Raw genomic sequence first — 68,097 nt, forward strand, 5'->3', positions numbered from 1 at the left:
GATCGGCCTCCCCCCCCCCCCCCCTGCCTGGAGCTCAGAGTCCTGTATCCAGCCATCGCCACCCTGCAGGCTATAAGAGCACCCCAACTTCCGGACCAGTACTGGGCGGGTGCCATGTGAGCCCAGCCCAGCTTCCCCTCCTGTTCACTCTCCTTCCTTCCCTCCTCCTGTCCGCTGGTATTTGCCAACATCTTCAAAGAGGGACACCTGACATCATGTCTCTGCTCAACCCCATCCTGTTGCCCCCTAACGTGAAGGCGTATCTGAGCCAAGGGGAGCGCTTCATCAAATGGGACGATGTGAGTAGGATGGGCTCCCCTTCCACCCCCCCCCCCGCGCGCCCCGGGTGTGGCAGGGGCTGCTTGGGTGCTTTGCAGAACGGAGCTTTGGTTTATGTCTCCCAGCACCCGGGGCGCCTATGTGGCTTGGCCAGGCATCTGGCACAACCATTTGGATAAACAAGTCTGGGGTGAGGATGCGTGTCCCTGGCTCCTTTAGCGAAGCCCTTACGCCTGGGAATAAGGAGGTGGGGCTGCCGTATGTAGGGGGAGTTTGTGGAGGACAGGGAGTCAGTACCGGGAGAGGTTAATCTCTTTGGACCTGATTTGCCCCTTTCAAATCCCTGACGATAAAGGATTCTAGTAACTTCAGTGCTGGAAATGCATGTGCCCCCCCCCCCCCGCCTCCCCGCAGCTGAGATAAGCAAAAGAGATCAGCCAGGCCCCTACCCCAGCACAGACACCCCAAGTTTGTTCTACCGCTGGAGTCCACAGAACCAAGATGTGTCCTGTCCCAGGGAAGCCATGTTCTTTTTCAAGCTACTACCATGGGGGCAGTCACAAAAAGGCCATGGACCCAGACTCAAGCTTCTGAGGTCTGGGAAGGAGCCAACTGACTTCTGCATCCCCTTTGGTGGCTCAGCTTGGCTCGGTTCAGCTTGGCTTGGCTTCTACTTGCTACTACCCGCCAACCTGTCTGCAGGGGCGGGAAAGACAGCATTGCACCCCAGTCCACTGAGTCTGCTCCTTCCTAAATTGTCTCGGGTCCTTCTGGGCCCCGAAAACACTGCCACCCACCACAGGATCTTTTGGTCTTGGAAGAATAAAACAAGAGCTGTTCTTTTTGAAGGGGTAGGCCTCCTTAAGAGAGAGCTCTAGGCTGGCCTCGGGAAGGCTTGGAGTTTTCAAAAGCACATGACTTTTAGGAGGTCACCTACAATTATTACGTCAGCTCCCTGGATTGGCTTGTGATGTTGTCCCTGGTTTCACCGTGCAATGAGGGGAATCTGAGTCTAGACCCTTTGGGACAACGCTGGGTTAAGGTACCTGGTTGCCAAAGCTGTGGGTACGAGGCCCTGGGATGAAAGGCTTCCTGTTTCCCTGGCAGTGTTTTGGTTGGTGTGACATGGGGCTAGCACGGTGGGGACATGGAGGTGATGTGACCTGTCTTAGGAGCCCGAGGAAGGAGGGAAATGACTCACAATGAAAAGTGAAGTGACTCTCTCAGTTCCTCCGGGAAGCCTGTATAACCTGAGTGGGCAGTGGGTCCCCAGGGCTAGGAACATGCGATGTGGCTTCTTCTCTCCAACCTGTGTATCCGGTTGACCATTGCCTTCCCCAAGCCAGAGTCAGGGGACACATGACCTATGAGGCAGGTTCTGCTCTCAGGCTGCTTTGGGCAGAGTTTAATAGATGGCAGGGACGTATCACGCTCTATTGGTAACTGTAGTGTAAAGAATATCACCAAACCTAACTCCGAGGAGCCTCCCACAGCCCCTTCAAAACATACGTAGCGGGAGAAGCTCTCCTCGCTGTGAGGAGAGGCTCAGCAAGCTGTCAGACATGACCCTTGGCAAGAGTCCAGTGTTTCCCACAAAATCCAGTCCTGTTCCAGGAGCAAACTAGAAGCGTAACTCCAAGCTTGCTTCAGCGCTGCTTTTTGCCTTCCTCCTTCCAGGACTAGAGAGGTCAACTGCAGGCTCCCTTGAAAGAGCCACGGTGGGATTCTCAGCCTCTTCTCTTCCAGGTCCTTCCAAAGTGGGGGAGAGGGAAGGAATGAGAGTCCACTTTCAATAGATGCTGTCGACAGCTACCTTGGACTTTCTAAGCCTGACAGAACTGAAAAGCTTACTCTTTCTCTGGTGATCTTTTCGATGATTTGGGGGTGCCCCTCTTCCCTGTATTGAGTCTTACTCGCTTGCAATCTCCCAATTCCTCTGCTGGGGGGAGGGGTGTCAATCACAATCACTCCTTCAGCTTCCTGTTACCAGTTTTTTTTTTTCTCTCTCTGCAGCCTTGGGCCTTTCGCCCATCCCTCACCCATGAGTCTACTTTGGGTCTAGCAAACCCACGACACTTTGCTGTCTTGACAAGTTCTGAGCCCTCAGGCTCATCCCATATGGCAGCAACTGTGCAAGCAGAGGCAGCCCTCCCGACACTTTCTGAGTTGCCCAGGCTGGACACCAGCCCCTGTCTAAGCTGTCCCATACCAAATAGTCTTAAGGTCAGAGAGCCAGCACTGACCCTCCCTTGGGGAGGAAAGGACCCAGAGCTCACTGTATAGCTTTTTTTCAAAATCAGCTTTCTTATAAAATCTCTCCCTCATACTCTAACCGCCTCTAAAGTGGGAACCTTTCTTGTATCATTTCCTTGGTAGATCCCATATTTGGTCTGGTGTGTCAGCAGCAATCATCATGTATCGTTGGAAACTTCGGTTGTAATATCTTGTTTGTGTGTATGCAAAGGCTATTAAAATAAAAAGTGACTTATGTGCTCCATGAGTGGAGTAGGAATCTGAAGGCCAGTTTGCTCATTCATTCAGGTAGTTATCCATCCAACTCCAAGGTCAACCACTAAGCACCAAGTTGCAGGTCTAGCTGGATTACTTCCCACAGCGTCCTTGAGCTCACAAGGATTTCCCAGATGTTTCTACATCTGTGTACCAGAGCCTGACCATACCCTCCACATGTTAATCTCAGCACATTTCAGGAAAGCCTTTTCTGAAGGGGTGGGGTGTGGGCTGCTCTTTGGAGACAGTTCAGGCTGAGGGGGGTTGAGTACTTCACTTTGGGGGTGGGAAGAAACTTGATGTCTCTTTGGGCCATTTGGATGGGAGGGGAAGGCAGTGCTCATGGCTGAATGGAAGGACTTCTGAGGACCAGGGCTGCCACCGGATTGTACAGGGCCTTGACTGTGAGGACCAGAGCTTGGGTTCTCAACTCCCACTGGGCCAAGCTTTCTAGGGAACAGAATCTTGGAGAGAGATATTCTATGCTTTGGTGGCGCCATGACCCCTGAGAACACGGAGAGGTTAGAGGCATTGCTTGGGGTCCAGAAAGAGCACCTCTCCTCCAGCAATTCCACCTCCCATCCTCAAGGTCTCCCCACTGTTAGCTTAGAGGACAAAGGGAAAGGCCTTTTAATTTCTAGGAAGGAGATGGACTCTGTCTGAATCCTTGGCCTGGGCCAGGGAAGTTGGCCTGAGACCTCAGCAGAGAGCTGACCCTTTCTCCCTGCAGGAGACTTCAATAGCCTCCCCGGTTATCCTCCGAGTGGATCCCAAGGGCTACTACTTGTACTGGACATATCAGAATAAGGTAAGACACAACCCAACACGGCCCTCGGCTCCGACTGATCCAGTGAGAGCTCTGCCTGACTCCTGGTGGTATAGGATGGAGGCAGGGGAGTGGAGAATGGCTTGGGAGACTAGCCCCTCTGGGCTCTCCTATGGACAGGGGAGGGACAATTCAGTCACTTCACTCCATGACTGCCTGGGGCCCACCTAGTCCTGAGAGAGTACCCCCTAGAAGAGAGTGGGAAAAGACAAGTCGCAGAGCCGAAGGGCTGTGATCTATTGATGGCTCCAGGTCATTTCAGAGCTCAGAGAAACGGAAGAGGGTCGGAGGGATTCCAGGCTCCCCATAAATAGAGAGAAGCTGATGAGTAGAAACTCAGGGAAGGATCCATGTAGTCTCCAACAGTCTTGCCATCCACAGAAGGCAGAAGCTAGGATCTGGAGGGATGTGGAAGCGCTCTCCACTCTGTGTCCTTATTCTCCACTTGATCTTTTTGTCCCCGCCCATCTTTGCTCCTACTGGGAAACTGCTACCAGGAGATGGAGTTTCTGGATGTCACCAGCATCCGAGACACTCGATTTGGGAAGTTTGCCAAGATGCCCAAGGTAAGCGAGCCCAGAAGCAGCCACCGGTTGAACAGGGCAAGCAATGAGTCTCTACTAGGGGTGGGGAACCTGTCTGTGGGACGGGATGAATGGGTCCCTGGCTGCTAGGCAGCCAGGATACTAGCTCAGGCCAGGGAAGGGTGGTGTGCTGTCTGCTGCTCCGCTTGTCTGGATTCTGAGCCTGGGAACTGGACACAGTGAGCTAAGATGGCAGGAATTCGGGAGGAGGAGGAGCCAGTTCCTGCCCCTGAGTATGCCAGACTGTCTGGGAAGTTTCTTCTACCCCTTGCTCCCCACATCTTGGTGGCTGCTTTGCCTACATTTGCCTAAAGCTGGTGAGAAGATTGAAGCGATTGACAGTAGGGAAACAGGATTCCCTGAGTTAGGGAGCTAAGAATGTATCTTCAAACAAAATTCCCAGGATTCCCAAGTTCTGCTGCCTTGGCCAAGCTCTTCCTATGGGTCTTCCCTTCCCATGGCAGTTGCTGGAGCCAGGGGGACCGGGATGTTGAGGCCTGTGGTTTCATGGTTCTTAGGTTCCATGGCCATTCTGCCCCAGGAGCCTGCAGTTTAAATGGCTGATGAGGAGACAGAGGAAAAGACATGTTAGGCAGAACTATGAGCATACCTCTGACCCTCGCTGTGTCACTGTCTCCTACAGAGCCAGAAACTCCGGGAAGTCTTCAATATGGACTTTCCAGACAACCACTTCCTGTTGAAGGCATTCACAGTGGTGTCCGGCCCTGATATGGTGGACCTCACCTTCCACAACTTCGTCTCTTACAAGGAGAATGTGGGCAAGGTGCATTGGGTTCAGGGTTGACACTTGGGACAGCCTGGCCTTCCACAGAGTCCTAGGCCTGGGCCAAAGGGCTCAGGTGCACCTGTGACAGGGCTCTGTGCTCTCCAGGATTGGGCTGAGGATGTCCTGGCTCTTGCCAAACACCCGATGACAGCCAACGCTCCCCGAAGCATTTTCCTAGACAAGATGTAAGTGCCTTTCCCCCCCTGGCCTGAGCTCAAGGGGTTGGTTTTTCAGTCACTAGCCTGATGAGCTGCTGTCTGTCCCTCCAGCCTGGTGAAGCTTAAAATGCAGCTCAACCCCGAAGGGAAGATTCCTGTGAAGAAGTGAGTCTCTTCTCTCTCTTTTTATTTTTGTGTTCAAGATAGGGTTTCTCTGTGTAGCCTTGACTGTCCTGGAACTCACTCTGTAGACCAGGCTGGCCTCGAACTCAGAGATCTGCCTGCCCCTGCCTCCCGAGTGCTGTGGAAGGGAGTCCCTCGAGTTTCCCTTTGGCTGCCACACGGTTCCCCAAGCCTTCCTTCCCTGGGCATGACCCCTCTGCTGCCTGGTACCCCTCTTTGCCCCCTCAGTTTTTTCCAGATGTTTCCTGCTGATCGCAAACGCGTAGAAGCTGCCCTCAGTGCTTGTCACCTCGCAAAGGGAAAGGTGAGTAGTTCTCCAGCCGCAGTCCCCTCCACTAATCCTCATTCCCACCAGAGAAAAACATGGCCGGGGGTGGTGATGGATGGGGAGAGCAGGAATGACATCGCTGTCCCATCAGCAGCCCCCAAAGCCAAGTAACACGGAACCTCTGGTTACTGACACCAGGCATAGAGGTGGGACCAGGCCAGTGCCGGATTCAGGGTGGGGTGAGGAGACCAGCATCCAGTTGTGATAGACGCAGTTCTGGGGAGGGAGGGCAGCAGACAGGTCCGACCTTCCTATCTTAGCCTTGGGAGTAGGAGCTGGATGTTTTCATTGTGGGGGAGGAAGGGTCAGTAGGGGCAGGAGGCAGGCCCCAGGGATCTGACAGCTCCAGGAAGGGTCTAGTTCTGCAGGGTGCTGGGGAGAGTTGCAGAGCCAAGGGTGGAAGCTGCCAGGGCACAGACTTCAGCTCACACTTCGGAAACACATTTTCCACTTCTTTTTAATTAAGCAATTAATTTTTAATTACAAGTCAGAAGGAGGGTCACCCCATGGGATGTCTTATGTGATTTACCAAAGGGGGGGGGGAGGAAGAATCCTCTAGGTAGACACAGCCCAGAGCCAAGGTTCAAGCCTGGATGCTGGACTCAAGCTCTTGTCCACCTCGGCCAGTGCCCTTTTGTAATTACAAGCCTCACCCCAGGAAGTCTTTCGCAGGGTAAGAATTTAGAGCAATAGAAATGAGTAAAACTAAGGCCCTAAGCCCTTGTCTTCATGAACCACATAGAGGCTGGGCTCCCCCACAGGCCCAGCTTCTATAGCACTGATGACCCCAAGTGCAGCCAGCCACACTGGATCCGGGGAGGAGGCGGGGAGAAGGTGGACTGTGCTCCTGACATGGTCCTCACAGTTTGCACTGCTTGTCTGCTTCAAGAACACCCGCCCACCTCCTTTTCTGCGCTCGCTCCCATTCCTAGCTGCGTCCTCCTTATTGGTCTGCTTTCCTTGTGTCCCAATGGTAGCCAGTGACCAGCTTCCGAGGCAGAGCTGGGCTGGGGGAAATCTAGCTATGCTCTCCTGCTCAGACCCTTATCTCCCAACTCAGACTCATGTTCCTCCTCCAGTGTGATCCTGAATGGCATTTAGCGTTTTGTTTTCTGGAGGAATGAGGTGAAAAGCACAGGATCTCTGTAAACTATCCATCCACTTTCCTTTTCTATTTCTGTAGAGTCACCTACTCTAGACATTTTATGTAAGGGACTTATACAATGTTTGGTCTTTTATGTTGAGCTTTAGTCACTCAACATACTATTTTCTAGATTCATCCATGTGGTAGCATCAGCACGTCTCCTCCTCCTCCCGCTCCTCCTTCTTCCTCTTTTTCTTCCTCCTCCTCCTCCTCCTCTTCTTTTATTGCAGCTCCATGTTGACAGATATTTGGTTTCCTTCCACGTTTTGACTATCATAAATAATGCTTCTATAAGCACTTGGTCATGATTTTGCTGTCAGTCTTCTTGGGTATATACGCCTAGGTGAAATTGTTCAGCTACACGGTGACTATATTTCCCACGCTGAGAAACTGACAAACTATTATCTAGAGCGCCGGCACCATTTACCTCTCCTGACAGCACTGCTAAGGTTGTCAATGTTCCTACAGCCCACCTGTCTTTTGTTTGTGCTATCCTGGTGGGAATGAAATGGCATCTTGTCGTGATTTTAATATGTATTTGCTTAGTAACTAATGGTGGTGAGTGTCTTTTCATGGTCTTAATGATCCTTTCTCTATCTCCTTTGCAGAAACACCATTTCAGATTTATTGTCTTTCACTTGCTATTTTTGTATGTGAGTTTGTGGTATATGTATGAATTTGCGTGCATGAGTTTGTACACTTGTGGGGGGGGCAGAAACTGATGTCAGGGGGTTTTCTCAATCAATCTCCATCTTTCTCCAACTTTCATCTTATGTTTTGAAGGGTTTTTACTGACCTTGGAGCTCACGTTTGGCTAGGGTGGCTGGCAATGAGCTTCAGGGATCTTCTTGTGTCTGTCTACTACCAATACCGGGACTGCAGACACCGCACACACACCCACACTTAGCATCTATGTGATTGCTGGGGATCTGAACTCAGATCAATGTGCTTTCACAACAGGCCAACCAAGCCATCTCCCCAGCTTTTGGGTTTTGTTGTTATCACTTAACAGTTTGTAAATATTTTATCTCATTTTGAAGATTGTCTATCCTTCTCTCCCTCCCTCCTTCCCTTCCTTCTGTCCTTTTTCCCTTCCTCTCTCCCTTTTTCCTTCCCTTGTTTTCTTCCTTAGCTCAGGCTAACCTTCAGTTTCTTAATGGTGCCCTTATAAGCATAAATTTTTGTTGTTTTTGTTGATCGGTTGGTCAGTTTTTCAAGACAGTTTCTCTGTGTGGCCTTGGCCGTCCTGGAATTCACTTTGTAGGCCAAGCTGGTTTCGAACTCACAAGAGATCCACCCTCCTCTACCTCCCAAGTGCTGGGATTATCCACCACCATCCAGCAAGCATGCATATTTTAAATTTTCATGAAGTCTGATTTTATCTCTTTGTGTCTCTCTTTTGTTTTTCCCAATTATTTGTCTTTTGTTTGGTGTGTGTGATGTCTGTTTTGCCAGGTGTTTGTGTTTTGTTTGTTTGGTGTGCATGTGTATGGTGTGTCTTGTTTGGTGTGTGTGTGTGTGTGTGTGGTGCTGGATCTTTTGCACATTAGGCGAATACTCCGCTACTGTTGAATTGTCTTTTCTCCCTCCAGTTCCGTCAGGCTTTACCTCTCATATTCCAGAGCTCTACTGTGAGGCGCATATTGCCTATATTCAAACTGTTTCTTTAGAAAATTTGTCCTTCACTTAATGAAGAAAAAAAAAAGCCCAGTACTCTGGCGGGCAAACAGCACTCTTTGCTTGTGACATTTCATCCTCTTTATTCTGGTCACACTTGGTTCCAATCCTGTTCCAGCTATGGAATTAGCCACTACCCAAAAATCATTGTTAAAGCAAGCTATCTCATGGTGCTGCAGTCAGAAGCTCCTTGAGATGTGTGTGCCATAAGTCTTCTGCATGTCTGCCTTGAGTAACCTCTCTGATCAGGTCCCCTTTCCCAGAACCGGGTGTAGGTCATGGTGAGTCTTAGCTCTGAGCAGGTGAAGAAGGCTAACAAGGTGATGATTCTTCCAGAATGATGCTATCAATCCTGAGGACTTCCCAGAATCTGTGTACAAGAGCTTCCTCATGAGCCTCTGTCCTCGACCAGAAATTGACGAGATCTTCACTTCTTAGTGAGTTTCTTAGGCTGGCCATGGAGTGGTGGTGAGGACAGTAATTCCTTCCTTCCACCCATCCTTTCGGGAATCACAAGGTTGTACCTGAGGTCAGTCCAGGCCTCCAGGGACAAAGGACGTATACCTGTGCCCTTCTCTCTGGCCTGTAGCCATGCTAAAGCCAAGCCCTACATGACCAAGGAACACTTGACCAAATTCATCAATCAGAAGCAGCGAGACGCTCGGCTCAACTCCCTGCTGTTCCCACCAGCCCGGCCTGAGCAGGTGCAGGCCCTGATCGACAAGTACGAGCCCAGCGGCATCAACGTGCAAAGGGGTGAGGCCTGAGGGAATGCCCGACTTCCCGCAGTCCTGTCCCACCCTGGGAGCTGAGCTGCAGTCGTGACTACTTGCTGTCCACTGTCACACAGGCCAGCTGTCACCGGAGGGCATGGTCTGGTTTCTCTGTGGACCGGAGAACAGCACGCTCGCCCATGACACACTGCTGCTCCACCATGACATGACGCAGCCACTGAACCACTACTTCATCAACTCCTCACACAACACCTACCTGACAGGTGGGTCCTGGAACCCTCACGTGGAGCTGCTCCTGGGGCCCTGGATCCTCCACGGACACGTCTCGGCTACCGCCTGCCCTGCCAACAGGAACAAGGTAGAGGTAGTGAGGGGACCGGCCTGCCTGTGAGTGACTCGCCTTCCCCTTCTCTCCACTGGCTCAGCTGGCCAGTTTTCAGGCCTGTCCTCGGCCGAGATGTACCGCCAGGTGCTGCTGTCTGGCTGCCGTTGTGTGGAGCTGGACTGTTGGAAGGGGAAGCCCCCTGATGAAGAGCCCATCATCACCCATGGCTTCACCATGACCACAGACATCTTGTTCAAGGTGGGTCTTGGGGTATGGAAGCTGATCATACCCCAGTGGCAGTCAGAAAGGTCCTGAAGAGAAGTTTTCTGAGGTGTGTGTGGGGGAGCCAAGCTGAAGGGGAGAGATATCTGGAATGCCTCCAGCTATTGGGAAGCTACGTCTGCTAGCTAGTTTTATGTGTGTGCTGGAGGGGCACCACGGGGATGGGCTACCCTCTTCACAGAGCTTCTTTCTCCTCTAGGAAGCAATCGAAGCCATTGCAGAAAGTGCCTTCAAGACCTCTCCCTATCCAGTCATCCTGTCATTTGAAAACCACGTGGACTCGTGCGTACCCTGGCCTATTCAGCCCCACCCTCTACCTGCACCCCCAGACTCTTGCAGACTCCCCCCGCCTCCCCTCCTCCCCACATATCATCCTGGCCTCTAGCCATCCCTTAGAGTTCTGGCCTTAATACAGCCTTCTTAGGACCTCAGCTTCTCCTTGCTCTGGTCCTCTCTCCCTCACTTTCTGTGCCCCTGATCTGGGTCATCAAGGCACAAAAACGTGGGCAAGGTGCTCAGCGGCTAGCCCTTACCTGTGCTTTTGTCCCCTGCTAACAGGCCCCGCCAGCAGGCTAAGATGGCTGAGTACTGCAGGACCATGTTTGGCGAGACCCTGCTCACGGACCCTCTGGAAAAATTTCCTGTGAGTGCCCAGTCTTGTGGGAGGGGGCATCTGGACCTGGGGTAAGGTGGCACCAGGTTAGGAGGGCAGAGATACCCGAGTTTACCCGGTGGATTGTGAGTCTGGGATCCTGTCACCTACCATGTGTCAGGGAGTATGCTAGAATTAGGCTCTCCCAGTGACAGAAACTTGATTGAACACTAGGCATGGTGGTGCTTGTCTGTAGTCGATGCAGCAGGAAGACCCCAAGCTTCATGCCAACCTGGGCTGCATACTGAGACCCTATCTAGAACAAGCAAGACAGCCCCCCCCCCCAGGTTTCTGACTCACTTCATGAGGAGACAGACAAGTATCCCGGCCAATTACAGCCAGAAGTAGCTATGGGAGGCAGTGCTCAGGAGTGAGAGGATCAGGCAAGGCTTTCTAGAGGGGCGTGATGGTTAAGATGGAATCTGGGAGATGACAGAGACTCTGTGAGCATGTGAAAAGGGCCATCTAGTCAGACGGAATGGGTGAGACATTCCTGCCAAGGGACGAGTAATTCTGGTCAAGTGGGAATTCAAGGCACAAGAGGCAATGGTAGGAACTGAGGCAACGGGCGTAGGCCCACACCAGAGGGACACACAACAGAAGTGGCAATGGTGCTCACCTCTCCCCTGTCTGCAGCTGAAACCCGGCATCCCTCTGCCCAGCCCTGAGGATCTCCGGGGCAAGATCCTCATTAAGAATAAGAAGAACCAGTTCTCTGAGCTAGCATCCCCCAGCAAAAAGCCAGGGGGGGTGGCTGAGGACAACGGCCCATCTAGTGTCCCCGTGGAAGAGGACACAGGTGAGTGAGTAACGAGAGTGGGACAGGATCTGGGGAGAGCTAGGGCTGACAAAACTTGTGTGCATGGCAGTGTGGACTGCTGAGGACCGGGCTGAGGCAGAGGAGGAGGCGGCGGTGGAAGAGGAGGAAGAGGAGGAGTCGGGAAGCCTGGACGAAGAAGAAATAAAGAAGATGCAGTCGGATGAGGTGCGTGGGGACAGTCCCTTTGCCATCTCCACTCCGGTACCCTCTGGGTGGGCATGGACTGCCATCTAGGCTCTGCACTGTTTCTCTCTCTGCTCTCCCCTCTTGCTCTCTAGGGCACAGCAGGCCTGGAGGTGACAGCTTATGAGGAAATGTCCAGCCTTGTCAACTATATCCAGCCCACTAAGTTTATCTCCTTTGAGTTCTCTGCACGTATGTATGTTAGCACAGGGTGGCGGGGGAGAGAGGGCAGGCTCGGTTCAGGAGCAGGCTGACCTCTGTCAAGAGAGGCCTGGTGAGTGGGACAAAAAGAGGGGGAACCTGCTCCCTCCTCAGACGAAGGGCCTTGTCTATAAATACCCAGCTTGGAAGTCAGGCAAAGGGCTTGTTTAAGTGGCCGTGGCTCCCAGCATTTGGATGGAGGAACTTGGCAGCAAATGGAATGTTCTGGAGTGTGTCAGTGACAGACAGGTCGTTATGACAAGGCCACCTCAGCCAGGCCTGTCTAGGGCTTCTGCAGTTTCCTAAGGTTTCGCAGTTCCCGGGCCTGAAGTATGTCAAGGGCTGCCCCAGGCCTAGGAGCCCAGCCCTGGAGGTAAGAGTTCTCGGAAGAGCATGACTTTAATAGCAGCACTCAGAGCCAGAGGCAGGTGGATCTCTGTGAGTTAGAGGCCAGCCTGGTCTACATATTGAGTTCCAGAACAGCCAGGATTCTAGATAGAGAGAGCCAGTCTAAAGAGAGGGGAGAGGAGAGAGGGACAGAGTTCCCATGAGGGGGTAGAAGGCAGAGCAATCTCCAGGTGCCCACTCACCCCATTGGAGCCTTCCTTTTTTGTACATCCCTCTGATATTTGCCCTGGTCTTTTCAGGATGCGCTCGAGCGCATCCTCCCCAACTCTGTGTGTCTCCCCAACACGAGCACCTCTCTGAACACTCTTGTGCAGTTGGGTCTCTGCGAGGCTGACTCCCCGTATCTGAATCATAACCTGTTCTGCTACCCGGGCACACCCAGGATGTGCTTTGGAGGGTATGGGTGTGCCACCCTTACCGGACAGCTCCCCCTCTCTGCACCTGCCGATTGATTGTGAGATTCACTCCCTGCAAACTTCATTGCTTGGGCATCCTTAAGGTTTCACCGGTCAAAGTTCCCTGGCTGTGGGGCTTGCAGGAAGGCCTGGCACCCTCCCGGTGCCAATGGCCTTGGCCAGCGCTTATACTCAGGGGCAGTCCCGGGGGCACACACATGGTCACTTCCAACTGCATGCCCCAGCTCTTCTCTCATCGGGTGCGTGCACCACGTGTTCCTGATACCCTGGCCTCAGCCTCATTTGCCCGCCATACCCTCCGTGCCCACCCGTGGCGTATAGCCCTCGTTCTTCACGGCCATGATGCAGGTTCCCTCCCTCCGAATGTCCACCGGGAAGTCCCTTTACCCCAGCACATCTGTCCCTACACGTTCCTCTCAATCTGGCCACTAAACCCTCAGACCTCAACAGACTCCTGGGTTGGAGCATCTCTCTGTGGAGGAAGGTGCCCTCGAAAGGAAGGCAGGGCTGAGAGAGAGAAGCCAGCCTGATGCGGCTCCCCCCAACCCCCCTTCACCCTTCCACAGAGAAGAACAGGAGCTACGTAATTTCTTCCTTCACGGAGCTCAAGGCCTATGAGCTGCTCTCCAAGGCCTCTATGCAGTTTGTGGAGTATCCTTGAAGGCTTTGCCAAGCCAGGTCCCTTGTGGGATGGGGCTTTGAGGGAGGGCCTGGGATCCTGCTGGTGAAAGTGGCTTTGGCCAGCTCCTATACTCAGCCACAGCTATAATAAACGCCAGATGAGCCGGGTATACCCCAAGGGCACACGCATGGACTCCTCCAACTACATGCCTCAGATGTTCTGGAACGCTGGATGCCAGATGGTTGCCCTCAATTTCCAGACAATGGGTAAGGACACTCCCAGATCCTGAGAGTCCTCCCCTGGGCCCTGCACTCCCAGACCTCAAGAGCCTTCCCCTGGGCCCTGCCTGGCCTATCTTTACCCCTCCATGGGGTCTTTGATGCAAACTGGGTGTGGTGTCTGTGTAGATTCTGGGTGCATGTCCTGGTTTGTGAGCCCTTTGGGGAAGGGAGCATTCCCTCATGCCTATTTAGCATGTTCGTATATCAGAGCATATATAAGACACCAAGGCTGGCGTGGCTTCCGGCTGCTCTGTTTGGGTGTGTCTTTGGAAACACCTGTCCAGCTATCCCAGGTCTACTATGAGTTTGCAGCCTGGCCATACCATTGCTCCGGGCTGACTCTAGGTTAAGGACCTTTCCTGAAAGGCTAGGTACCCCAGCGACATGGGACTGGACATGAGAAACTCTCACCTTCACGATCGACCCAAATCCCCACAGGGACAAGAGAGGCTTGAGAGTATTGGAAGGAGATTGAGAATAGGTCCCGGTGGCACCGTCCTCATTGAATGCTCTCATCCCCCCCAGACCTGCCCATGCAGCAGAACATGGCACTGTTTGAGTTCAACGGGCAGAGTGGCTACCTCCTAAAGCATGAGTTCATGCGCAGGCTGGACAAGCAGTTCAACCCCTTCTCGGTGGACCGAATTGATGTGGTGGTGGCCACCACCCTTTCCATCACGGCAAGGCCCAGGGTTGACAAATGGCTGGGAGGGCTGGGCTCTCGAGAAGGAAGGCTGAGAAGCCCACTCCTCTACCCCAACCCCCTTCCCTGATATCCTGAAGACTTCAGCCCCAGCCAGTTCGTGCGCATGTGGTAGCAAGTTGCCTTGGAAACTGCCTCCTCCTCAACACTGGAGTCTGCCTCTTGGTCCCCATGGAAACCAAGGGGAAGGGCTGAGGCTTCAGTGGAGGAAGGGAGAGACTGGGCCATTCGAGGCAGCAGGAACCCAGGCTCCAGGCCAGGGGACTGGGGGGGGGGGATGTTTGTTTTCCTTGTCTGAGGAGAAATGTGGGTGGCCTACCTCTCCCCTGAGTGCTGGAAGCACCCAGGTCCTTAGAGCTTGGCTGTAAATATTGAGCCACACAGCCGATATTTGATGGCCAACGCTGAAAGGGGATCTTCATAGTACCCATAGTAGCTACTTAGCCCTATGGAGACAGAGGCCTCAGGGGCTGAGGGACCAAACCGAGTGGATACCTCATGCTGGCCTCCCCTGGGTCCTCTCCCTTAGGTGATTTCTGGGCAGTTCCTGTCAGAGCGCAGTGTGCGCACCTATGTGGAAGTGGAGCTGTTTGGCCTACCAGGGGACCCCAAGAGGCGCTACCGTACCAAGCTGTCAGCCACTGCTAACTCCATCAATCCCGTCTGGAAAGAGGATCCCTTTGTCTTTGAGAAGGTGCTAGGGGGGGGGCTGGCAGGGGGGGGGGGGGGTCTGTCCCTAGTTCTTAGCCATTGCTTACAGATAGAACAATGGGAGAGGGACTCTCTGACCTACCATCTCCTCTCTCTGCCCCTGTATGCTTTTCTGAAGTTCACAAGTCCCAAACTAAAGTTCACAAAGTTTGCTTGTGTGGGGGGGGTGGGGGGTGGGGGGTGCTGGTCCGCATAGGATTAGGGATGGAAACATGAGCTCCCAGCCCAGGGTGAGGGGATGGTGGGGTTCCCTATCTTCTTGGACACGGGCTGGCGAAGCTGCCAAGGGCTGTTTGCATGGGCTCACTGTCCTGCACTGTGGCCCATCTAGCCCCTTTCCCCACGTGAGCCTGGCGCACGCTGTGAGATGCCTGTTCGTGGCACAGGACATTGCTTCTGCCTAGCCTCGCCAAATCTGGTGGTGCCTTCCAGGATCTCATCCTGGCATTGAGAGACTTCTGGAGTCTGGGAGGGGGGCAGCTTGGCCCCCCCCCCCAGTCTGCTCCTCAGCCTCCTCCTGCCCCAAACAATCCCTAGATCTTGATGCCTGAGCTGGCCTCCCTCAGGATAGCTGTGATGGAAGAGGGTGGCAAATTTCTCGGACACCGAATCATCCCCGTCAATGCCTTACGTTCTGGTAAGGAATGGGGCTTAGCTATGTGCCGAGAGTTTGGGATCAAGACCAGCATCCTGTGGGTGGGAGTGGGGGGGGGGGTCAGGCCGGGTCTCTGAGGCCTCCACGCCCTCATGTTATCAGCTTTTCTATGGAGTGGGTCAGGAATAGACTTTCTCCAGGAAACCTGACGGGTGGGGACAGAAGGCCCCAGGATCTTCTGGAGTCGCTGTTACAGATCCCCGAGCAGCTGGCATCCACGGGCACTTGGAATGTGTGAGAGGATCGGGCGAGGTGGCTCAGCGGGTTAGAGACACTTGTCAGGCTTATGGCGATCTGAGTCTGACCCCTAGGCACCACTTGGTGAAAGGAGACCCGCAGGCTGACCTCTGCGTGTGTGTGCGCACGCCCGAGGGGGGTCAATAAATAAAAGTGTGACTAAAAAAAAAAGTGTGAAGAGCTTATAACACGTTCTCATAATAAACACGCACCGCAGATGGGTGAGGAGAGGCTTAGCGTTAACCTGACCTGCCCAAAGTCACGCAGCAGGGAAGCACAGCAGGAAAGCACAGCATTAGACTTATAAGACTGTAAAGCCAGAAGTCTGGGGGCCTGTTTGTGTGTGTGTGGCGAGGGCAGGGATGGGCTCTGTCTTACCATCCTCCTCACCGTGTTCCACAGGGTACCACCACCTGTGCCTGCGCAGCGAGAGCAACATGCCTCTCACCATGCCCGCACTCTTCGTCTTCCTGGAGATGAAGGACTATGTGCCAGACACCTGGGCAGGTAGGACCCCTGTGGCGTGCCAGGGGCTCCAGGCTGTCCATCTCCTTTCCCCTCCTTAAGCCTTCCTCCGAAGTGGAATAAGAAATCCGGGCTGACTCCCCACAGTACCGGGCTGATGGTGACCTCTGCTTCCCAGATCTTACTGTGGCTCTCGCCAACCCCATCAAGTACTTCAATGCCCATGACAAGAAGTCGATGAAGCTCAAGGAGGGGACAGGAAGTCTGCCTGAGGTCTGTGTTGCCTGGACCTGCCTGCCTGGACCGCTGCTCAGGAACTCTCCAAGAGCAATGAGTGGGGGAGGGGCAGAGCCCCCTAGTCAGGGAAAGGTGTTTGAGCCACCTTCCTAACAGGCCGTTCTCACACAGAGGCCCTTCTCCTCTGGGATTCCTGTCGTCAGCCAGCCCAATGGGGCATGGGTCCCAGCAGGCAACGGGTCGACGGGTAGGTAGTTCTGGGCCCACCTGCCTTCGGCTGTCCACCTCTCCCACCGCACCCACAGCCCCCCAGGGTCTAACCTTTTCATCTGGGGTGGGAAGATCTGGGCCTGAAGCCTCCACGCTAGAAAGGGGTAGTTGCAGAGGGCTTAAACTACACCCCTGCAGGAACCAAACTGAGGTGCCTCCAGGGTACCTGACAGTCCAGTCCTGTGCTCTTACAGCAGCTGGGACCAAGGCCAAGGAAGAAGCCACGAAGGAAGTGACAGGTAAGGCCTGCTGATCCCTGTGATCGTTGGGACAGGATCTGGGAGGAGAGCCTGGGACTTTGGAGGGCCAGCGGGACGGGGGTGGGGTGGGGAGGGGGGATGCTCTGGGCGCCGTGGCGCCTCAACCCTGTCTCTGCAGAGCCACAGACCGCCAACTTGGAAGAGCTGCAGGAGCTGAAGGGTGTGGTGAGGCTGCAGAGGAGACACGACAAGGAGCTTCGAGAGCTGGAGCGGCGTGGAGCCCGGCGCTGGGAGGAGCTGCTGCAACGTGGCGCCGCGCAGCTGGCAGAGCTTCGGGCCCCAGCGGCTGGCTGCAAGCTCCGCCCGGGCAAGGGCTCCCGTAAGAAGAGGTAAGGGGTCTTCCCGGAGGGCCCTTCCCTTCCCGAGAGTGGTGGCGCCTGGCTCAAGGCCTGCTCCCACCCGGCTTCTGCAGGATGCTGCCCTGCGAGGAGGCCGTCGTGGCGCCTAGCGAGCTCCCCGAGGGTCCTGCGGACTCGCGCGTGCAGGAGCTGAGGGACAGGCTGGAGCAGGAGCTCCTGCAGCAGGGCGAGGAGCAGCATCGAGCAGTCCTCAAGCGCAAGGAACAGCACGTGACCGAGGTGTGGGCTACAGCAAGCTCAGCAGCAACCCGCCCCGCCCCTTCTGCACAGCCAAGGGCTTCTCCCTAAGCTGGTCCTTCCTCCCCTGCAGCAAATCGCCAAGATGATGGAGCTGGCCAGAGAGAAACAGGCCGCTGAACTCAAGACTTTCAAGGAGACCTCAGAAACGTAAAGCCGCCTCCCTTTTCTGCCTGTTCCTACTCCCCCCTGTAAAGGTCGGGGCCCACGGAGTATCTCCATCTCTCTGTCTCCCCGCAGTGACACCAAAGAGATGAAGAAAAAACTGGAGGCCAAGAGGCTGGAACGGATCCAAGCCATGACCAAAGTCACCGCAGACAAGGTGGCCCAGGAGAGGTAGATCCTGAAGGGGAGGCCCAGCTGAGCAGGCCCTACTCCAGCTGGAAGGGAATCACCCTGCAAGGGATCCTGACTTGCTTTCCGCAGATCTGTCCCTGTCTTGACCCTTGACAAGTTGGTCCCATTGCTGTATCTCTCAGAGTCTCCCTCGAGCAGAACACGGATGCCAACGGCACTTAGGCAGAGAGGAGCAATGGAGGGGGAAGCCATGCACAAAGAGAGGGAGATGGAAGCCAGGGAGAGCAGCCTGTCCACTTAGATCTCTGTGCCCACCCTGGGTGCCTTTCAGTCAGGGTGTTGTAGTGAAGAAGTGGGCCCCCGGCCCTGGGGCTCCGTAGGCTGTCTCTCTGTCTTCCATGTTGGTCTCTCTGCTCTTTCCTGCTTCAGTGATGGGGTTCTTGGCTTTCGTACCCCTAGGGTGATTTTATTGACCCTGTGCCCCAGGAAGGTCCTTTTGTAAAGCTCCAATTCTACCAACAGGCTCAAGAGAGAAATTAACAACTCCCACATCCAGGAAGTAGTACAGGCTGTCAAGCAGGTATGCGGGGCTGTGTCCTTCCCAGACACCCTCTCCATGGTGTCCTTCCCTTGAGCCCTTATGCCATGCTTTCCGGAAGTGCCCACGAAGCTAGGAATGGGAGGAAGTATCCCGAGGTTCTGGCCTGTGTGTGGAGGCTGGGGTGCCAGGCTGAGGGGAACTGCCTGGGAAACATGAGTTAGCCTGTCATGGAATAATGGAATTGGATGGGGTGGGTGAGGAAGGCTTCCTGGGGTGTCACGGAATGGAAAGAGGAAGGGAAGCCCTGCTCCTTCCCTGGGGCACCGCTGGCCACAGCAGTGGGCCTTCCACCTGCTATGTCCTGACCTTGTGTCGGGCAACATGGCAGGGGCTTCCTGTGCGACCCGTCAGCACCCCGAGCCGAGTGCGATCACCTCACTCTACACACTGCAGAAACTACCCAGGGGTTGAGGGCTTTGTCCCCAAGTCTCCCTACTGGTTAGCTGAGGCCAGAGCTGGAACCCTGCCTCCGTGCTGCCTGCCTGTGCCGTCTGATTCTCTGCCTCTCACCCCTACCCAGATGACAGAGACCCTGGAGCGTCAGCAGGAGAGGCTGGAGGAGAAGCAGACAGCCTGCCTGGAGCAGATCCGGCTGATGGAAAAGCAGGTGAGAAGATCTCCGTGTGGCCCAGTGGACCTAAGTGGGCTCTGGGGCCGAAGGGGCCCAACCCCCCGGGGGCTCCGGGCAAGAGGTCTGGGAAGGGGTCCCTCACATCCTACCACAGGGTCACAGGCAGGTTCCCATGGTGCCCCAGGGCCCTTTCAAATGAAACATCTCTGCAGATTTCTTCTCCTGGAAGGTCCTCTGATGGGCCTCACTAGCTCCATCTCCTACCCCAGTCTCTTGGGAGTCCTTAATAGATTGGGCATCTTAGTATTCTATAGCCTGGGTGGGCAGGGCCCCTTCCTGACCCCGGTAGTGGTCCCTGCTGTCCCTACAGTTACAGGAGAAGGCGCTGGCTGAGTATGAAGCCAGGATGAAGGACCTGGAGACTGAAGTAAAGGAGTCAGTGAGGGTCTGCTTCAAGGCCTGCTTCACCTCTGAGACAGAGGATAAGTCTGAGAGCCCCTGTGAGGCCTCCAAGGCACTGTGTCCACAGGAGCTGCTTGAGAACAAGGCAGACATCCAGGAGAGCCGCCTCTGACGACAGCATCTCATTCAGACATTTTAGTAAGGATATTCACACCCTTTTCTGCAACGTGGTCCCATTGTCCAGGAGAAGAGAACCCTAATACTCCAGGCTGTGGGAGCCTGGGGCTCCCTTGGATGCTGCAGCTCCTTCTCAGCCAGATAAAGGCAGGAATAAGAGAGCATCAGGGCAAGAGCCCACCTGGAACCTGGGTCTTTTCTAAGCTGGCCTCTTCTGTCCATCTCACCTATAAGTGAGTGTCATGTACTCATTGAAGGCAAAGGAGTATGGACCAAGAAAGAAGAGATTTGGTTCTGGTCACCCCCTCTGCCTTTCCTAATGTACAACTAACTAGTGGCTCGCCACTCGGAGCTCAGTTTCCTTTCCTGGAGGCTTGGCTTTGCTCCCTGGAACCCTCAGTCTTGTGGGTATGGCTCCAGCAGAACCAAATCCAAGCCCACCTTTTTGTTTTGTTTTGTTTTTTGTTTGTTTGTTTGTTTGTTTTTTGAGACAGAGTTTCTCTTTGTAGCCTTGGCTGTCCTAGACTGGCTCTGTAGACCAGGTTGGCCTTGAACTCATAGAGATCAACTGCCCCTGCCTCCCAAGCTGGGATTAAAGGCATGTGACACCACCACCTGCCGGCTAAGCCCTCCCACCTTGATGTGGTACCTAACACAGGCTTCTGGGCCACATCTCAAGCCTGCCTTGAGTACAGAGCATTGCCAACTCCTTGAGGCAGAGCCTGGCACTGCCTCAGAGCTCTCTGGGGATGGCTGCTTCCAGAATGGCAGCAAAGGTCCCTGGCCCTCACCTCCTGCCTATGGGAATAGGTGGCTGCATGGGAAAGTTTCTTCAGCTGGCCCTCAACGGATCAAATACTGAGGGGTTCGGGGGGGTGGTTATGCCTGGTGGCAAAGAGAGACTGTAGCTTCCTGGGCATTCTCTCTCCTACTCTAACCCTGGCTCACCTGTTTTTCTGGGCCTAGCACTTTTCTATCAGGTGGGTCACTTGAGTTCATCGTCATTTTCTTTCCTGAATGTGTGTGGTTTATTTATTTTTGCCCTTTCTTTGCCCACCAAAGAACCTGAACCCAGACTCTCCTGCCTTAGGCTGGCCTCTGTTCTCCAGTTAGGAAAAGACAGGCAGGGAAGTGGAATGCCTCTGAAATGAAGCTGCTTGAACGGGGAGTGGGAATGGGTCCCTCGGGGGCTGCTCAAAGGGTAAGGGCCCTTCTGGGGCCTTATAAAATGCCCTACCTCTGGCCTTGAACAGGAGTCGCTCCCCCATCTGCTGGCCCTGATGCCAGACAGGTTAAGAGATGATGTCACTCCCTTCTCTCGCCACCCACACAGATGTGGCCCTTCCTTGGCTCCCCCTGTTGCCCCACCCCCCAGGGCTGGAGCAGAAGATCCCAAAAGTGCACCCCACCCTGTCGGTGACCCCAAGCCTTTAGGTTATCTGGGCCTCCTTAGGAAGACTTAGAGTGACCACACACGTAGGAAGCTGCCTCCCCCCCACCCCCACCCCCGCTGTGGTTGGTTCCAATAAACTTGCTGGAGGCAGGGCTGTGGGCAGCCATTCCCCACACCTACAGCGCGGTTCCAAATCCCAAGTGGGGTGATTCTGGGAAGTGGTTGTTTTCTTATCAGAGAGTTACAACAGATGCCATTAGCTGTGAACACCTGTGCCTTTTGGAAAATGAACAGGGACGCCTTCCCCCATCCCTCCCAGGGCCTGACCTCAGGGGTCCCTACCAGTCCCTGGCCACAGGGTAAAGCTAAGTCCTGCTCATTCATAGGACTAAAGCCTGGCTTTCATCAGCCAGCCTTCCTGTGTTGTAGCGACACTGGATACCACCAGGATGGGCCATCTATACCTCAATACCTAAAGTCCTATTTTTGCCTTCTCCCTCCCGGGGCTAGAATCCGGTGGGGATGAAGACCCAGACTGAGAGGAACTCACTGAGCCAGGTACACGGGCATTAGTCAGAGCCAGCACAGCCCACTGGGCAATAGCCACAGTCAATACCCATGTACTCGCAGGGTAAGGAAAAGCTGCCTTCAGTTCTCTTCTTGCCAGGCCAGGAGGGAGCTGAGCAGCCCATGACCGGCAAAGGGGGTACAATCCTACTTCCCGAAAGGGGCTTCTGAATGGCTTCTCAAGCAGTCTGGTTACCCACTGTTGCCTGTTTTCGGTCTGATGCCCAAAGGGCAGGTTCTAGGCCCTGGAGATAAATTAATCTCTGGCCACTGGGGAAGTACAGAGGAAGAGTTGGTGCTCTTCCTTGGGCACTGGGCACTGGGCAGGTAAAAGACACCTGGATTCCATCCCTGTTGTGCCATAAAGCCAGGGCCAGGTTCCCTTTTCGCTCATGATTTCCATTTACCTTAGCATGGAGAAGGAAGGGTTGTCACCCCTCAGCAGTCCCATGGCTGACTCAGGGCCAGAGTCTCTGCTGACTCACCCCCTCCCTCTGACCCCCCCCCCAGCTCCCTGCAGCTCCGCAGGCTGGCACGTGCCACTAGGCTCAACCCTGAGGAGCTAGCTGTTGCAGTTCGACAGGGCGAGGGGGCTGGTGACACCTGAGGAGGAAAGAAGGGGGCGGGGAGGGACAGTTACAGACAGACAGACCTGCCAACTGAGGCATCTCTGGGAGGAAGCTCTTTTGCCAGCCTGGGGCCTGCAGGAGGAGAAGCCAGGCGGGTGGGAGGGGAGGAGTGCGAAGTGCCTGCCTGCCCCCTGCCTTCATAGCTCCTTCTCCTGTCAGCCTTCAGCTCCCTAAGCGACAGCTTCTAATTCCGGCTGTCGGTGCCTCTGTGTTCGCTTTTTTTTTTTTTTTTTTCTTCTTCTTCTTCTCCAGCTTTGCTGTTTCTTTTCTGTTCAGAACATAGTGAGCCCAGGGGAAAAAAAAAAAAAAGTCAAGAGCGAAGGCTCTAGGGCCTGAGACCTGGGATCGCTGCCCATCTGAGAACTCAGTGCAGGCCAGACTGAGGCTCTGAAGAGGACTCTTCCCCCATCCCCTGCCCCACAAGTTTTTTCCCTCCACCACAGGCAACAGGGGCAGAAGCAGAGCTTAGCTGGTTCAGGGAGGCCCTTGGGAAGAGGGGCGTGGCCAATTCCCCCTGGGTTTTTTGATGCTTTTCTTCTCCTGGAGGAACACAACCTAACCTTCCTCCTGATCCTGAAGGCAGACAGAGGGAAGGAACTGTTTTCTCTCGTGATGCAGACGGGGGTGGGGAAAACCAAGTCCTGAGGGGACAAAAACCCTTCTTTGGCTGAGTGAAGAGGGAGAGTACCCCTGTTCCCTTGCTGGAGTGGAGAGGGTCACCCGATCTTCCGGTGGGGCACACATTGAGGGCCAGTAGCTGAATAACGATGTGGTGCTTTCTCTGACGAGGGTCCCTGATCCTGTGTGGGGCAGGCTGAGCTGACAGGCTTTGCTTCCTCTTACAGGTGGGAATGCGCAGGCCTGGGCTGACACTGCTGGTACAGGACACAAGCTGAGGCCTAAGCCTCATGCCAAGAAAGGCATGGGGGCTCACTTCACAGAGCATGCACTTAGTACGTGCCCCCCACAGGACAAAGGCTATGAGTGCCTGTTGTAGCGTCTAGCCCAAATCCACAGTGTTTGTCCTGGAGCCTGGGAGTTCCAGAAGACATGGAGGCTTCCTGGGCCCTTTGCCCTGTTTCCAGAAGACCTGTGCTTCAGGGGTCTCCTGCAAAGCATCCTGCTCTGCCCAGGCTGAGCACCCCTCAATTCTTCCCCAAGTTTCCTGTCTCTTATAGCCTAGGACCCCTAACACAACCCTCAACGTTGTTCCTGTTAGGCGCCTTTGGCCCTGTAACCCCTCTGTCTGTTTCTTAGCGGCCAGCGTCACTCATTCTTGAAGGACCTAGTCCGCTGCTGTCTTCAGAAGACCCCGGATTCCTCTCTTTTCCATCAGTCCATCCTTTCTTCTGGAAACTGGCTGGCTGCGTGTTGTGTTTAGTAGATTAATCAATCCTTGGACAACAGCTCTCTCCCCCCATTCCACGTTTATATCCTGGGTTTGTCTTCCTGATTGAGAATGCAAGTCATTCAGCTTCAGAATCCAGTTTGTGAATTACATTCAATAGTTGATTCAATAGTTCACGTTTTCTTTTCTTGCTTGCTTCTTTTTTTTTTTTTTTTTGAGACAGGAAACAGGAGTCTCATGTAGCCCAAGCTGGCCTCAGACTCACTATGTAGCTGAGGATGATCCTCTTGCCTCCATCTCTCAAGCGCTGGGGCCACAGGTGGGCAGCACCACGCCTGGTTTTGGGCGGGGAATCTAACCAATGGTTTTGTGTAGACTGGACTCTACCAGCTGAGGAAAATCCCTAGCCCTTCACTTACTCTGCAAATAAACTCCAACGATCCTCATGCCCTCTGAACTTGGGAGTTTGTGAGGCACTCATTGTAACTCATCTCACCCGAGGCCTTCAGACCCCTCCCCATGGCCAAGGAACCGGTTGCCCAAAGGGAGATCATGTCCGGTGGCTTTTCCACACATCAGAATTGGGGGGGGGGGAATGGATCTCAGGCTAGGAAGTAGTGCCTGGGGAGTCCTAACGCCTGCACACTCTCGGGTCCTAAGGCACCTGCCGCGGGTAACAGCAGGTCAGCTTGCTCCTCAGCGAGCGTGGAACGGGCACGCGGGCGCGCTGTCAGGTTTGGAGACGTCTGAGACTGGAGAACACACCCCCACCCAGCTCTGAGTGAGCTGTGTGCCGGAGGCACGACTGTGTTTGACTGTGATTTAGATGGCAGTTTGACTGCACTTTAGATGGCAGTTAGCAGCCAGACTGAGCGCCCTCAGTCCGGAGGACAAACGCTTTCAACACCCCAGATTACTCTCCACCCTGTCTCTGAGCCCCACCCCAGGCTCGCGCACTGTCCGGTCCCGTCCCCGTGGAGGCCCAGAACCTTTAGCCCAGAACCGATGGCAGGAGCTCCCGCCAGTTTCTAAGCAGCCGAGGCTACCGACTCCGGCGGAGGCGGGGGGGCGGGGAAAGAAGGCTGCGACTTTAGGATTGGCCCCGCCGGGTGCATGTGGCCCCCCGGCGAGCAGCCTCCGCCCCCGCCCCGCAACCGCCGCCGCATTCCCAGGGGAGCGCGGAGGAGGAGCCGCTCCCCAACTCCGTGGGCCCACGGAAGGGTGGGGGTCAGGGGCGGTCCCCCTCACCCTGTCCGTCTCTGCCCCGAAGGCGCAGCCCGCTTCCAGGGCTGCCATTGTCATGGAGACCCCCACTACCACCGCCAAGCTATAAAGCCAGCTCTCCAGACGTCGGGCACCTCACGAGCCGCTGAGCCCCCCAAGTCAAAAAAGCAAGCGTCCCGGCCCCCGCGAGAGAGGAGGAGGCGGGGAGAGGCTCCGGGAGCTGGAGGAGCGGCGCTCCCCGCCGAGGCAGGAGGCAGGCGCGCCAGGCGGGCGCCACCCGCTCAGCAGGGGGTCCCGGGGTGCCCGGGAAGCGGCACCGCCCCAAGCCACACGGGACCGAGGGGCGCCGGATGCGGGAAAGAAGAACCCGGGAGTTGAGGAGGCCGAGCTCGAGCTCCGGGGGTCGGGAGCAGCAGGAGGCCCACACCTCCAGGCGGGACGCGCCGGGAGCGGCGAGGCAGCGGGCAGCCTCGGGGTGACCGGAGCGGGCACGGCAGGACCCCCGGCTTGCAGCGGAGAGGGCGGTACCGGTGTCCGGGGCCGGGGCCGGGACCCCGAAGGTGGGTGAGGGAACGGGGGCGCCCCCGTGCGGAGCTGTCGGACTTCCGGGGCTCGCTCGGCCGAGCCATGCTCAAGCCCAAAGACCTGTGCCCCCGAGCGGGGACGCGCACCTTCCTGGAGGCCATGCAGGCGGGCAAAGTGCACTTGGCCCGCTTCGTGCTGGACGCGCTGGACCGCAGCATCATCGACTGCCGAGCCGAGCAGGGCCGCACGCCGCTCATGGTGGCCGTGGGGCTGCCGGACCCCGCGATGCGCTCCCGCTTCGTGCGGCTGCTGCTGGAGCAGGGCGCGGCCGTGAACCTGCGCGACGAGCGCGGCCGCACGGCCCTCAGCCTGGCCTGCGAGCGGGGCCACCTGGACGCCGTGCAGCTGCTCGTGCAGTTCAGCGGCGACCCGGAGGCCACGGACTCGGCCGGCAACAGCCCGGTCATGTGGGCGGCGGCGTGCGGCCACGGGGCGGTGCTGGAGTTCCTGGTGCGCTCCTTCCGCCGCCTGGGCCTGCGCCTCGACCGCACCAACCGCGCGGGCCTCACCGCGCTGCAGCTGGCCGCCTCCCGCGGCCACGGGACCTGTGTGCAGGCCCTCACGGGGCCTTGGGGTCGGGCGGCCGCGGCCGCGGCGGCCCGGGGTTCCAACTCCGACAGCCCCCCCGGCCGCCCGGCCCCGGCGCCCAGCCCGGAGCGTCGACGACCCAGCCCCCGCCGTCTACCGCGGCCTCTTTTGGCACGGTTTGCTCGAGCTGCCGGCGGCCACGGCCACGGTCACGGCCACGGCCACGGCCACGGGGGTGAGCTCGCCCCTGCTGGCAAGGGCTCGGGCCGTCACAGGGCGCAAGGCGGTGAGAGGCCGGAGCTGGGCCGGAGCATGAGCCTAGCGCTGGGTACCATGACGGAGGAGGAGACAGCGCGCCTTCGGGCGGGGGCTCTGATGGCCCGGTCAAACTCACCCCAGTCTTCCGGGGGTGGGCGGTGGCGCTCACACGAGGTGCTGGAGGGAGCGCCGCCAACCCTAGCGCAAGCCCCTATCGGCCTCAGTCCCCACCCCGAGGGTGGCCCCGGCTCCGGCCGCCTGGGCTTACGCCGACGTTCTACAGCCCCAGACATCCCCAGCCTGGTCGGGGAGGCCTCGGGGCCCGAGAGTGGCCCAGAATTGGAGAACGACGCTCTGCCTTTCTCGGCGCCCGGGCCAAAGGCCTGGCAGGCGGGCACAGAGGCTGTGGTGCTGCAGGCTCAGCGGTGAGGGCCACGGAGGTCGAGCCCTGCGGAGCCCACTCTGTCTGTGGTCACTGAGCTGTCTCCCTTTCCTCAGTCTATCACTGCGATTTGCTGCCGCTCCCCCCCCCCCTTGTCCCCGCTGCTAAAGGGAGACCTCCATCCAGATGTAAGAAACGGACCCCATCTTTGTGTGTGTGTGTGTGTGTGTGTGTGTGCGCGCGCGCGCGCTCTTTGGTATTTCCCGTGTAGATAGCTCACCTTCCTTCAACCTGACTTTCTTGTCCTGGGGGGAGGGGGAGGTTAGAGGTGGGAAAGGCTACTTCTGTAGGCTTCCGCTTTCTAGCTAGGAACGTGAACCCCTCAGCCCCAGCCCCAGCCCTGAGGCTCAGCTGCCTAGGTTCTGCTTCCGTTCCCGCAGGACCCCCTGCCTATTTCTAACTTCCCATTCGCCTCGGCGGCCAGGTAACAGCAGAGCTGGCTTTAAAGAACGAAGGCCCAGGCCGCGCATACTGATGCTGACCATAGTAGTTTTGACAGAACACCAAAGTGTCCCTTCCTGTAAGTGCTGGAGAACGGGAGGAACGAGGCGGCCCCGTGAGCTTTTTGGACAAGGGGGCTGACTATGAAGGAATCTAGTGGTTAAGGCTTTCTGAGGCGCAAGCAACCTCCTCCTTCAAGACAGTGAGAATGTTTAGGCGTTGTTTACCGGATGTTCTCTTCTGGGGGATAAACTTCTGACTCTGTCTCAGTCAGACCCAGGGGTCAATTTCATTGATATTGTAGGGTCACTGCCCCCCCCAACCCCTACTGTCTCCTAGGCCAGCTTGACCCCAGCATGATTGCATTTGAATTTCCTCTGTGAGGTTCAATGCTTCACTCATCCTGGCCCAGCCTTATATTTCCGCTCAGTCCCAGAGGCCTGAAATGGAAAGGACATAGCGCTCCACCTCCTCCTTCCAGCTCCCCCATTCTGCACGTGGGTGCTCCGGGAGGGTGGAACAGTTAGGAAGGGTTTGCTTAATTGTATTTCTTCCAACTCTCAAAAGAACTCGTGTTTTGAGCCTTTTGTGTTTGAGGCAGAAAGCAGCAGGTCTGATCCGAGGCTTAAGAACCTGACAATGTCTCTTTAAATAGCACCTCCGCGAGGGGGATAATTGACTGGAGTGTTTGCAACGTTAAGCGGCGGGGCGCGCGCGGGAGTCGGGAGCCCACACGAACCACAGGTCCCCGGTCTAAATTACATCCAGCTCCGGAGAGAGGAGGGGAGGGGGAGGGGCTGCTGAACGTCTCCTGCCTCTTGCTGGGCTGTTAATGGAGGGCAGGGCAGACGACGGAGGCTAGTTCGAGCCCGAGGCCCCCTGCTTGTGCCCCACCGTGTGGGATGCAGGCCAGCCCAAGTTCCAGCTTTTATTACTGGGCAGATTAGTGAGTCAGAGGCAACTGTGGAGAGGCAGTTAGGCCCCCGCCCCGCCAAGTCTTTTTGTCCTCTCCCTCTCCGCCCCTGCCCTGAGAGGGGGCGAAGAAGGGTTTGACAGGTCGCGCGCTTTAAGACCCAGTGTCAGCGCTGGCTCCTGGTGTGAGAGCTGTACCAGCAGGGCGGGGTTAAAACTCCCGCTGCAAGGCAGCGAGAGCTTTCCGGTACCTCGGGTTTCTGTTTGTGAACCCCGAAGTGTAAGGGTTGTAGCCCCTCACCTGCCTGCGGTGAAGTCTTTTTAAGATGTCGATCCGTTCAGTCTTTGGGGAAAGGTTTCTCCCCGAGGGAACTGCCCGGAGGGAGAATGCTGGTGGTCAGGAACCAGCTTTGCAGGGGTCAGACACCGACCCGGTTCCTGGCCTCGCTAGCGTCCGAGGCCGCGCGCCGGCCCACAATTTGGACTGTGATCCTTGCTGCCCCCTGGTGGCACCTCTGCGTTCTCCTCGCTGCGCCTTGGGAGCTCAGACTTGGCAGTTACCGGAGATCTTCAGATGTGTAACGTCTCCCTCTGTGTACATTTTACCCACGAAGCGTGTCCCTCCTGTAGAATATTAAATCCGGATACTTGACGTCGCTTCACTTCAATGAAGTGAGGAACAAGGAAAGCCGGGTGTAGTGAAACGTGCCCGGAGCCCCACTAAGGACCCCTTTAGCAAGAACCCCAAGCCATTTTGCAAGCTAAGGCTGCTGCTGTTGGAAGATCTCCTGCCATCTTTAGATAGGACACCTGGAGCTGCCAACCCCTGTGGCTTCCAGACCTTGACCCGACCGTGTGTGTTGTCTTCTTAAGATGATAGTTGCTTTCCATTCTGTGGTGATCTCTGCTACCCCACACAGACACACAGACACCCCTAGCCCCAGCCCCGCCCCTCCCACACAAGCACACACACCTGCCTTTCTTCCGCCCCCCCCCCCCCCCCAGTGACAGATGAACAAACAACACGTTGTCTGAAAAGCCAGAGGAGGTCAGGGCTGGGACGCTCCAAGCGAATACTGTTTTTCCTCTGACCCTTCCTCGCTCGCATTCCGTTTTCAACTGTGTTTAATTTTAACGAAGTTTCGTTTTTTAATGGTGTAGGAGTACCAACATCTTTGGCTTACGAGCATCATGAAATTTGGCTCGCCCGTTGTGTCAGGGGCGCTGTCAGTCTTTCCAGCGCCACTGGCGTGTATTCTGTGGGAACGGCACCTTGGAGAGTCTCTGTTGGGTATATACAAGTGCTGCTCCTGCTTGGGGTCTGTGGAGTGGCTGGGAGGCGCGTGGCTGGAAGTGATGTTTCTGGAGCACCGAGGTAGATTTCCCCGTCTGAACTGAGCTGCCGCCGGCCGCCGGCTGCCTTGCTGACCGGACAGCACAGACTCCTCGGCAAGCTCTGTGCAGAACTCCAGCACCCTTCACTCACCCCAAACTTCCTGTCGGTTCTCGGTATGGATGCTGGAGCTGCAGTCCCTCCCACAGTGGGAAAGGCATTGCCGTGTATTCTGCTTTTCGTATGGTTGTCATCATTGCGAAGAGTCACCCAGGCCGCTGACGCTCAGTACCGGTTGGTGTGGAAGGCTGAAGGGCATTGGCACATGCTTTTGGAGTATGAGGCATGTGGTGAAAAGGACTAATGGGAGTGAGAGCAGCTAATAAACCCAGTGTTGTTCAGTTTGGAGAGCTGGCCTCTCTTCGCCTTCCTGCTCACTCCTGCCTCGTCTCCCTTTGAAAAAATGGAAGTACACACTCCTACCTTCATCAGCCTTGGCCCCTTCCATTCTATAGCTAGAGAGTCTCCAGGGCTTCTTCTCCTTCAACTGCTGGGGCTGGGCTTGGGGCTGGTGGCTGCAGGCTAGGGCTGACTCCTTTCTCCTTGTTAAGTGGTTTCAATGAGCACTGCGTTGGGTGGAGAGCTCAGAAAAGGAAGACTGGAATCATTGTCAGAGTAGAAGTTATAAGGTAATTTTTCTCACCTCCTAATGGACCAGAATCCAAGGTTCTGGCCACTTTCCTGCACTTCTGAAATTTCAAACTGACCCAGATTTAAGAAACGAACAGGGTCTGCTTTTCTCTCAGGTAGAAGCTTCAGAGAACTTTCTATGGGTAGCCTGAGGACCAGGTGAAGAAGCCAAAGTTGAAAGCGGTCAGCTTCTGTGGTCACATGTTGCCAGAGCCCCTGTGGCTCCTCAGTAGGCTCAGCCCTGGCCAGAACCCTCTTACTCCTTGGCTTCCATCTCTAGGGCCTTTCACTTCCTGCTTCCTTCTTCCTCTGCCCTCACATTAGATATACAAGCCACAAGAGAAGCTGGGTGTTCTGTGGACTCAAGTGACCATGCAGGAGCCCACCAAACACCCACTCCAAAGGCATCCAGCTTCAAGAAAGCCTAGCCCTAGCCCCAGCCCCAGATAATGGAAAGCCCAGAGGTTCGAACATTCAGTTTAATTTAAAACAGGCACAAGTGCAAACAAGTCACAAAAAAAGAAAAAAAAAAAATTTTTTTTCTCCTAGGGAAGATGCTTTTGTTTTTAAAACTCTGACCCTTACAAAAAGACCTTGCAATTTCTTTGCCCTAATGAAGGTTTCCAGGGAGCAGAGGAAATCTAAAAATGTTATCTGGACAGGGTCCAGACACTGGAGTTCTTGGCATTCCCTGTCTCACAACAGCCAGGAAGGTGGGAAGGGAGGGAGGTCAGAGAGGCAGGTGAGTATCAGCTGGGGCAGCAGGTTCACGCAGGAGGTACCCATTACCCATCCCTCAGCATGAGGGACTCCCCTTCCTCGAGGCGGTTCACCTTTCTGTCCCAACCCAGGGTTCTGAAGAGGAGGGGTCCCTGATGATCTGGCTACCGAGAAGTTGCTGACAGGTAAAACAAAGTTTATTCCCTTATTATTTCTGTCTCAGTACGTGAGGAACTCAGAAACCTTGAGGGCCCCCAGCATGTATTAGACTTGACATGTAACATACCCCTTCACTGTTTAGATAACAACATGAGACTTGAGGCCCAAAAGGCAGGTCCCTTCAGAGTGGAGCTTGGTAGAAAAGAGGATGAGGAAGGTGGACAGCTCTTCTGAGGCTCTCCGTAACTGGAAGAGCCTGGACCATTGGGGGACTTTACACACACACACACACACACACACACACACACACACACACAGAGAGAGAGAGAATATGAGAATATGTTCCCTCCATCTTGGAAAATGGAACCACTTTGACCATCAGCCTCACTCACTCTCTCACAAGATCCCCCTTGCCACTCCCATGGCCTACACACAGGCAGTTCCCAGTTCTGTGGAGGCTTTCTAAGGAGAGGGGGTGCCAGGGGACAGGCAGGAAACAGGTGCAAGTGGGGCTTCCGGAAGTCAGACCAAGGGAAGAGGAAGAAGGATTCAGGCAATAAAATCCTTCCCCATGGCCCTCTGGGACTCCAGGGTTTGCAGCTGTAGCCGAGAATAGCCAGTATCCATGTGCAGATCGGGCAGGCACCCTCTTGGTGGCCCAGGGCACTGGTGGACACCACCTTTAAAAACCTGCAGCAGCCTGTCAGCTTTGCTGGCTGGTGGCCAGGAGCACCACTCTCCACGTTTCTTAGAAACATCCCTGTGCAAATAACAAAGGGGCCAAACCTGCAGGGGGGTGGGGGGCGGGTCGCTGTCATCCCAAAGGCAACTGGGACTCCGAGAGGAACGAGACTGAGGGGGGCAGGTCCGGCCTGGCCCAATGGGCAAAAGGGCAAGAGGGAAGGGGTGGGACTTCACATTCAATCTTTGGAGAGAATACTGAGAGAACAAGGCAGGTAGGCCCTGCCAGTGGGCTGGCTGCCCGGCGTCCTTTGCCTGTTGGCACAGGTAGCGGGTGCACCCTGGATGGGCTCAGCAGGTGGAGGTCTGCTTGCGGTAGAGCTGTATGAGAGGCACCAGGCACTCGGGCAGCCCTGTCTGCAGCAGAAAGGGGTGGTCCAGGAGCTCCTGGGCCGTGGCTCTCTCTTGCGGTTCCCGTACCAGCATCCGTTCCAGGAAGTCTCGCAGCACTGGGGAGACCTGCGGGGCAGAGCAGTGAGAAGGAGCTCACAGTCACTTCCCTGCCGTGGCTTGACCGCTGTTTTAAGCCAGGGGAGGATTTCTTACTTCCTGGTTCCTCCCAGGCTCACGGGTTGTTGGATTAGGGAAGCAGGGAAAGGAGGCCAGTTCACCCGTCACAGGAGCTGCAGAGCAATGGAGTGAGGATGTCCGGAACCCTGGGGAGCGGGGTTCCATACATAGCCCTGCCTGCTTCTCAGGGCTCTTGGCATTCAGGCTCTGCAGCTCTGTGAGATGGGCGTGGAACTGGCATCAGCGATCCGGTCCCAGAGCTAGAAGGCTGCCTTAGGATGCTTCAGAAGGCTGCCTCCTTGGGGCAGGTCACTAATGGGTGCTCTTGTACACCTGCTTATCTCAGACTTAGCAGGGCAGTTCTCCAAGGATCAAGCTGTCTTGGAGCCGCTTAGAAACTGTTTCAATCCTCTGGGACATTTTTTTTGCTTTGGCCACCAGGTGGCAGTACCATTGAGCTGTCGTGTGCCCATCTGCCAGCAGAGAGACGGATGTGGCAGGAGAGAGTTAATTATAATTAGTATATATCCTGGTTCTAGGGGACAAGCAGTGGCTCACCTAAGGTCAGGATGTGCCATACAAGAGGACAAGCACATTCGTGGGATAGCACTGGGTTGGTATGGGGACCCTTGACAAGGAGGGTGGGTTCCTCCTTGGGAGACAGCTGGGAGTCCTGGGGTCCTCACTCTTCCTCCTTATAGATACCGGCGGGTTCCTGTCAAGAGCCTGCTGAGGGGCAACTCTCCTGCTGCAGGGGGGAATTTGCTGGCGTACAAACAGGGGAGTTTGTACATAAATGTTACTTTGCACCCAGCGCAGGTTTTACAGGGAACAAGACCAAAAGCAACACCCTTCTGCTTCCGTGCAGCCTACGCACCCATACTCTTGTCTGGGGGGCGGGGGCGGGATGGACTTGGGGTGTGAGGTGGGGGGGTCCCACCCTGCACGGTCACCGACCTTGTAAGAGTTCTTTAGCTTGGGTGGGGGGCTGTCCCGGAGCCTCTTCATGGCTTGCACTGGGGAGTCGCTGAAGTAGGGAGGTTCTCCGTCCACCATCTCAATCACCATGATGCCCAGAGACCAGATATCCACCTGCAAGAGAACAGCCCTGACTCTGCTGCTGGGGCCTGGCCATGTTGGGTGGAACATCTTGTCTCCTTAGGGAGTCTGCCTCACCCCTCCCCTGGTCAGCTGCTCTCTGGGCAAGAAGCCAGTGGCCATAGAAGCCATCCCTCATGGAGATCACTGGCCGTATGCCCTTGAGCTGAAGAGAGCAGTGGGTGGCAGGGCCTGTTGCACAGTGAAGTCTCAGGTGAGAGTGTCACCATTGAAAGGGGGAGGCGGATATCTGTGAGTTCGAGGCCAGTCTGGTCTACATAGTGAGTCCCAGGAAATCCAGGGCTACACAGAGAAGACCCTGTCTCAAAAAGGAGGAAGGGGACAGGTGCTGATTAAGTGAGGACCTCGGAACTTCGGTTATTAGTGGTGGGAACCCTTAACAGGGACAAAGCAGAGGCTCCCCTGAGCCTCTCTGGGGAGGCCGGGCAGTGCAGGGGATAGTTACCTCGGTAGCATACAGGGACCTGGAGATCACTTCAGGAGCCATCCAGTAGGGGGTTCCTACCAGGGATTTCCTCTTGGGGACATCTTTGCTGATCTGAGCACAGAATCCAAAGTCTGAGAGCTTCACCTGGAGTTGAGAAGGAAGTAGGTAGAGACCAGGAGGAGAAGAGGAGCTGGAGAGGATGGGGTGGGCGGCTGAGCCACAGGAAAGGGGCACCTACCCTGCCATCAAGGGTCAGCAGGATGGAATCGCTCTTGATGTCCCGGTGGATGACACCCTGGGCGTGCAGGTAAGCCAAGGCCTGAAGCACAGCTTCACACACAGTAGCAATCTGCTCCTCATTCAGCCTGGACAGGGAAGGCGGGCCACCCACGGGAGAGCTGAGTTATCAGGGGGGCCGGGCTGGGTAGAGAGGAGTCCCAGACAAACGGGCCAGCAATTCCCAGGCAGCATATTCATACAGGCTATAACCTCCCCACCCCCTCAGGGTGGCTCCTCCCTCAGCCCAGCCATGTCAACCACCCACCTGACTTGGGAGATGATGTCTGTGAGGGCCCCGCCCTGCAGGAACTCCATCAGCACCCACAGCTCCTCGCCCACCAGGTAACTCTTGTACATCTCTACCACATTGAGGTGCTGGTAGTCACGCATGATCACCACCTGAGGGCAGAGAGAGGCCTGAGTGCCTGGCATAGCATCCCATGGTCAGGCCACCCAGCCTTCCTGCCACGTCACTCCCGGGCACCGAGCCCTCCCCTCACACCGCACACCTAAGTGCCCTGCTTGAGGCCCCAGCCAGTCCCCACCTCATTAAAGAGCAGCTCCCTGCGTTGCTGCTTTCTGAGGTCCATCATCTTGACCGCCACCTGGCGACCCGAGTGCTTCTCCCGGGCCAGACACACAATGCCCGTGGAGCCCTCCCCAATCTTCACATAGCTGTCCAGCAGCAGCCTGGGGTCACCCTGGTCCACCACCATCCTGAGCGCAGCCTTGAACTGCTCATGGGTCACAATGCCCGTGTCCTCGCCAGCCAGGGGCCCCTTGGCCACTGTGGGGTCCTGGGGCAGGTAGAGGTTGCTGGTGCTGATCTGAGCATGCCGAGTGCGGGGGGAGCCTGCCGGAGAGGACCGGCCCGGAAGTGGGCAGGCAGCCGGGGCTGTGCGGAGGGACTTCTGGGGGCTGCTGGTATCTGAGGTGGTCAGAGGACTGAAGGTCCCCGTGGGCTGATCGGAGGGCAAGGACTGTGCCTTGGCCACTGGGTTTGAGGAGGGGTCTTTTTGTGGTGGTCGGAAAGCAGAATTGAGCTGTGAAGACAAGGGAACAGAAAACAATGGAGAGTCAGGGCACATTTGAGGCAAGTTCCTTACAGGCGGGGGTGGCTGATGTGGGCTGGACCCCGGCAGGGTCACCCGAGACTTCAAATTAATTTGAGGAAGCAGACAACTGAAGCTGAGGCCTAAGCACAGCCACACCGGCATTCCCCAACCCCCAAGCTCCTAGGTGACAGGCCAAGAGCATTTCTTTATATCTACTCTACCATAGACAGGAAGTCCCCAGGGTGTGTTCCAGCTGGGTATTTCTTCCTGGGCAACTGACAGGTGGACCTCAGGGAGGCCATTCTGAGACAGATTCCTCTGAGAAGCTGGGTCAGGTGCTCCCGGCATGAGCGGAAGAGGCCCTGGGCAAGGGGCAGTGGGTGGCTGTGACTGGCTTCCAGAACCAAGACGGGAAGGAAGCCACAGCTGGGGTCCAGCGGCCCTCTTGGGAGGTTGTGTATCTAGGAGGTGATACCTACCAAGAGGCTCTTGGGTAAGGAACCCGTGGGGAGTTAGTCTCACAGCCTTGGTGGCGGGTGAGGCAGAGGAGAGACAGCCCATCCCTAGGAGCCCACGAAGCCCTCTCCTGAGTTCAAGCCTTCCTGCCAGCACTGGAGTTAAAGGATCCCACCCCTCCCAAGCCTCCTAGGATCTTGTGTTTTTAAAAGGTGTGAGGAGAGGGACCCTCTAGGAGCTCCTCAGAGGCCTGCCTAGGTCTCCCCTAAGTCCACCACAGTACTCACTAGGTTTTGCAAATGGCCACAGCACTGAACTCACTCAAGGGCCTCTCCTGGAGCCACCACTTTAGGCTGCTTGCTCAAGTGCCCCAAATCTAGGTCCTGCCAAAGGCTTGCCAGCTCTATGCTCCCACTCCCAGGCTTTTTTTTTGGGGGGGGGTCTCACTTCCCACCCAGCATAGGCCCTGGTCTTGCTGGGAGTCTGCAGGTATCCAGTGACGGTTGAAGATTCCGTCATGCCTTTGAGAGCCCCAGTTAGCCAGGTGGTGGTGACACATGATTTTAATCCCAGCACTCAGAGAGACAGGTGGATCTCTGTGAGTTCAAAGCCAGCCTGAGTCCAGGACAGCCAGGGCTACACAGAGAAACCGGAGAGAGAGAGCCTCAGCTAGAGAACATTTATCTGGAAAGTCTGCCTTGAAGGAAACCACTCCCCCTGTGTTTGGAACCATGTGGGGGTGCTCAGGCCTACAGTGCCCACAGGGGTTCTCAGTAGTGACTGGGGATGAGCAGTGTGCTGACAGATGATGTCAGCACCCCTTTCCTCCAGACCCCTGCAGCCCACCCAAGCAGGCTCGGGATATCAACTGACCCTCACCTCCCTAGTGCTACGCCTACCTTGCCCTGTCCCCCTTAGTCCAATGGGGATATTTCCCAAGTCAAAGCCTTCCAGAGACCCCCTAACCTCACAGACACGTGAGGGGCAGGAGAGTATGAAAGCAAGAAGCCTCCTCGGTGCCTGCACCGGAAGTGACTCAGGTCACCCTCCAGTTAAGGCTAGACCTTAGTCCTACTATCACCACAGTAGAGGGTCCGGCTTGCTCTCAAAGCCCTCCCTTTTTGAAGGGAGGCCCCTCCACTGTAAGCAGCTGTTTCTTAGGCCTGGCTTAAACCCCCTCAAGCTCACCCTGTCTCTCAGGAACTAGGTGGTAACTATCCACCATGATGGCAGAGCTTTGTACACAAGACCCAGGAACCCAGGCGGCCTGAGACAGGATGACAGCTCCGAGAGGCTGCCTTCCCCGCCTGCTTCTGTGATTCTCTGGAGATCCTAGCATTAGCTCAGTCTGAGCGGTTAATCATCTGCCGAATGGGAAATGGTGCTCCTGTCATTGCGGATAGGATGAGCAGGTAGGTAAGATGTGAAACGGGCTAATCTGTTTGCCAAGGAATGCCACCAAGCCTGCCTCCCCTCTTCCTGGTTGTCTTGGGAAAGGAGTCCTCTGTCCGGCTATGTCAGTCCCCTTGATTCTCATAGCACACACTCTCTGGAAAGTTGTACCCCTCCGGGGACATTGAAAAATTAAGGAGGGGCCAGACAACACACAATGTGGAAGTGAGAACTGGAGCCTTGACTCTTCTTTGATCCTTTGGTCTTCTCATGACACGCTGTAGAAGAAATAACTATGGGGAGAAAAGGGAAAGGAGGAAGGGGAGGAGGCGGTCACTGTAGGCAGCGGTACCCAGAATCCCCTGCAGTTCTCAGGGAAGCAGGGGGCTCCAGAAATGCCCCTCAAAGAGGGAGACGGAGGGACCCTGCTCTGTCCAGGCCGGGGCACATATCCCTACTTGGGCCTCAAGGTTCTGCCCTGAGCTTTCGGTTAAACATGCTTTTAAAGGAGGGTCTCCCTCCTGCCGGGGCTCTGAGAATAGGAATGTCAGCCATAATGGGCTCTCCTCTACCTGAAATGACTTGGCCCACAGCCCACGACTCACACATGCTGAGCCTTTGGAAGACACCGTTTCAGATGGCGAATTCAGGCTGTAGTCATTAGCCGAGGCCACCCTGGTTGGATAGTCCTTTGGATTTCTCACATCTCCACTACTTACTGAGCTACGGATGTCTGCCAGGTGTGCTTCCTTGATCTCCCTAGAGTGACCCCAAGAGGAAGTCCCAGGTGAATATACCTTATTCTGTGGCAGAGGGACCGGCTTGCTGCCGCTTGCAGACCCCGTGGCGGGAGCGGACAGAAACATGCTTCGGAAGAGCCGGTGCTTGAGGCTGCTTTCCTGGTTCTTCGGGCTGGGGCTGCCTTCTCCACCCGGCCTACCCACGGCTGAGCCCACCAGGCAGGACTGTGGCCGGGCCTCCTCCGAGCTATGCTTGGCAGCCTTCACCCCACGCCTCCCTGTGGCCATAGGGGGTGAGGCGGCAGGTGGGGAGCTCTGCAGACAGGCACCCAGCTGCAGGCAGCGCTGCGAGGCTCCCTGGAACTCAGCAGGGCCCAACGACTGCGCCTTGGCGGCCAGCCCATTGGGCAGGGCCTGAGGGCTCTGTGGCTCCGGCCATGGCATCTGCCTGTGACTTGCTGGTGTGCCCCCGTTGCAGCTGAGGTAGAGGCCATGGGGATCAGTGCGCTCGGACTGAGGACTTTGGAGGTACATATCCGGGTCCGTGGCCCATTGATCGTCCCCGAGCAACCCCAGGGACTGTGCCCGCCGCCGGCTGGTGGGGCTGCGTCCTCGCAGGGTATTGGAGCTGATAACTGACAATTTCTGAATGTCGTTGAGCAGCCCCGAGATGTAGCCCTCCGTGGGCACTGAGCTGCCCCGTACCACCGTCTACAGGAGGAAGACAAAAGAGTGAGGCGAAGCAGCCCCTTCCGGGCAGGGGGTGGCTCAGAACCTACCGGAGGGCCCTGGGAACTAACGCCTACCCACCTACTTCCTTTATCACAGACCCACCCATTACGGTTTCAGACATTTGCCTGTGTTCACCATGGGTCAGGCCCATGCTGTGAAGCCTTTGAACGCTGGGAGGCCTTTGTCAGCAGGGCAGATGGGTTATGATGCAACATGAAAAGTGGGTGGCCGGCTGAGCCTCAGGAGCTAGAGAACTCAGGAGAGACACTTCAGGCTCTAGGGCCTTGCCCCTCCCCCGCTCCTCCCCTCCAAACACTAGGGCTCCTGACCCCAACTCTCAAATCTCCACATGTGACCCCAAGTCTGTGACAGATGCAACTCCTCAGGCGATACAGGTCTAAATGGCGGATAGGATATTCTTCAAGACCGTTGTTAACTGAAATTCTAATTAATTAACGAATTAATTTTGGTGGTCTGGTGGGTATTTTTTTTTTTCAAGACCCCTGTAGCCTCACCCTGTAGCCTAGGCCGGGCTCCAACTCTTAACAGTATGACTGCCTCAGTCTGCCAAGCGCTGGGCTTAATCGAGAGCCACCACACCTGGCTTAAAAACCTCCCCAGGTAGAAGGGCTGATTAGCAGAGAACTGAGGCAGGAGGCTGGATTCTGACACCCGAGCCGCCCCTACAGATGCCTCCGGGCTTTCACAGACTGCTTCCTGGGGAGTGGCAGAGGCTGAGCATGGCTGTGGGCCTGCCCCCCTTACCTTCATGGGCTGCAACTGCACCCGCGTGATTCGAGAAGGGTCCACCACGGGCTTGGGCCGTCTCAGAGTATCCAGGATGTTCTGCCATTGTGGGGGCAGGCCCACGAACTTGCCTTCCTTGGGGTCAAAGGAGGTGTGGACACGGTGCTGGAAGTTCTGTGGGGCTGATATCTCAGGACGTTTCTTCTTTTTCTTGCGGAACATGGTGCCTGGAAGAGGAGGGTTAGCTGAGCTGGTCCCAGTGACCCTGGGGGTGGCTCACTGAATGCTGCGAACCAGGCCTCAGGCCTCTGGGTACTAGGCCTCAGGATTTTGGGTACCAGGCCTCAGGCTTCTGGGTGTCTCTCCCAGCTATTCTCTGTCCCTGGGGCTTCCCTCTGTCTTCTGAACTTCCTCAGGGAAATGGCTGGTTCCCAGGAGAACAATCTTAGAAACAAGAAAAGCACTGTAACAAACAAACAAATAACTAAAAAGCCAACACAGACCACAAGCCAGGAGATGAGGCATCCATCTTATTGCTTGTGCCCCCGTCACCTGCCAAGGAGTGTTTTTATAAAACCCTTTACAGATATCAATCTGTGTCGAAGAATTACAGAAAGAAGGCCGGAAGGTAGGAGGCTGGCAGACTCATTCCGTGAAGCAGGTATAACCTTGACCCTTCAGCCAAAGAAGAAAAGGAAAATCTGAAGCAATCTCACTTAACATAAGTGAGAGCCGGGCATGGCCTTACATGACTGCAATCCCAGCTCTTGGGAGGTTGTGGCAGGGGAATTGCTGTGAGTTTGAGGCTATCGTGGACTATGTAACAAGACCTTGTCTAGATGGCAATACCCTGGGAAAGACCATAAATGTGAAGGCCTACTAGCAAATTGAATCAAACGCTTTATTAAAAATTTCATCGCGGTCAACTCTTGTTCATTGCTGACGGACCAACAGGAAACCTGATATACAACATTACCAAGAAGCCAGCAGGGCCAACTTTCAGCAGCGCTGTTGCCCAGGCTGAGTGGGTATCATGAGACTCGGCAACTCAAGAACGTTCCTCCCCACGAACACGCACTTTGCCTTAATTCTGGAAAGGGCTGAGCCAAAAGGGTAGCAAGATCAAGTACAGGTCAAGTTCTCCAAAAAAGTCGCAGAGTCCCACTTACCCACTTTCTGTGGGTTTAAATCTTATCCTAGGACACTGCACAAAATGTCTCATGGTCAAGCCTGCACCCCTCACCTTGGATCTGGAGTTGGCGTGAGGCCCTACTGAACTCTGTCAATGGAAATGATGTGGGCTTGGGGAGGGGAACATGGCTAGACCTGAGAGGGGAAACCTGGAAACCTCGAGGGTACAGGGGTTTCCCAAGGGAGCCCCAGGCTTGGATCAGCTTACTGATAAACAACGCTTGAGCGCCTTTGAATATGAAGTAGCTCAAAACACTTAAAAAATGATATGAATCAGTATGTCTCTGACTACATAAGATCTTACTGTGTTTCCTGGAGGGTTATCCCCCTGCCTCTGGAACAGCCGGGAGGCTGCGGAGAGACCTGAGGAGAAAGACCAGCACCTAAGATGTTATGGAGGATGGAGGCTGTCAGTGGACCTTTGGGTAGGAGATAGAGGTTTAGAAATCAGCTAACTCTTCAAACGTTGGGAAATCTGTGACCAAAAGGAAGGCCGCTAGAACTCATCCAAAATGTGGTCAGGCCAACTGTCAAAGTGGAAAAGCCAGAAGGTTCTGAAACAGCCAAATTAACTTAGAAAGTCCTCAATTCAAGGTCAACATAAGTAAAAGTTAATTGAGTTTCAATATGAAACAAAGCGGGGCGCCATAGCTCACACCTGCGGTACCTCATCTCCTCTGACAGGGGGTCAGAAATGTACTATACAGTGACATTGATGCCATCCTGGCCTAGAAAGGAGGAGGAGGTAGAGGAGGAGGCAGAACAGGAGGAGGAAGAGGGGGAGGCAGAACAGGAGGAAGAAGAGGAGAAGGCAAAACAGGAGGAGGAAGAGGAGGTCAAGGAAGATTAGGTTCTGGAGAGATGGTTCAGTAGGAGTCACTACTGCTCTTGCAGAGGACCTGGGTTTGGTTCCCAGCACCCACATGGCAGCTCACAGCTGCCTGGAGCTTCCGTTCCAGCAGATCTGATGCCCCCTTCTGACCTCTACAGGCTCCTGCAGGCGTGTGGTGTGCTTACATATACGAAACACACATTTTAAAAAGAAGGAGAGGAAATGATATTATTTATCATTTCACATTAAAAATAGCAAACACCCAGGAATAAATCTCTTCTTATTGAAATCCATAAGACATTATTAGAGATATTAAAGAATGTTCATATGTTGAAGATTTCACACTGTGAAGATGTCAGTTATTCCCAAATCAACCTACAGACTTATTTCGGGCTCAGCATATTTCTTGTGGCAGAAACTGACACACTGAGTCTAAAATGTGCAGGGAAAAAGAGAACCAGGAATAGCTGCAGCAGTCTGAGGGAACAAAGTTGGAGGACTATCCTAAATATATATTGAGATTTCTCATAAAGTCACCACAATTAATATGCTGTAGAAAAAGCACAAGGATTGACAAACAGAGCAATGGGACAGAAGCGAGAACCCAGAAATAGACCCACTCGGATGAGGTCACTTGATTTATGGCAAAAGTGACATTGCAATGCAGTGGGAATGGATGATCTTTTCAGTAAATGCAGCTGAAGCAATTAAATATCCATGTGGGGGGAAATGAACCTGAAGAAATGAGCTCATAGCATACCCCAAAGTTAATTAGACACAGATTATAACCTACACGTGAAAGGTAAAATCATAAAGCTGGTATGTGTGGGTATGGTCTGGCTGTCCCCTCTCCAGTCCCCCAATATGGGATGACTATATTGGGCCCAGGTTCGATGGGTTCTTCTGGAATTGCTGATAGGCTGGAGCCCAAACCTGTCTATGTTCATGGATCCCAGAGGTAAATTAAACCAGCAAGGTATTCTCTGTCTAATCAGGAAGAGTAGGGGATTGTTACTTAAAATTTCACCCCTGCCATTTGTCAGTGTAGAAGGAAGGAAATAATTGCTGAGCTTAACTGTTGGGGTGAAAGGGGTTTCCTCCTTTGACACCACCCTAGTCTTCTAAGGAAAACAATCTATTTTTCGGACATGATTTTTATGATGGCACCCAGGCTGGCCTCCTGTTGATCCTTCTGCTTCCGACTCTCAAGTGCTGGAAATACAGGGGTGGGTTGCCACACCCAAATAAAAATATTTTCATCTATTTTGTAACAGTTTGTGTATATGTGTGTGTGTGTGTGTGTGTGTGTGTGTGTGTACCTGTGTGTAGGTATGTGAGTGCAGAAGAGGGTGCTGGACCCCTGGAAGTGGAGGTACAGGCAGTTGTACGCCACCCCACTTAGATGCCAGGAACCAAACTTCAAGAGCCATGCTTTTAAGCACTGAGCCATCCCTGCTTAGTCAGAGGTCTCCAAGTTGCCATCTCTAGGGCCTCTTTCCAACATCTTTCCAAGGGCCCTGAAAGAGCAGTTGCTGCATTTGCCAACCAGGCTGTGGTGTTCAACCAAATCAGGCAACAATATCAATCTTTAAATGTCACCCCAGGATCCCCACCTGTGTCCATCGCTAGTCATCCAAAGAGGAGCTAGAGTCAAAGAGGAGCAAGGCAGGAGCAGCTACCTCTTTCCTTCAGCCTAGCCTGAGAAGGAGGGCGTGGCCTCAGACCTGATGAAAAACCGGGCAGCCACAGGCAGCCTCTCCCCTTCTGTCAGACGCTAGCTCTGAGCCAGGACAGGGAGGCTGGCTGAGGATCAGACCTCAGGCTAAGAATGCACTGCGGTGTTTAAGGAGTGCTTTCAGTATTTCCTTCCAGCTCTGACCCATGACTGGATCAGAGCGGGGTGCCCACTGTTGGGAGGAAGGACTCCAGCCAAGACCAGTTAGAGAAGGAGGCTCCCCTGGCAGGGAGCCTGGCAGATAGGAATGCGGCAGTCCCTAGCAGAAGCTTTCTGGACGAAGTGCCACACATAGCTAGGAAACACATAGCTAGTGTCAGTTCAGGGAGCCACAGGCCTGGGACCACTGGAAGAAACAGAATCAGAAAAAGCAGGAATTGTTAGGCCCATTCTGAAGGCTAGTAGATCTGCAAGGAAGGAATTATCATTATTCATCATCTAGGTAAGGCTCACAGAAACAGGAAATGACTATGCATGGGGGGGAGGGGACACTAAACCAAGATCAGATTCCATGGGACCTGCTCTATCCCTATGCCCACCTATGCCCTGTGAGCAATGCTCTGCTAACAGTCTTCTTCTTGGCATGGAACAGGGTTCAGCTTATGGCCTAGTGAAAACTCACGGAAGTTGAAAGTGGGAGGGACAGGGGCTTCTCCCTCCACCTGACCTGGGGCTTGTCTAAGGAAAGCAGGGCCAGCCTGACTCGTAGGATGACCCTTACCTTATATGGAACCAGTATTTCTTATACACTGTGAGGGGTGGGCAAGATGTTTTGGATTTTTTTGTTTTGTTTTGGTTTGTTTTTTTGTTGTTTGTTTTTGGATTTTTCAAGACAGGGTTTCTCTGTGTAGCCTTGGCTGTCCTGGACTGGCTCTGTAGACTAGGCCTGCCTCTGCCTCCCCGAGTACTGGGATTACAGGTGTGTGCCACCGCACCCACAAAATGTTTTTAAAAGATTGCACTTGGGTCTGTGATGACCGGGTCTAGCATATATGAAAAACAAGGCCCTGGGGAGAGAGGTAACCATGGACTTGGTTCACAGGGCAGTGAGCAGCCTTCTACGTTTGAGGCCACCAATCCACGGGGACAAGGAAGAACAGTTCAAGTGCCCACTGCTGCTCCTGGAGGAGAGAAGACAACCGCCTGCCACGCCAGCTCCTCACAGACCCAGGACAGAGCCAGAGAGGCCTAAGACTGACAAACCTTATAGCAGAGACGTTCGGGTGGACATCTGTTGCAAGCGTGCTCTGCTATTTGGGAACCACCTTTGGGTCCTACCTCGGATCACCGTCACTTGTTCTTCTAACCTGTCACCCTGCTTTTCACCGGAAGTGAGCGTCCGGGGTGCTCACCCACCTTACCCTGTCACACCTGGCTCTGGATGGCTTCAGGTCTCTGCACCTTGAATGCCTTTCAAGGAGTCACTAAAAGGATTTAGAGAATGGACCGCAGGCTGAGAAAAAAGTGAATGGAAACCGGGTGTGGCGCCGCACGTGTTCAATCCCAGCACCCAGGGAGGCAGAGGGAAGTGGATCGCTGTGAGTTTGAGGCCAGCCTGTTCTACAAAGTGAGTCCAGGAGAGCCAGGGCTACAGAGAAACCTTGTCTTGAAAAAATAAAAAACAAAAACAAAACGTGAATGGAGAGAGGTGTGCAGATTAAGTTACCAACACAAGTGCATTCTGGGATACTGGGGTGAGGCTGGTGGGATCCCTACCTTTTCCGGGTATCAGGTTGACAGAACAGTGAAGGACACCCAGCTTAGGTGCCAGGGACATAGTGGCGAGTAATGTAGCAGCCTCCTCCCGAGAAGGCTCAGGGCATGCTTATCAGAGCGAGGTCTAGGGCTGGAAAGCTCAGCAGGCCCTTGGGACCCGTGGCCTTGACCTACTGTGTGCACGTGCTGCTGACAAGAGAAGGAATTCATTTCCCTCAGCTAGCTTCTTCAGGCACGGCGGGAGGAGAGGAGCAGGCTGTTCTCACTCAGGGAGCTGTCAGGATGGCTCTAATAAAAATCCCTCAGGGAGAGTCTGGTTGAAGAACCAGCATGTCACCTTCATGAGCGCTATCCAGAGGTCTGGGAGGAGCAGTTTACTCTCTGCTGTGGAGGTGAAAAGAAGGAGATGGCCACAAAAAACTAAGTTGCCCGAGTATAACAGCAAGGAGAGAGAAAGAGCCCACTTTAGACCCCAAGGCAAAGTTGGGGTATTTCCCAAGATTTCTTGAAGAAGGACCTACTTAGAAATCATGCTGCGAGATGGAGGCAACCTCTCTGGATTGTCCAGAGCTGACAAGTGTGTCCATTATTGCCATTATTGAGGCCCAAATCCTTGAAACTCACCTTGGGCCCATCATCCCACTGCTCTAGGAGCGGCGGTCCTTATCAGCTCCTGATTGGTTTCAACTGTCTCACTGGGCGGGAGCTTTTTCTCAGCCTCTGATCTCTGGAGTTGGCTTATATATCAGATTGTATCATTACACACTGCCTCCATTCTTGGCCCTTGTACGCCATGGTGAACAAGACTTCACCTCTGGGAGAGGTAAGCTGGCCTCTTCCAAGCAGATGTGGCTACGGGGTTAGCCTGCCGCAGCGGAAGAGAGGCTCACGCCACGGAGCCTCTGACCTGCTCTTCTGCCTCTGCCCAGATGTCCATCCCCGTGGCATTCCCAAGAGGAGTCTAGCTGCATTCTGCTTAAATATGTTCAGCAACAGGGAGTTCCTGTTCCTGCCCAAGGCCTGTCGGGTCCTCTCATTGCTCATCCTTCGCAAGTGTCCAGCCCTTGCCATTTGCTTCTCTTCACATGCCCTGATAGTCAGAAGAGGTGGTACCCCAGCTCCCTATTCTGATGCCCCAAACCATACCAGGAGGAAGTTTCACCTGCTTTTTGCTCAGTTGCTACCTTCAGGGTGAGACCTGAAACCTGGGCCACGGCCCTTTGCTCTGTGGCCTGCTGGCTTTGAAGAGCTGCCTAGAGCCACATTGTTGAGGTGTAGAAGGCCCCAGGACGTTGAGCGGGACACAGAGGTTCTGTCATCCCATTTGTGTGACCCAGGGAGATGAAGTAAGTCTGAATCCTCCTACCATTCCCACACTGCAGGCCCCAGAGACTCCCAGGAGAGAGATAATGTGTTGTTTAAAAGAATACGATGGAACTCATTCAGCAGCTTATGTCAACATTACCGCTGAATGAGAGGCTGAAGAGCAGGCTGGCCAGCTGAGGACAGACACTATTGACTTGGGCCTTGTCTGGGCCCAGTTCCAAACCATTCTAACAGTGCTGTGGTCCAGCAGCCTCTTACTCCAGCCCGGCCCTCTGACCTCTGCATGCTAGAATCCCAGTCTTTTCCCATTCTGCTTCTGGTGCACAGCACTGAGCTGGCCTGGGCGCTAACTCTAAGGATGGAGAATGGCGCTCTTTCAGGATGCTACAGGCCAGGGCCCTTTATATTGGCAGATTTCAACCGACAGAGCCCTGGTACTCAGGACCTTTCTACAAGAACCTCAGCGGTTCCCCAACCACAAGACTGCTTTACATTTCCATAGCCCTTAACTTTCCAGATCTGTTTTGTTTACCTGCTTGCTTTATGCTCACAAAACCACTGTGAGGTAGGTGGAACCTTCTTTCCTAGCTTTCTTTCTTTCTTTCTTTCTTTCTTTCTTTCTTTCTTTCTTTCTTTCTTTCTTTCTTTCTTTCTTTCTTTCTTTCTTTCTTTCTCCTGATTGTCCTAGATCTCACTATGTAGACCAGGCTGGTCTTGAACTCACAGAGATCCTCCTGCCTCTCTCCCTCAGTTGCTGAGATTAAAGACAGATGATGCCTGCCATGAGCCATATGCGGTCCGAGGTGCTTTTGATTCTTGCACTGAGTGGTTTGGGTAACTCTTTCCGGCTCCATGTGACAAGTGGAAACTGGAGAAACTGAGGTTCTTAGGAAGGCTGTCCTGCTTGACTGCACCTGGAGAGGTGGGATCCAAAGTCCCGCGGCCTCCAAGCTCGCCTGCCATGAGGAGTGCCCAGAGACATCAAACAGCCTGCCCTGCCGCCCCGCTGCTTAGAGCAGAGATGGACACAGAAGCCACAAGCCAACGGTGCCTGGTGTCCCAGAAACACCCAAGGTAAGGGTCTGCTCGGGTCAGGCGGTGAGCATGTGAGAATGGGTATGACGCGCACAGACGCTGCTGCTGTCCCTGTCTGTGAAGCGGGACTAGAGGTGGTGAGTTAGGGTCTCCTATTATTTACCTTCCTCAGACCCTCCCTCTGCCTTGGTTTTAGGCCCATCATTTGTCTCAAAAAAAATATCTTGCACTGTGTTCTCCAAAGCCCCCAGCTCAAGGTAGCTTAAAGCCTTCCGGCTGAAGGCCGGTGAGGTGGCCTCCTGGGTTGTTAAACATTAACCATTCCAGCTTCACATTTCATCTCTTCGATGAGGACAGCTTTATCATCACCATTTTACACCGAACTCCACTTCACAGACATTAAAATTTTTAGAGAGGAGGTAAAGCAACTTGTCTAAGGACTCAACAGCAGAGTGTGTGTGTGTGGGGGGGGTGTGTGAACCCACAACCATTTGGTTCCAAAGGTTGTGTTCTCAGCCCACTGTCCCATATGCCTGGGGACCCCTCCCCACCTTCACACAGAAAAAAGCCAAAAGAACCTAAAAAGTACTAGAACGTGGCAAACATACAGAGCATAGAGCTATAGCTAGCATCCCAGAAACTCTTGTGTCTAAGCCCCTGGTGATCCTGGCAGCTGACCCCACGGAGAAGCTACTCTCTGAGTGTGGGAAAAGCTGGAGCCCGCCTTCCTGCATCGATCAGCACAAACTTGAGTTCGCTCCTGTCTTTCTCATCCCGGGGCGTCTTGCATGCATTCCGTGAACCCGGGCTGTCAGACACTGCCTTGTCCAGCCGGTTATCAAACCTGGTGACATCGGAGGCTGGGCCGGAGGCTGGGCGGGCCATTTGAAGCCCTGCTGGCCTACCATGTGCTGGAAGGGGTTGCAAATGACTTATCAGGCACACTCCACGATTGAGAAAATGGCACCTCCACCGGGCCACCGCCACTGTCTAACGAGGAATCCAGCTCAGGAGGGCCCCCTGCTCTCCCACTGTCCCTCCCAACCTAGCTCCTGGAGCAGCAGGCTCCTCACTCACCTCCTGTGGCCTTCTCGCCTCTCCTTTCACCCTTCTGCGGTCAGCTGTCTAGAGCATGGAGGAGAGGCAAGATCCCCAGGACCTTCCAAAGCCAGTCCTCTGCCGGGCCTAGGGAGAAGCACACTGTGAATTAAGTGTCCCCGCAGATCCTGCGGCTGGCTGGAGGCCAGGACGTCGGGAACCGCACCCCGCCCGCCTAGCGACAGAGCCAACTCGGGTGCCTGCTGAGCCGCAGACCGAGGAGCTGGAGAGAGGGTGGGGGAGGGGGAGCGCCGCGCCGCTTTCGAGGTCGCCCCCCGCCGCGTCCCCCGCGCGCTCGGTCCCCGTGCGGCGCTCACGCCGAGGTGGCCCGCCGAGCCCAAGGGCCCCCGAGGTCCCGAGGCCAGGGCCAACCCCGAACTTCGGGGATTGCGAATCCGGGGGAGGGGCCGTGCGCGCAGGAGCAGCCTCGTCCCCCGAGGGAGTCGCGATCCCCGCTCGGATCCCGGGGGATCCCCCGGCCCCTCCGCGGGGCCCCGGGGCACCCACCTGCCGAGCGGGAAGCCGCGGAGAGCCCCGGAGAGGCCGCGGGAGCCCGGCCCGCCCTCTGCGGGAGGGACTTCGGCGCGGGCACGGCAAGGAGGGGCCGCCCGCTTCACCTGGAGCGGAGTTGTTGGACAGCAGGGTGTGGCTTCAGGTGGGACGCCGCGGGCGCCGGGGCTCCCGGAGAGATCGCCGGGGCGCTCGGGGCTCCGGGCTCGGCCTCAGGGGCGGTTGCACGCCCGCCGCCTTCCCTCCAAGCAGCTCGGGGCCCCTGCGAGCCGCGACCTCCCCGCGGCGCCATGCCGGGACCTGGATGATCTGCTGAGCGGCTGTTGAGCCGCTGGTTATCCTGGCTTAGTCCTGAGAACTTTCTGTGGCTTTAAGATTACAGGAGAGGGGCTTTGGGGGAGAGATCGCTCTCAGCAGCTTGGCACGCAGAGACAAAATATGAAACCGGGCCAGGGGTCCGCTACCTAGCTTGGGGGAGGGGCGGTGACCACCTGGCTGTCTCCTTCCCAAACGGGGAGTGGAAAAGAAGGGAAAGACCTGCTAGCCCCACAAAGGTCTATGTCCTGTCTGGGTGCAACTCAGACCTCCATGCTCTCAGCCGTCCTGGAGAAGGGCGCAGGCCCCAGTCTGGTGTATTATAGATGCTTCGGCAGCTGATCACAAATTCTCCCAGTGACCCGCTCAAAACATGTGTTTCATGCCTCTTGGTTGTTTGATGTCTCTCCTTTCTCCTCTCTCTGTCTTTTCTAAGTGGGGTGTGTTTCCTCTGGACGTTACAAACAAAACCCTGCCTCGTGCGGCCAGCCAGGAAGCCCTTGAAGTGATGCAAAAATGGCTTCCCCACGAATCAGTCACCCCAGAGCCTAGGTACTTTGCCTGATGTTGGCTACAGGAAGTTTTGTGCTGTGTGGAGGGAAGGGGGAGTTTGGCTGCTGTGTGTTTGAACTAACCCAAGCTGGAATAAAATGTAGCATTGACTCTAGAATCAACACCCTGAACTACTTTTTACTGATCCACAAGTGTGCATTTGAATTACTGTCTTCTCATAAAATACCTTTACGTGCCAAAACCGTGGCCCTAAGCGTTAATTTTAAACTGTTGAGCTACAATGAAATATGAATATTAGAATATTATCGGAAATCAACTGGTATCAAATTTGGTTTGAATCAAGGTGTATGCATCTCAGAGTAGCTATTGACCAAGTCTTGTCCTTTCTTTACAGGGAATAGGTTTAGAATACCCTGGGGTCCCCTTCACCCTTGGAAGCTGAACTGGGGCCTCAAGAAAGGCAAGGGCCCCCAAGCAAGATGCGTCAAGAAGGCAATGGCTCCACCCCTGATGAAGTTAACCGAGCCCGCCCTCAGAAAGATCCACTAGAGAAAAGGTCCCGCCCTCAGGACAGGTCTACACTGGGGCACCTCTCGGGCTCAGGATCTAACATGTGTGCATTTCCCGCTGCTGCTACACAACGTTCCACTGCAGCAGGTTGGATGATGCCCCGCAGGACGGGCTGACAGAGATAGGCAGGGTGGACTGAGAGGCTGACTCCTGCTTCCCTCTCTCCCTCTTCCCTGTGCCCCGCTCAGCCCGACCTCAGAGGAGAGAGCAGGACCGTAGCATAGAGAATCCTAGCAACAGACGGTTGCCTCCAGCGTGCACGCACCTCACTCCTGGCCTCTTTCCCCCACTGTGGTGCCAAGGACACAGGACACCAGGCCTACACTCCCCGGAGGAGACTTGGTCTCTGGCATGGCTCTGTTGCGGAAGGAGTTCATGTGCTGCCATCCACACATCAGGCAGGAGCCTTGGAGAACACACAGGTAACACCTGGAGAAAAGGCTCTTGGAATATCGGCCAAGCCAGCCGGTACAGTCAAGTGCCTCAGGGTGGCACATAGGGGTGGGGTGAGCACTACCCAGTTCTCTCTCAGCCAGTGGCTGTCGGGCCTGTTGTAACATCTGACCAGCACAGCCAGGGCTGAGAGCCCAGGTTAGGGCCAAAGAGGAAAGATATGGATCAACTTGTGGTTTAGAAATACAAACACATTATCCTTCCCTGCTCAGAACTTGAAAAGCTTCCTAGGAACCGCGAGCTTGCTAACATCCTATCTCTGGATGCCTCTGCCCTCCTGACAACAGTACTTATCACACCTGCCAATTACTGAATGCTTCCTGTGGGTGGAGCCCCGGGCTTAGCTCTTTTTCACTCTGTCTGGTGGAAGCACCGTCCCAGTATTATTACTTTACAGGTGATGAAACTGAGGCACACGGTGACTGAGAAAGGACCAATCATTCCCGAGAGCAAATGTACGGACCCTTCCCACCCACACATACACTTAGCCCATTCATATGTTGAGGCCTAATCACCATTGTGAAAAGGTTATTAAGAGGCAGAGTCTTAGAGGTGATTAGCATCTGAAGGCCCCTGTAAACTCCCCTGGTGGTTAACCCCGGCCAGCGCTCAACCCAGGGAGGCAGAGACAAGTAGATCTCTGTGAGTTCAAGGACAGCCTGGTCTGCATCCCAACTTCCGGGACAACCAGGGCTACAGAGAGAAACCTGTCTCAAAAAAAACAAAAACAAACAAAAAAAAAAAAAAAAAAAAAAAACCAAAGAAACAAGCCAACACCGCCCAAGGAACTGTCTGTCCTGGCTAGCAGGGAGATATTCTACAGAGAAACGCTTATGCCCCTCCCTTCCAGCAATCAGACTATGAGGTAGTGGACCACAAAGAATTATCATTTTCTGCTTGAATTCCTTTCTACGGGAAGGGATAAGCGGAAGCCCCGGTGCCAGCCAGAACTTGCCTGCCAGGGAAGGACTTCCTGCAGATCCGACAACCTGTCGGCCCACCTAGCAGGATGTTTCTGAGACCCAGACGGGCTACGGATGTGCAGTACCACACCTTGAGGAGGACTAGTTACAAACTCCCCTGCCCTTTATTTAAAAACAAACCCGTCAGTGCCCTTGAAGATGGACTTGGGGGTCACTGGATCCCTTCTTTTGTTCCTCTTCCCCAGTGTGGCCATATTGAATAAATCTATTTTTTTTTTCTGTACTCCCATCCCCTATTACTCTTTCTAATAGGCATTAGCAGTGAGGTGGGTGAGCCTAGCTTATTGGGGCTGACGGATCACAGACTTTTACCCTAAAAAAAACCAAACCCATAACATATCATGGGTAGGAATTAGAGCCCTAACCGGAAGACCCCAGAATAGGCCCCAGTCTCTAGCCAGCTGGTGTTTTTATAAAAAGACAACCATTTATATACCAGGAAACGGGCCTTTACTGAACACCAAATCTTCGGGCATCTTAACCTTGGACTTCTGAGCTCCCAGAGCCCTGAGAAACAGTGTTATATATAGGCACATGGTCAGTAGGATTCTGCACGGCAGCCAGTGGCCTGGGCCAGTTACTGAGTGGGAAAGCTGTAAGTATATGACACAAGTATGTGGCTAATGAGAATCTCTTAACTCTGGTGCTCAGATGTCCCTGAGGCCAAGGATAGTCTGGACAGCTGGCAGTGGGAAGAGGCCGACCTATACCACTATGCAGGAGGGGCGAGTCCGGGCATAGGGAGATCTCCACCCCGAACCTCCATAAGCGCAAGGCAAAGGTGATCACTGAATCCCCTGCTAGGAACCAGGCACTAGGTCTCACCAGTCATGAGTCAACACCCTGCCTGCGGATCCTGCCTCTATCCATCACAGACCCAAAATGGGCTTGACATGAGTCCCCACGGTCAGAGACTACTGGGGAGACGGGCATTGACACGCCTGCACGCTGCAGGGAAGGGGAGGGGTCCTGTGGAGACTGGGCTCTAGGAGGGGCAGTGTGCCTGCTCCCTGGAACTACCTGTCCCACAATCAGGCACTCCTTGGCGAACATCTGTTTTCGCTCCTCTCTTCTAAGGTGTTCCGCATGTATCTCTTTCCGCTCTGGGATTGGTTCTGGCTACCGCCCTTTCCATGACAGCCCACCCTCACATTTGCTAATGGGACAAGAGCACAGTACATACCCCTAAGGGCCTGGCAGCATGAGTGGGGGTGGGGGTGGGCTAACCTTACCAGACCCTTGGGTCCTCCTGTAGGAGGAGGAGACAGGCAGACTCTAACTCTAGACACCATGGGTTCCTGCAGGACTGGAGCTCCTTGTCCTGTCTAGATGTTCAGCTTGACCTCAGCTTTGGTTTCTTGATGTGGATAATGGGGGAAATTTTACTCTCTTCCCTCGGGAAGATGATGAAGCGATGAGGTCTAAATATTTGGAGGTCCAGTACCTCCAAACAGGATGAAAGCTCCAAATGGCTGCTTTCATCCAAGCAGCTGATGAAAGAGCAAGGAGACTACACCACATACACACACACAGTATCCACAGACCTTCCATAAAGAGCAGTCAAGCCCACTGTGGTATCCCACAGAGCAGAATCCCAGGATTCTTCCAGAAGATGAACCTCCCGCTACTCCACCAATTCAACAGGTCTATCTACTTCAGAGCCTAGAACAGAACCCAGTCCTGCCTGGGTCCAGTTAATGTTGGGATAAGTCCATGGGTGCCCACCTCATGGGATCATTTGCTGCTGGGACAAGCAGCATACAATTCGCATACTGGCCTCAGCAGAGGGAAACAGCCTCACCCACAACATTCTTTCTCTCGCTCTGACTACTTTTTCTCAAATTCTGACCCTTCCTAGATTGCCCTCCAAACAAACACTGACAGTGGGAGTTGAACTCGCCAGACCTTCCCAGGGGGCGTGGTAACCTGAGATGAGTCTTTTGGGAGCACTGGCCTCTCTGCAGACCATGGCAGCCTTCCCGGGTGCACGGACTGTGAGCTGAGCCATCCTGGGAAGGCCTGGGAGAACAAAGCCATCTCTGCAGTAAGGTCGCTCGCGTTAGACACATGATGAATTTATTTAATATCTTTTGGCTATAGCTGCTTTGCAGGCTCCACTATAAAGGCCTCCAAAGTTCCATCCAAACGCCTCTCCCTGGCGCTTCAGCTCTCTGGCTGCCACTGCTCCTGGCTGAACTAACAGCCGGAAGCGCCCTTGAATAGAACCCCTTCATTAGTCCCTCTCTCTCTCCCCCCCGGCTTGGACCTCCAGCTGCTGCCCCAGGTCTGAGGCTGGGGCAGGGCTATGACCGTGGCACCCTTGGGTCTGTATTTCTGAAAGTGACAGATGGTGACAGCATGGGTGTTGGGGAGACCTGTGCCCGGCCAGATGAGGACTGAAGTGTCTCAGGGAGTATGATGTTGACTGTCCAAGTACCATCCCAGTTCTTTGGATAGAAGATCATATTTAGGGTCTGGGCTGTGTGGCGTCTGGGGTGCTCTGACCACGGGGCTGATATCTGAAGGCATGACTTGTTTCACTGCCACTTGGCTGGTCTGTGCCTGACTGTTCGTTCCCTCTGGCTATTTCTTTTCCTTGCCCTCTGGCACATACTGGGCAAAGCTCCTGTTCGCTTACTGTGACCACTGACAGGGTGGCCACGCCACTGTCACACCCATGGCTGTGCCCCTGCTTAGCTGGTGGATGGTGGGGAGGTGTTCCTCACATTGCTCGTGTGTGCTTCGTAGAGTCCTGAATATCTGCCTTCTCTGCCCTACCTGCTGTGAGTCTGGCCCCATTCTTCCCGTAGGCTGACACCCCCCTTCACCCCTCCTTTCTGGACAGCGGACCCACCATCTTCTTCCAGCAAGTTTTACCCTAGAAGTCTTTTTTCCCCTTATCTGCTCACCTGAGACCATGTTCCTCCTCCTCCTGGGAACTGACCTCTGGTGGTGATGGCTTCCTCGGGAGCTAATAGCATGGCTCAGTGGGCAAAGCACTTGCTGTGCAAGCCAATCATGAGAACCTGAATCCATATCCGCTCCCCTGCCAAAACCCACACAGAATGTATCCCCAGCTTCTGGGGTAGGCAGGACACAGGTAGACCCCCAGGGATTTAAAAGGGGGCGAGGGGGCTGGGGAGATGACTCAGCACTTTAGAGTTCTTTCTGCCTTTCCAGAGGATCCAAGTTCAGCTCCCAGCACGCGCATCAGATGGCTCACTACTGCCTGTAAGTCCAGCTCCAGGGGACCCACTACCCTCTTCTGGCCTGCTCACACACGTGGCATCCACATACACAGGCACACACATATGCAAAACTAAATTTCTAGAAAACAGACAAACAAACAAACAAAAAACTAATGTATAGAAGTAATTAAGGAAGACCGTGATGTCAAGCCTTCTCATGGGTCCACACTGTTGGGCACACCATCATATAATGTTGGGCACACCATCATATAACACGCAGACAGAAAGACAGACACACACACACACACACACACACACACACACACACACACACACGCTCCTTGCTAGAAAGTAAATATATACTGGTGAAAAGGTGGTCTGAGGTACCCCCTCCTCGATATGCCTCCCCTCCCCTCTGCTCATATGCTCTCAATTCCAGATACTGGCATCATTGCCCCCTTCGTGGCCTGAGGCTTTCACAGCCTTCGATAACCTGGGACACACAGCTCTTGAGTCAATCCAATTACAAACGAGTTAGATTTGTTTATTGGCCAGCGGCCTAGTGCAGTGCCTAGGAACGATGTCTGTCCTTGGGGAGTACTTGGTTAATAAACGCAGGCCACACTGAGGCACCGTGTCGAGCAGAATTCGGGGTGAGATGGCGGAGCGCAGGCCCCTGTGAGAACAGCATGCACAGAGCAGGAGCAGCGACCTGTCCAGCCTCCCACTGTCAGGCCAAAGCACCTCCCTCAAAATTATCAGGCTACCAGCCATTCCTGCCTGCTGGCCAAGGGCGGGGCTTCTAGTTAGCTGGGTGACCTCAGAACCCACCCTTTTCTCTCCGTGCTTGTTTTCCTCTATAAATCAATGAGAGTTGGATTAAACATTGTCCTTTGTCTTGAAGGTCCTGCAGCATCTAAAGAGGGCCCGCTCTTTTACGGATAGCCTTTTCTCCCCAGGGCGACTTGGACTCTGGCCGAAGAGCTGTAGTCTAACTGGTCCCCTAGCTCCTTCTACCTCGGTACCCTCTTGTACAATTCCACATGATGCCTCATTGGAAGCCAAAAGAAAGAAAATGGAGCTGGAGATGCTCCAGGTCAGGAGACCAAACTACAGAACCAGTCCTCCCAGTTTCCACTCTGCTGATGCCATAGCTTTTGGGAGTCCAGGTGCCATGCAGATAGCATTGAGCAAGGTGACTGGTTTGTTGCTATTTTCCCTGGGGGACAGTAAGCTGGGCCCCGCTGCACCGAGTTCAGAGGCAGAACGAAGGTTTCCGCGCCTAATTTCCTCTCCAAGCACTCAGGGAAACCCCGTGCAAGCTTTGGGTAGCTTGCAGTGAGGAAGGACACAGCCACTGTGCTTCCCCCTCATCCAGAGGTCTGGGGCCCTAGGAGACAAAAGCAGAGCACCCCCAGGACAGCGCTGTCTCATTTGCTGGTTAAACAGGGCGATAGAATCGTGTGCCCCAGAGGAGTCCTGATTGTCCAAAAGCGGTCATCAGCATCCCTCTGTAAATACTTGGGTCTCCGAACTGCACTAATGCTATAATGAGCTTTTATAGACATTACTGAGCAGTGTGAGTGTTCCTGGTCCCCTTGCTGGGGCCAAGGTCCTGTGGCCTCTAGCCCAGAGAGGGAATCTATATGATTTCTCCCAGCTTAACAAAAGAACTTCTCATGTTCTGGGTTTGTCTTTGTTTCTAGATGAAATCAAAGGATGGGGGTACCTTTTCTCAATTACTAGGACATACAACCATTTGGTAGAAAAAGTTTTAAAAGGTCTTAGCGTTGAGCATCCCCAAGTCTTTCATCTCAGCAGTCTCATCTGCACGGAGCCTTCCAAGCTTTGGAAGGAGCTTCTGATGGAGATGGTAAGGACATAGCTCCTTAAGAACTGCAGCCACCATGTGAGAAAAGATGTTAGGCTCAGGCAGAAGCAGCACCAGACAGTCACACCTCTTCTCCATCTAAGAGCCCCGTCCAAATGATCAGGACCCTGAACTCCGGACCTCAGAAGGAACTGTTATCAGTAGCCCAGGGGACAGTAGGTAATTTGCTCTATGGGACAAATGGATCTGGTATTGCTATTCTCCCTCGCTTTTTGGGGCCTGGATCCATCAGCATTGTGATGCTTTGGCTTCTTTCTGGGGGAGAATCTTCCACAGACACCCAGCCATCCTCTCCTGGGTCTCTTCTTCCCAGCACCTTGATCCTCTGATAGTCTCAGCAGTTTCCAAAGTATCATAGTTACCCCTCAGCAGTGGGTTGGGAGAGGAGACTGAGCCGGAGAGACATGGTTACCAGAAGCAGCCATGCAGGCTGACACACACTCTGCATGGTGACTGTGGTCCTGCCCTGGCTGACTTACCCCTGAACACTCTGCTGGACCTAGAGATAGGAGTTGCTTCCACCTGTACTTTTTACTCAGAACGTAGGGAATTTGTGTGTGTGTGTGTGGGGGGGAAGGTACATTTTTATGAAGTTCTAGTTCAGGACTGGTTGGAATTCATAAATTATTTGGACGGGATGAGACATGGGTGACTTCAGGGATCAGACCAGGGCTCAGCGAAGGCATAAGGACGAAGCCACCCAATCATAACCCGGCTCTGTGGCTCAGCTGGTTTCTGGTGGCCTTGACCCCAGCCAGGCTCAGCTTCCCTCTTCATCCCTCTCCTGGTGGCCAGCTTCCCCAGGCCCAGATCTCTGTCTTGTTTATCTCTGTCCCACTCCCTCTTCGTTACTTAGTAGCCAGGCAATCACTAGAGGCAAGCCAGTGAGCAGAGCCACAGGCTTTCTGCATCTCACAGCGCACCAGGTGCCACCGTCTATTGGGAACCCAATGCAACAGGGTTGAGAGGTGTTTGGGTCGCCAGGGTACCACTCTCACAGGGGGATCACTGTCCTTATCACAGTTTACCGCAGAAGGGAGTTCAGCCCTCTTGCCTTTCTGCCTTCTGCCATGCAATGACTCAGTCAGCACAAAGGCTTTCGCATTGGCTCAGTGCGGGCCCTTTGACCGTGAACTTCCTGGCCTCCCGGAACTCTGATACAAATAAAGCTCCATTGTGTGTGAATTACCAAGATGTGCATACTATGTTGTAGTAACACAGAACAGGCTTCGACGCCAGGGAAGACAAAGCCTCCTTCATCTCATTGGCCCCATTCTCAGTGTATGGCTTCCTGGACCCAGAGTCTAAGTTATAAAAGAGGTGGAGTCAGGAACATAGTCCACGCACTCAGGAGGGCCAACCTCGATTGAAAACTTTCCATTTTCTAGGCTGTGTCCCAAGCTGCTGGCTAGCCTTGCTTCTACCAGGAGACTCAAAGACATGATTTTCTTTTCAGCCCTGCTAAGGCTGGCTACGAAATGCCCGACAGTGAGGTTTGTGGGGCCTCAGTACCACCCCGTCTGACCACCCGCTCGCCTGCTGGGTCTTCAGCCACAGGTCTCTCAGGAGCCTTTTCTGCCTTCTGCAAGGGAGACATCCTGCAGGCACCTGGAGGCACCTCTGGGCCGCGTGGTAAGGAATGTCATCTTCTAGTGTCTTGGTCTCTTCCTCGACTGGCTCTGCAGTGCCCTGTGCCAAGAAACTCCCACGGAGACGAATATGGTCAGAAACCAGCCCAGAGGCTTCACTGAACCTTCGGAAGCCCCCAGCAGCCTTTCCATCTCCCAGGGGCCTGGCTTCTACCCTAGGCTTCCTCCTGGCCAAGCCAGCTGCCTCCCTATTGGACCGCTGTTTGCTTGGGTACTCGCCACTCTGTCCCCAGCTGGGTCCTGGCTTCCGCTCAGCTCTGCAGACCTGGAGGCTCCCAAGGTTAAGAGTCACCTCCTGAGAGGAAGAAGAAGCCCTTCTGTAGCCTGGTAGTCTCCTCCTGACTGCGGTCCTATGTGCCCTCTCTCCCGGGACAGGGTAGTGTTGAATGATACATAGAGCATGCTGGAGCCACCCTGGCCTGTGCCTTCCCTGTGCCTGGCAAATCCCAAATGCACATTCAATGTATGGGGGGGAGGGGAAGGGTCACCAGAAAGGTTATGCCATCCTATATGCCCTGCAGGGACTCAGAGTTTCCACCCAAGTCAGATACTTGCAGAAGGGTTTTTTGCTCTTGGTGCCAACTCGCCATTAGATTCCAGGACTTACCACCAGAAAAAAAAATGTGGGTAAAACTGCCTGTAGAAGGGGGAACCTTCTTGGCCCAAAAGCCAAACCTCAATCTTAACTAGGTGAGCTCCCAAGCCCACCCTGGGGACTCAGTTTCCATCAGAACCAACTTAGGGAAAGACAACCTCCCCCACCCCAACACACAAACCCAGAAGAAACGCAGACTCCTCTGACCTTGGCATTCCACACCAGAGGCTGCACTGCATTAGCCTTGCTCCCTGGAGCATGAACCTGAGTTCGTGGGGCCTGATGGGCGCCCACCAGCTAAGGAGAGCTAAGCCTCTGAGCAGAGGCTGAGAGCTCAATGAAGATTAAGGGAAACAATGGCGTGTCCCAGCGCAGGCCCCTGGCCCTGGCCTCACACTGACTTTTAGAGCCGGGTTAAGTTCAGGGAAGGGGAGGAAGCCAGCAGGCAGAGGACGCACCATAAATATTTGTGAAATGACTACACCAGGGGCAGGTGAGAAGGGCTTCTTGGGAGGAGTCCTGGTGGCCCTGGCTTGGTCTGGTAGGAACAGGAAGCAAATGCAAGCACTGCAGAAACAAGCCTGGGAGGCCGAAGCTGGTTTCCACAGAGCTGTTTCAAAATCTACTGAAGAGGGGCTGGCAAAGAGTCAGGCAGCTCAGGAATCTTCAGTCCAGGACCTCACAGCTTTTTTTGTGGCATGGCGTGAGCTTCTCTGGCCTAGGCGAGGAGTGGATACCTCCACGGATGGATACCCCGTCCCCAGCTCAAGAACCCAAGGCTGCTGCCATAGTGGAGATCTTACCTTGGTGCTCTTTCTGGAAGCTGGGCCTCACCCTCTCCCACTGCAGGCCAGTGCTTGTCGGGAGCCTGGAAAGCTGCTTCTACCTTGAGGCAAAAAGAAAAAAAAAAAAAAAAAGAAGAAAAAGGAAAACCTCAGTGATTTTCTCCTTCAGCCTCCTTTCTCCGGAAGGTCCCTGATGGGTGTCATCTTGTCTCCGTGGGCACAACCTCCCTGCCTGCGGCAGCTTACTCACCGGTGTGCCCAAAAGCCTGCCAGTGGGGGTTGGGGGTGGGGAGGAAGGGGGCCTATACCCCTCTGCCTCCTGACACTTTGAGGCATGCCTGGAATGGGGTTTCGGGGTGGCCCCCAGCTGAGCCCCAGACTGTAGCTGGCTCACCGAATGTGTCTGAGTTCAGCAGGGGACATACATGGGCGCTGACCAGCTCCGCATGGGAGAGTGACAAGATCTTGGTAGGAAGGTGTTCCCTGAGCGCCCTAGGGCCTGTCCGGAAGGCAGAGCGGTGGACCTGCAGCTAGCCCCCACACCTTGTAAGTTTAGTTGCTGCACATGGCCGGGCCTCAGGACCACTTCCTACCTTGGCATCTGGCATGCCTCCGTCCTGTGGACCCAGCAAGGGCTTGGGCCTGCCCGAGCAGGCAGCTGTTCTTCAGTCTGCTCAGGCCATGTGTTTGGTGATCCTTCTCCCCAGCATGCATTCAAGCCCAAGCCCTCCCCAGCATCGGTCAGGATCAACTGCTCTCAAGTCCTCCTCCCCAGCGCTCTGCTGACCAGCCGCCGGTCCTCAGATCTGGCTGTGCGCACACCCTGTGACACGCCCTCACCCTCTCTCACACACACACACACGTGGGTCCACACCCAGTACAGAGCCACCTACCTGCACAGGCCTGCCTATGCCAATCCAGCCTTGTTCTCCAAATACCAGTGACCCTGGAAGCCACGCGTTTTCACAGAAAGATCCCCTTGAGAGGTGAGCTCAAAACCAGCCCAGAAGGACTCCGGTTGGTGCGGACCAGACTCCCCTTTTCTCCCAGAACCTTCAGAAGACACACAGGCAGCCCGTTCACCATGTCTGCTATTGTATTCTGCCAGCTGCCGTCTCTCCCTGGGCACCTCTGGCTCCCTCGGTGCCTTCCATGTCCTTAGAGGGTAGTGGCAGCCTCCCAGAGAGTTCCATCTTCCTCCAGGCCGAGGTAGGGAGGGGAGAGTTAGAAGGGGCGGGCCTCAGGTACACCTCCAAGTTTTCCAGCTCCCCAAATAAATCAGATGGCAAAGGGGGGGAAGGAAGAAAAGCCAGGGCGGGTGGCTGACTCAGAGGCGGTGGGCCGGCTTAGTCACCTGGAGAGCTGCTGGCTGCTCCCGGCTCCGTCAGGAACGTCAGGAACGGAGCAGCGGCCCTCCCCCCACCTGCTGTGGTCCGCGGCTGCTGGCAGGAGGAGCTGGCGTGGAGCCACCTCCCCCCCCTCACCCGCGTCTCCAGGCTGCGGGGCAAGAGGCATCCGCTCCCGCCTTCCTCTGGCGAATCAATCAGGGCCCAGCACCCCCGGCCGCGGTGCACCCCTCCTCCAGCGTGCACCCCAGCTCACTTTGGGATTTCTCCATTAGCTCCTCAGGCGGAGACCTGCTCCTTTAGGGCGCGAGCAGCTCCAACGTTGCCTGGCAATTTTGATATCGTCGGGGGTTGCCATGGGGAGGAGGGTGATGTCATTGACACACACGCGCGCGCACACACACACACAACACAAAAAAACCCACTGAATTTACAAATCAGCTGGGGCCGGAGCTATTTATAAAAACACGTTTCTCACTGCTTTCCTTTGCTGAGGGGAGGGCGAGGAACGACGGAGGGGTGGGGCTCGGGGAACCTACTGTGGTTCACCTCACCGTTGTTCCCCAGAAAGCCAGATCTTCTTTGGCACTCCGCCAAGCCTAAACCCCCCCATCCCCGCCCCAGGTTTGCAGCCGTGAGGCTCAGCCCTGCAGGCGTGGCCACAGCTGGGCTGCACACCCCTTACTGGTTCTCATCTGGTTTTGTCCTAAAGGGCAAAAAGGGTGAGGATGGAGGATGAGGGAATCAGCCCCGTGGGTACCAGCCTTCCCTTTCCCCCTGCCCCAGCGTCCTGGCTCGAACAGCTGCAATGGCTGGAAAGGAGACCTGGGCTCTAAGGATGCCCACCTGAAGGTTCCCTGGAGAGCACTTGGTGAACCGAGCCACTCCCCCTGTCCAGAGCCTCCTTCATTGACTGTTTTTATTTTATTTTATTTTTCTCATGTCCACCTGGGAAGTGCCCAAGATCCAGTCTCGGCCAGTTGTTTGTCTTTTCCCTGTTCCCATCCATCATTCCATTGTAACACCTCCTCTCTGTGGCTTCCACTAAGATCTGGTAACGGCTAGCCCCAAACTGTGTAGAACCTGCCCCATTGTGGGTAGCCCACACCACGCACTGCCCAACACATGGCTCTAGACCCACAAGTACTGACAGGGAAGATCTGGGAGTTCTTGATTCTAACTACACGGTGCCACTAAGGTGTACCTATTATTTTTAAATATTCGTTCTTAAAATTTGGCTAAAATCCACCCCAAGCTCTAGATTTTTAATCTTGGGGTCACATCTCAGCCCGGCTGTTCATTAGCTGAGTGACTTCGGCATGCTGTTTAACTAACTGAGCCTCGGTGTCATCATCTATAAAATGGAGACAATTTCACCTGCCTCCCAGGATTGTGTGAATTCAGTGAACGAATCTCCCGGCTCCAGAACTATTTGTCCAAGAGCTCAATAAACACCTGCTTTCTTCTCAGTTGGCCTCTGTCGTTTATTGCTCATTCTTATCTCCCAGTCACCAAGTTAATCTCCTAAAACTATGACTCCCAGTTACTGCCTGTGCAAAGGTCTCAGGCTGTACACGGGGACAATTTCATCACAGACGTTAAAATCCAAATCCAAACATCACTGAGGGGCCAGCAGGAAACTGTAGTGACAATACCAGGATTTTAGTTTCTTTAAAAACAGCAGTATTATACGAATGTGTTTTCATTCTAACCCCAGATGTGGGGAAATGGGGCTGCTTCATAGCAGCTGACTGTGATTTACCTCGTGCTCTAGCAAAGGCCTGGCTTTGCCAGCTGCAGATAGTTTCTAGGACTGTGTGATGTTTTGATTTCTGGGAAATTTTCAGAGGTTATTTAAATGCTAACACCCTGACGGGTGTGGTGGGTGGTTCTTCATTCAGGTGGTTGGCTGAGGTTTGTTAGTGGTCCCCGATTAAAGAAGAAATTAGATTCAGGGATCTCTCTCTCTCTCCTTTCTCCTTCCTTCGCCTCTATCTAGTGATAGGGGATGAAGTTAGGGGAATAAAGGGTGAGAAAAGGAAGAACCAACAAAGGTAGCAAAGACCCGCTACAGGGAACATTTCCCTTTAGCTAGGTAGCAGCTCCTTTCGAGAAACTCTGTGTTTCCTTTTAGTCACTCAACATGACATTGTGGGGAAGCAGTTATAAAGGGCCGACATAGGCTCTAAAAACCAGGCAGATGCAAATGAAGTCAGAAGGAAATCTATGGTGTCTCATACTTGTAATTCCAGCACCCAGAAAGCTAAGGCAGGAGGGTTACTCTTAGCTTGAGGCTTGTGGTACATAAAGAGCTCTAGGCCCGCCGGGGATACAGAGCATCTGATATCTCTCTATTGTGCCTCCTAATAGTTGTATTGTTTATGATCAGAAAACAAAACAAAACAAGAAAAGCTATAAAAAGGTTCACAAATAGGGGATTCACTGATATAGGATGGTATTTTCTTATGCAACCAAGTACCTGGATCCTAAGGAAGGATGAAGTTAGGCCAGCAAGATGGCTCAGTGGGAAAAAGTGCTAGCCACACAAACCTGACAACCTGAGTTAGGGCACCAGATACCATGGTAGAGGGAGAGAAGTTGTCCCCACATGTGCGCCCTTGCATTCATGCTCACAGGAACATGCACACACACAGAGATACACATACACATACACACGCTAAATAAAATAAAACTTAAAATTGTTATCTGTTTCCGTGTGGGGAAAGAATGGCAGTGACAACAGAGAAAAAAAGACACCAACTTGCTGCAAGACTATTGGAAAACATCACCTCGTGGTCACTGAAAAGTGAAAGATATGTCTACACCCGTTTTTAACAATGAACCCTCACACTGTTACCTTGAGATGGGAGCTAGTGACTCTTTTACTTTTCTTCTTAAATTTTGACTTTTGCATTATCTGAAATTTTCACTGAGCATATTTTTCTAGTTTTGAACACAAGAAGGGGGCTGGAGAGGTGGTTCAGAGGTTGAGAGCACTGAATGCTCTTCCAGAGGACCTGGGTTCAGTTACCAGCACTCACATGGTGGTTCACAACTGTCTGTAACTCCAAGGTTTGATACCCTCATACATTCATGTAGACAAAACACCAGAGTACACAGAATTTAAAAATTACTTTTAAAAATAAGCAAAAAGGGCTGGAGAGCTATCTCAATGGTTAAGAGCACTGGCTGCATTTCCAGGGACCCAGGTTTGATTCCCAGCACCATGTGGCAGCTTGAACCACCTGAAATCCTAATTCCAGGGGATCTGACGCCCTCTTCTGGCCTCTGTGGGCACCACACACACCTGGTGCACAGACAAACATACAGGCAAACAAACGTTCATGCACGGAAGATAAAGACATAAGCTTACAAGGACATAAGCGATGGTTTAAAATTTCAAATACAGAATGCAAGGCTAACATAGAAACCCACAATCTGTTAAAACACATACATTTGAACATTCTCCCCTCATTTCCATTTTAAGGCAATGTGGGCATATGAAAAAAAAAAAAAACAAACAGGAAGAGCAACATAAAGATTGAGGGTGGGTTGTTTATTATGCTGTGTTTGAAAGAATAATTGATTGGGATAACAATAACTGGTCTCCCTCTTTAGGAAATGTAACATTTCTAAGTTCCTGTTGGTTTACAAGACGTAGCCGAAATTTCCGAAGAAACTGCCAGCAGCTGTGACCCAGACAACTCTCCCTTATGCTACAATCCCAGCAGTCACAGATAACAGCGAGTACAGGAAGAGAGCAACACTTGACACCTCCCCCCGCCCCCTCTGGATCAGCCCCCGTCTTCAAACACCACACTGGCCCCGGGATCCAGGACAGAACGGAGAAGTCAGGCCCTCAGGGCCCCTAAGCGGCAGCACAGACCCCACTCTCCACAGATGCTCACACCTGGACAAAAGATGCTGGGGAACACCTACTACATCCTCTGCCACCACCACCCCGCCCCCTCACACGCGCTGGGCCTGAGGAGATTCTGATTGGTTGGCTCAGGTCATGTGCCCACCTCTCTGACAAAGCGTGGGGAGATTCTGCTATGCCTATGATGTGGGCTGGAAGATTAGTGTGCTACCATTAAAGGAGAGGGGACTAGGGGCCAGGCTACCGGAAAAAAAAATTAAAAAATTGAGCCCCAACGAGAATAAATACACCAGGCCGGTCACAGCAGCTCCAGCACTTTTTCTAATTAAGGTCAGTTCCTGAGTATGTGAGCGAGCAGTTGCTGACTCTTAGATTCCTCACAGCGTTGGAGACTTCTGGAAACCGATGGCCTGCACAGACGGAGACCAGTCCTCTCTTGAGTCGCGTGGCTGGGAGCTGCGGTGAGATATATGTGAACTCGGGTCTATGCCCATGAGCACGCACGCGCTCACGCACACGTGCACATACGCACGGGCCGTATCCAGGAGGGACCTGCGGGCCTAGGGAGAATTCCTGAAAAGGCTTGACTACCTGTTGCAAGTGAGAGGTCTCGGATATCCCAAGTCCTGGCCGGTGGCATGCCCCGTGCCCTCCTTATCCTTCTGGGATAACCTCTCTCACTCCGGGTAGCCTGAGAGCTCTCTAGGACAGGACACAGCAGCTGCCGGTGTCATTTGGTTGAATGAACGAGGGAGGGAACATCTGAAGAGGACACATGATTCAGGGCTCAAATGGATTCGAGGAAGCCCCACCCCTCCCTCTGAAGATGCCAACTGCCAACTTCAGCCCTGGGAGATGAAGTGACTCAGCGGAAACACGGAGGAAATTTGGGGCGGTCAGGACTAGGACTTAAGTTGCCCCTCTCAGGCGCATGGTTCCCCTGACTGCTGACAAGGCCCGCTGCAGAGGCAGCCTGAGTGTGATGTTTCCGTAATTCCATCAAGGCAGCGGCAGTCCTGTTCTTGTGGACATTTTGGCTCTCCGGGATCTGCTGCAGCATGAGTCAGCCAAGCCAGTGTCCTGACAACTTCAAAGAAAGTCTTTCACTTTGCTCTTTGTGAATGAACAAACTCAGTAGTAACAGACTTTACTTCTCAGGGTAACTGCTTGTGCCTGCACTGCCTCGCTTTGTGATTTTTAAACTATCGTTTGGGGGTGCCCTAGGAAAAGCCATGCCAATAATGAAACCTGAAGTTCTCATAAACCAGTAGGTCCAACATTTCCCTGGGTAATAAAAATATTTGGATGCAAACTTTGGGGTTTCCGGCGTGTCCAAAAACTTCCCCCTTACAGCCCCAAATGTCTAGATCTTCTGGCGCTTCCACACACTCCCACCCACTTTTCCCTAGGCCTTTCTGCTGACTGAGCTGGGCTTGTCCCCACCTGCCTACCCTGGCAGGGCCTGGAAGGAAGGCACAGACTTCCTGCCACACCCAGCCCAACCCAGGGCGAGCTTGAGAGGAACAGCCAGGTGTGGCCACTGGAGGCCTATTCGTCCGTCTGGCACCTCAGAGCTGGCCTTCCCCTGGCCTGCAGGAGGCTAGCCCAGGGTTTGGGGGTCATCAGGTATCCAAGGCCACAGCTCCCAATCTAGGGAGTTTGCTGCGGAGGGGAGAACCACTTTGTCTGTTCAAGGGGTTCCTAGAGGGAAGGGGACCCCAGGGCCCTGTTGGTGGGGTGCTCTGGATCTCTGGTGTGCCCTCTCCTGGCTCTGCTCCCCCCCCTTCCCTGTACGATGCGGAGGCCAGAAAAGCCTGGTTGGCAAGACTGCCACCATTCTCCATTCTAGATTCGGATGCCAGGGGCAGCAGCTTACGGAGTGTCCTTGGGAACTCCCCCTCTGCTGACAAGGCCAACTGAGTGCTGGGAGAAGGGACCACCAGAGGCCACCTGGTAGAGGCCGTTGTGGGCCACACCCCTCCAGCCATGACCTTGGGGGGAGGTTGCTTCTCTTCCTGGAAGGAAGAGGAGGAAGAGGAGCCTTTCAGTATACAGGGCTGGGCTGCAATCCTGGCTGCCAACGACCCAATGGGCAGGAGCACTCACTGTGAGGAACCTGAAGGAAGGCAGCGGGTTACCAGAGACACCCCCACACCCTCCACACCACTGTGTCAAGGAGCTGGGGAAGTGAGATGATAGGAACACACTTCCCTTTCCACCCACTTTTTGGTACCAATGCCGTGGGGGAGATGAGTTCGAATGTCACACAGTCAGGAACGACCCTGGTAAGGGACTCTTCTCCGGGGGAGGTTTCACTTGGAACAGGGATTTTCAAGTAGGACCTTTCCTATTTAGGAGATGGAATTATTTGTCCCAGGACAAGGTGTGTGGAACTGTGAAGACACCGGCTTTGTAGGACGGAGGCCGCACAGAGAAAAGCCCTCATCGTGAGGCGGCCAGGCTCTCTCTACCTCCTTTCCGGACTGACTCCTCAAAAGAGTTGAGGCCAGTGCGATTAGTCCAGAGGAGTCTGCAGCTCAATGCCTGAAGAGCTTGTCCCATGTCAGAGAAGGACTGGCAAGCGCAGGATCTGGGGTCCAGGTCAGGCCTTTTTCAGGGGCAGTTGGGGGCAGAGGCGAGGCTTGTTGAGGAGCACGGCGGTCTGTGGATGACACAGCGCAGGGTTGTGTCACTGTGCCTCCGTGGCTGGAGGTTTCAACATCTGTGGGCCAGGAAAGCCTGGAACTTAGGCCTCAGGTGGGAGCCGCTCTCTGTCTGTAGCTGTTCTGCAGCTGGCGGCAGGCCCAGCAGCAGCCCGGCTTACTGATGGCCAAGCGTTTCATCCCCTACAGGGGAACCTAGAGCAGCGGCTCCAGGAGGGGCTGCCCACCGCTGTCAGAGCAGTGAGGAAAAGATGAAAAAGAGAGAAGCCTTTTGCAAAAGTCAGTGATGGGCGCCTATCCAGATCCCCGCTAGGTGGCCTTGGAAGTGAGTGAGGCTGGTTCAGGGAGGGGCGGGGTTAACCCTGAGGGGTTAAGGCGATGTGGAGAGCTGCTCAGAAGCCAGCCGGAGGAGAGTTACAAACTGAAGTGCCAAATACGACCTGGCTGAAAGCCAGGGAGCTACAGGTACTGGTGTGCGGGCCCCCTACCAGCGAAGGAAGTGATGGGCCTTTGTGTTTCAGTGCCATCGGCCTTCTTAGAACCTCCCAGCTTCTGCGAGGCCAAGGGCAGCAGGAAGCTTGTGGCGGGCAGCTCCTGCAACCCCAGCCACTCCGTAAGGGCTGCAGCCGAAGGGAATTTTCTCCCCACTCATACGACAGATTACTCACCCGGCTAATCCCTTATTAAACATGAACTCTTCTAAACCTCACAAACACCTCAGTGAACGAACCCTCCCATTCTGCAAACACTTAGTGAGTGCCTGCTAACCGCCAGAGATAACTCAGCCAGGTCCCCATCTGCATGGAATTTGTAAGC

At 54.4% G+C, this 68,097-nt stretch overlaps 3 protein-coding genes across 7 annotated transcripts; 2 read left to right on the forward strand and 1 right to left on the reverse strand.

Moving 5' to 3' along the window:
* The first annotated feature begins 186 nt into the window (after positions 1-186).
* Positions 187-20,834, forward strand: Plcb2 (phospholipase C beta 2). 2 transcript variants are annotated; one of them, XM_055597439.1, is made up of 32 exons: positions 187-299; positions 3,518-3,595; positions 4,111-4,179; positions 4,841-4,981; positions 5,090-5,169; positions 5,254-5,307; positions 5,554-5,629; positions 8,811-8,911; positions 9,064-9,230; positions 9,325-9,471; positions 9,634-9,791; positions 10,015-10,097; positions 10,374-10,458; positions 11,104-11,266; positions 11,337-11,452; positions 11,566-11,662; positions 13,062-13,146; positions 13,259-13,383; positions 13,924-14,078; positions 14,631-14,795; positions 15,350-15,449; positions 16,107-16,211; positions 16,348-16,442; positions 16,578-16,653; positions 16,871-16,915; positions 17,055-17,265; positions 17,349-17,514; positions 17,606-17,682; positions 17,773-17,868; positions 18,352-18,409; positions 18,951-19,037; positions 19,372-20,834. In XM_055597439.1, the coding sequence occupies exons 1-32, from the start codon at positions 216-218 to the stop codon at positions 19,573-19,575; spliced, it is 3,549 nt and encodes a 1,182-aa protein (XP_055453414.1). In that variant the 5' UTR covers positions 187-215; the 3' UTR covers positions 19,576-20,834. The 2 variants fall into 2 exon arrangements, with proteins under 2 accessions (XP_055453414.1, XP_055453482.1); XM_055597507.1 differs by lacking the exons at positions 17,055-17,265; positions 17,349-17,514; positions 17,606-17,682; ... (2 more) ...; positions 18,951-19,037; positions 19,372-20,834 and having other exon boundaries at positions 16,815-16,878.
* Positions 20,835-25,299: 4,465 nt separating this feature from the next.
* Ankrd63 (ankyrin repeat domain 63) lies at positions 25,300-28,898 on the forward strand. The gene has a single exon (XM_055597623.1). It carries the CDS (start codon positions 25,369-25,371, stop codon positions 26,539-26,541), a length of 1,173 nt encoding a protein of 390 aa, XP_055453598.1. The 5' UTR covers positions 25,300-25,368; the 3' UTR covers positions 26,542-28,898.
* A 1,505-nt stretch (positions 28,899-30,403) lies between these two features.
* Positions 30,404-60,442, reverse strand: Pak6 (p21 (RAC1) activated kinase 6). Of its 4 annotated transcripts, none has more exons than XM_055597870.1 (11): positions 60,286-60,442; positions 59,411-59,489; positions 47,920-48,027; positions 39,026-39,234; positions 37,586-38,239; positions 34,431-34,928; positions 34,151-34,284; positions 33,845-33,971; positions 33,625-33,750; positions 33,018-33,152; positions 30,404-32,009 (listed from the first exon to the last, which is right to left on the reverse strand). In XM_055597870.1, the coding sequence occupies exons 4-11, from the start codon at positions 39,227-39,229 to the stop codon at positions 31,842-31,844; spliced, it is 2,046 nt and encodes a 681-aa protein (XP_055453845.1). In that variant the 5' UTR covers positions 39,230-39,234; positions 47,920-48,027; positions 59,411-59,489; positions 60,286-60,442; the 3' UTR covers positions 30,404-31,841. The 4 variants fall into 4 exon arrangements, with proteins under 4 accessions (XP_055453845.1, XP_055453720.1, XP_055453784.1 ...); XM_055597745.1 differs by having other exon boundaries at positions 60,282-60,442; XM_055597809.1 differs by lacking the exon at positions 60,286-60,442 and adding an exon at positions 59,986-60,181 and having other exon boundaries at positions 59,411-59,493.
* Positions 60,443-68,097: the final 7,655 nt, after the last annotated feature.

The sequence above is a fragment of the Psammomys obesus genome, unplaced genomic scaffold (genome assembly GCF_907164565.1).
Source record: "Psammomys obesus unplaced genomic scaffold, mPsaObe1.curated_primary_1811, whole genome shotgun sequence".
In the NCBI taxonomy this organism is placed as follows: Eukaryota; Metazoa; Chordata; class Mammalia; order Rodentia; family Muridae; genus Psammomys; species Psammomys obesus.

Bases quoted from the DNA above. Each gene is read 5' to 3' on its own strand.
- Plcb2 (XM_055597439.1), top strand. From the start codon at position 216: ATGTCTCTGCTCAACCCCATCCTGTTGCCCCCTAACGTGAAGGCGTAT. The intron at 8,912-9,063 runs GTGAGTTTCTTA...TCTGGCCTGTAG, and splicing joins GACGAGATCTTCACTTCTTA to CCATGCTAAAGCCAAGCCCT. The intron at 9,231-9,324 runs GTGAGGCCTGAG...ACTGTCACACAG, and splicing joins CGGCATCAACGTGCAAAGGG to GCCAGCTGTCACCGGAGGGC.
- Ankrd63 (XM_055597623.1), top strand. From the start codon at position 25,369: ATGCTCAAGCCCAAAGACCTGTGCCCCCGAGCGGGGACGCGCACCTTC.
- Pak6 (XM_055597870.1), bottom strand. From the start codon at position 39,229: ATGTTCCGCAAGAAAAAGAAGAAACGTCCTGAGATATCAGCCCCACAG. The intron at 34,285-34,430 runs GTGGGGACTGGC...CTCTGCCCTCAG, and splicing joins GGGAGCTGCTCTTTAATGAG to GTGGTGATCATGCGTGACTA. The intron at 32,010-33,017 runs GTCGGTGACCGT...TCTGCCCCGCAG, and splicing joins AGCTAAAGAACTCTTACAAG to GTCTCCCCAGTGCTGCGAGA.